The 72,089-nt window shown below is 40.6% G+C and overlaps 2 protein-coding genes across 2 annotated transcripts; both read left to right on the forward strand.

Annotated features, from left to right (window-relative positions):
- Positions 1-15,716: 15,716 nt before the first annotated feature.
- Positions 15,717-33,068, forward strand: LOC139310697 (keratin, type II cytoskeletal 5-like). The gene is made up of 9 exons (XM_070934907.1): positions 15,717-16,160; positions 20,284-20,498; positions 22,496-22,556; positions 23,757-23,852; positions 24,970-25,134; positions 28,483-28,608; positions 30,022-30,242; positions 32,882-32,910; positions 33,025-33,068. The coding sequence occupies exons 1-9, from the start codon at positions 15,717-15,719 to the stop codon at positions 33,066-33,068; spliced, it is 1,401 nt and encodes a 466-aa protein (XP_070791008.1).
- A 16,364-nt stretch (positions 33,069-49,432) lies between these two features.
- On the forward strand, positions 49,433-64,131 carry LOC139310274 (keratin, type II cytoskeletal 4-like). Its single transcript, XM_070934435.1, has 8 exons — positions 49,433-49,783; positions 50,566-50,777; positions 51,916-51,976; positions 53,590-53,685; positions 56,946-57,071; positions 58,789-59,009; positions 63,815-63,891; positions 64,064-64,131. The coding sequence occupies exons 1-8, from the start codon at positions 49,433-49,435 to the stop codon at positions 64,129-64,131; spliced, it is 1,212 nt and encodes a 403-aa protein (XP_070790536.1).
- Positions 64,132-72,089: the final 7,958 nt, after the last annotated feature.

Consider the following 72,089-nt stretch of genomic DNA (forward strand, 5'->3'; position numbering starts at 1 on the left):
ATATAGAGGGTCACTCTATGAGGGACATAAACTATCTTTAAATAGGATATATAAATAAAATAAAAATGTAACAGCCTGTTATGACCTGGGCGGGGCTTGTAAGCAACACCAGCGTGGCAAAGGAAGGAATCCCCTTTTATTGAACCAACCTTCCTCAAAATTCCCACAGCTCACTGTAAACCCAAGAGCAAGGCTCTAACATGTACACACACGTCAAGCAGTTCCTCGAAGCAATAAGTGTGTGAGAGAGACAGCAGCACAGTTCTGAGAAGAAAAACAGTTCAGGATACTTGGTCATCTGCATCTTCATTGCCGGGGCCAGAGCACAAACCGGAGCCAAGTTGGGTCACTGCAACCTGCACACAGCAAGACAAGGCTAGACAAGGCAAGGAAAGGCAAGGAAAGGCAGAGCAAAGCAATGCAGTGAGTCATTGGTAACAGAAAGGCTTCTTGAGTCGTGACAAGTGTTGCTGGCAAGTATCACACTTGTTCCCGATAAAAGCCCCTCCCCCTCACGCCTTCCTAAATCCTATTCTTCAGGTGAGCGTTGTGAAGAGGTGCAGGGCATCCTCCTCCTGAGTAGTTGGGTTGCCCTGCGCTGACTCTGCCTCCTCTCCATTCTCCATGCTCAAGGATCAGGCGGGGGAGGCAATTGCTCATCTCCGGAGCTCCTCTACTCCTCTGCTCCACTGCCTGCCCTTTCCATCTCCTCCCCCCTTCCTTGGTCATCCTGCACCTTCTCTTCTTCTCCGATGACACTTTTGAGGCCCGAGGGACCTGGGACTGCCTTGTCCTGCTCCTCCGGTTGTTCCTCCTGGGCCAGAGAGACTACGCCCTCTTCCTCCATTGGCCCGGCTCCATCTCCTCCTCCTGCTCGGAACCCGGCTCTAACGGGGCCATGACACAGCCTTTTAAACTCCAGATATACTGATTATCTTTGGAATATTCTATTTTCTGATAACAGACATTCCCCACTGAGAGCACTGACAGATCATTTAGGCCAATGTTTTTCAACCATGGCAACCTAAAAATGTATGGATTTTCATTCCCAGAATTCCCCAACCAGCACACCAAGATTGAGAAATACTGATTTAGGTAGCCTGTGAATGTTACTTTGCAGGTGATCTTTTTTCTAAGCTTAGACCCCTAAGAACGTGCTTCGACCATTTCCAAAAAAATTAAAGCAAGCCCTCAATGCAAACTTCCCTAAAACCAGTGGTGAAATCCAAATTTTTTTACTACTGGTTCTGTGGGCATGGCTTGGTGGGTGTGGTGTGGCTTGGTGGGCATGGCTTGGTGGATGTGGCAGGGGAAGGATACTGTAAAATCTCCATTCCCAGCCCACTCCAGGGGAAAATCTCCATTCCCACCCCACTCCAGGGGAAGGATACTGCAAAATCCCCATTTCCCTCCTCACTCCTCGGAAAGGATATTGCAAAATCTCCATTCCCACCCCACTCTGGGGCCAGCCATAGGTGGTATTTGCCGGTTCTCTGAACGGCTCAAAATTTCCACTGCCAGTTCTCCAGAACCTGTCAAAACCTGCTGGATTTCACCCCTGCCTAAAACGTAAGGACAAAACATAATTTTCTAACATAAGACGTTTTACCGCTTTTTAACTGTTGATTTTTAGCAACTTCAGATTGTGGGAGTGATATGAATGAATGTTTTGCCCAGGAAATGCAATTAGAAAATCACTAATTTATTTCTTTACCAGAATACTCCCACTGCATACAAAATCCTCACCTGTTCTGATATCAGAGCCAATGGCTGCAGAAGACATTACATGTAGTTCATAGAAGGAAGGTGATAGAGGCAGTTTGGTCTAGTGGTTAAGGCCCCAGGCTAGAAAGCAGGAGACTTTTATTCTAGTCTCACCTTAGACATGAAAGTCAGCTGGGTGAGTTTGGGCCAATTACTCTCTCTCAGTCCAATTTACCTTACAGATCTGTTGTTGGGAGAAGAAAAGAGGTGATTACTACTTGGAGTTATTTAAAAAAAATAGTAAAAGGGGATATAAAATAAATAAAGATAAACAAAAGTTCTCACATATCACCTTAGTCCAGGGGTGTCAAACTCAAGGCCAGTGGGTTGGGTCCAGCCTGTCGGGTGTTTAGATCTGGCCCGCAGGGCCACCCTGGAAACAGCAAAGGACAGGCCTGCAGTGCCTCTGCCAGCAAAAAAGAGCTTGGGGCCGCGCTCTCTCACACCCACACCCAACCCCAGTTTTCGGCCATGACAGCCTCCTGCAGCCCTCTGCCAGCTCCATTTTCGCTAGCAGAGGGCTAGCAAAACAAACTAAAAACAAAAGAAAAGGAGAAATGTTTCCCCTTTTGCATTTGAGCCTCCGAGAAGGGACAGGAAAGGAGAAAGGGAAAGAGGAAAGACAAAGAAAAAGAATGGAAGATGGGAAGAGAGCAAGGAAGGAAAAATAAGGAAAGAGGGGAAGGAAGAAGGAAGGGGAAGGAAGAGGGAAGGAAAAAGAAGAAAAGGAAGGAAGGAAGGAAGGAAGGAAGGAAGGAAGGAAGGAAGGAAGGAAGGAAGGAAGGAAGGAAGGAAGGAAGATTATAATGAGAGTAAGGAAGAGTCTCAGGGAAGTCCTGCCTTAGCACTTGGCCACCATAGGTGCCTCCAACACGAGTGATGTCGAGCTGGCCACCCCCACCATGGCCACCCCCACCCATCCCTCTGAGGTCAACTACAACCCTGATGTGGCCCTCAATGAAATCGAGTTTGACACCCCTGCCTTAGGGTCTAGTTCTTTAAAAATAAACTAGTTTGTCACTATTCGCTTTGATTTCTTTGATTTCCTAGTCTCCTTAAGTAAAGTGTACTATTTGCGTATTCTGAAAGAATACAAGATATGTGATTGGATGTGAAAGAAAAGAGTTTCATGCATCAATCAAATTCTATAAAGAGCAAAAAAAAATGAAACGTCATTACTTAACAAATGACAATTATATTTAGCGGGAGCAAATGCAGGGTGATAGAGTCCTCTTCTTGGGCTCAAAATGTGTGCTCAGGAAGCAGGTGGCAGAGATGGCCAGGCAAGTCTTTGCACAGTTTCAACTGGGACATCAATTATATCCATTTCTAGACTAGGAGGCTCTGCTCATGGTTATGCATGCTTCAATTACTTCCCAGTTGGATTACTGGGCTAGGTGGCTCAGTAATCAGCTTGTCGATCAGACAGGTTGGCAAGTCGGCGGTTCGAATCCCTAGTATAGGTCTCCTGCGTGAGCAGGGGGTCGGACTAGATGACCTCTAAGGTCTCTTCCAACTCTGTTACTGTTACTGCAATGCCCTCTGTTATGTTGAACACCATGCAAAAGGTATGGCTGGTCCAGAATGCAGTGGCATGGTTAATTACAGGCAGAGTACATTAATATGGCACTACTGCAGTAATTCAGGAACTGCACTGGCTCTCAATAGACTTCTGAGTAAAATGCAAAGTACTGGAGTATCACTTATAAAAATCCTACCTGCAATGATTTAATTACAGGATTGCATATTTGCTTTGTTGTTCATGATTGCGTTTAGTATCTTGTTACGTTGTCCAGATTCTCTCTGGCAAGTGGGTACCTATATAAACCGATTAAATAAACAAAATAGATAGGGTTCCTGGTAAAGCCATACTGGATGGGACCTGCTTCGTGTACATGGGGGATAAAAATAATGACACCATTAACTCATATCATCATTTTGATGTCATTGGGGCTCTCTGTGGACACTAACTGCAGAACACAAAAATTAAACCCCATATGTCTCCTTCCAAGCCAATGCACTTTGGGGAAGTTCTTTTCCCTGCCTTGAGACAGGGACACATTTTCCGGTTATTTTAGAAGAGTTGTGAAAACCTGACTCTTTATCAAGGCCTTCTGTTATGTATCTAATTTTGGAGGGAAAAAGCTCAATGATCATTGGCTAATACACTTGGCAAGTAGCTATATAAGGAGAGCTGATCTACTGTAAATTCGCTGGATTCTCACTGTGTATTAAAGAGTTGTTGTTCACTTCGACCTGTCTCCTGTCTCCTCACTCGCCCGATCTAACACCTTCCACCTTATTTTTTTTATCTTTTATTGATTTTATTGTAAATCCTTCAATTGTGGTCACCTGACCAGAGTCATTGAGAGTCAGGAGGCATATCTTGCATATTGTACTGTCCACCTACTTTATCTATAGATATTTATTTGCTGATGATTTCTTTAAACTTATATTTATGTCTATATGTATAATGTGTTTTATCAGTATTGTATATCAGTGATTGCATGATCTCTGTAGATGCAATACACTAAACAAATATATCAGTCCAGACTCTGATTTTTTAAAATATAAATGATATTGCGCTTCAATTGTTAGATAGCCTAGGTATTTGAACATATATTGTTTTAACATTTATATTTTATTGTGTTTTACTAATATAGTGAAATATTAATATATATTGCTTGTCCATGTGTATTCCATTGTTGTTGTTAGTTGCAAAGTCGTGTCTGACCCATCACGACCCCATGGACAACGTTCCTCCAGGCCTTCCTGTCCTCTACTATCCCCTGGAGACCATTTAAGATCACGCCGACTGCTTCAGTAACTCCATCCAGCCACCTCGTTCTCTGCCATCCCCTCCTTCTTTTGCCCTCAATCGTTCCCAGCATTAGGCTCTTCTCCAGTGAGTCCTTCCTTCTCATTAGGTGGCCAAAGTATTTGAGTTTCATCTTTAGAACCTGGCCTTCTAAAGAGCAGTCAGGGTTGATCTCCTCTAGGACTGACCAGTTTGATCGCCTTGCAGTGTATATTCCATACGCTAAATAAATAATGAATAATAAGCGTACAAGATTAATAATATTTGGGAAATTACCATTATATTTTTCCTCAAAATTGTACCTTCCTGGGATTACACAGCTATTATGTAAATCCAGAAAAAGATGCAGCTTCATTAAGGACCCAGCTACAGGCGCAGGGTTGTCTGCTCATATCCTCCCCAAAATACTTTCTCTTTTTCTTCAGATCTGAAGGGCTACATATCCCCATTCAGAAGGTAATTATTCATTGGCCCTGATGAGTCTGGGTCCTGCTTGTAATTAACCCATTAAATTACAGAGGTTTATTTATTAATCAAATTTATTTACCTGACCATCTCATGCGAAGTGGCTCTGGGCTGTGTACAGCAATAATAATAGGTGCTATTAATTAGAAGCAACAAGAAGAAAAATAATCCAGGTGGACAGGAGACAAAAAAATCATTCTGGATTTAAATTACAGCTCAAAATAATATTAAAAGGAGAGGATTTTATTGAATGCATTTTCTTTGAAGCCTATAAGGATCCAAACAAAGGGAGCAGATTGACAACCAGAAAAGTAGAAGCATGAAGTTCTTCCTAATTCCAGGTAAATGATTTTCCACAGATAATAGCATGTTATTTGGCTGGAGAATAGCAGCTGGATCAATTGTACCAGGTGGAATGGATTCCAAGTTTTTTTCTATTGTCAAGCCACCTGCTTTCATTATTCTGAAAAAGCAGGAAAGACAAGGTAGAATAAAACTCTCAGACTTGGCAATCCAAGTTCATCAGAGAAGTCAAATCACAATAGCTGATTTCCATAATTTTTTTAAAGGCAGGTAGGTATAGAGGGAAGAAAGGAGAGGAAGAGAGGAAGTTAGGACAAATGGCACAATTTGTTTGAATAAAATAAATAAATAAATAAATTAAAGCTACAAGGTCAACACTGTTAAAAATACATTGAACCAAACAATTTGGGATGCCTTCCAGTGGTGGGTTGGCCCCGGTTCGAACCGGTTCGCAAGAACTGGTAGTAAAACTGGTGGGAGGCTCTGCCCACTGAGCTGGACGTCATCATAAGTGATCTGTGCATGCACAGAAGCTTCTGCGCATGTGCAGAAGAGCGCGCGTGGGCACGATGCGAACCAGTAGTAAAGGTAAGTAGAACCCACCCCTGATGCCTTCGTACAAAATATTAGTCCTGGGAAGAGATACGTTTAATTAAATTGCACCTAAGAAGGAACCTTAGCAAGGGTGGGTTCTATTTACCTTTACTACTGGTTCACATCATGCCTGCACGCGCTCTTCTGTGCATGCGCAGATCACTTATGATGACGTCCGGGACAGTGGGTGGAGCCTCCCGCCGGTTTTACTGCCGGTTCTTGCGAACCGATCCAAACCGGGGGTAACCCACCACTGAACCTTAGGCATATGGTGTCTGATGTATGGAAGGTTACGTTATCAACATGTTTGTAGATGCAAAAAACTGCAAGCTGACAGCAAACAATCCAATGAAAATCTGGATTTTTACTAGCCGATCTTGGTAACACAGTATTATAAAAGACATTGAGAAAAAATTCCCAGCTTAAATCCCAGAGGATTTAATTAACACAATTAAGAAATATAAAGTGGGAAAGTACATCAGTTGCCAATGGCTTAATGTCCTATTTAACAAACTGTCCATATTTTTGAGGGATGGTGGGGGAATATCAATGGACCAGCAGAAAACATCTTGATCAGCCTTCCCCAGCCTGATGCCTTCCAGAAGAATTGGTCTACAACTCCTAAATTTTTCAGAAATAAAGATGTTCATTAGACTTGCTAATTAAGAATTTAGGAAGTTACAGTCTGAAAAATTTGGAGGACCCCTGATAAGTTATAAACTAGAATAAAATTCTAGGAATATAAATTCTACCTCCTATGTTATATAGAAAACTGCGCAAATATTCATCATTAAACGGCACACCTTTAAAATTACAAACAGCTGAATAGCAATAGCACTTAGACTTATATACCGCTTTACAGTGTTTTGCAGCCCTCTCTAAGCAGTTTACAGAGTCAGCATACCCAGCAATTTGGGTCCTCATTTTACCCACCTTGGAAGATTGAGTCAACCTTGAGCCTGGTGAGATTTGAACCGCTAAATTGCAGGCAGCTGGCAGTCAGCAGAAGTAGCCTGCAGTACTGCACTCTAACCACTGTGCTCACCATGAATGAGGTCACAATCTTCCAGATTTCAAATATTTACAGAATTCATAGAATGTGATTTGACAGCTAGTGGTCAGTTGGATTCTTGCTGCATACTTCTCTTGGTTCTGTACTGCTTTCTTGATTTTTGTGCTATCACTGTATTAACAGAGAAAGATTTTAGAATGCAAGTGCAATGAACAATAGTTACATTTGTTGGTCGCAACAGATCCCTGAGTGAGAGTAAGTCAGGTATGCTAATTTTTGGAGGTACTTTCATCAACATTCAGGTCAGCAATAAAATGAGCTCTAATTAAAAGTTTGCAGATACCTGTGGCACACAGCTTCAGAGTTTTCCATTTCTAGCCCTCCTATTTTTAATGGATAGGTACTTTTTGTTTTTTTATAAACACCTGTCCATTAGCAGTGTTTATAAAAATGATTATTGCATGTCATGTTTTAAACCTGGATTTCCTATGTGCTTCAGATGAGATCCAGTTTTAAGAAAGATTTTCTGGATACAGAAATAGAAGTAGTAGAGTTATGCTTGAGTTCCCAAGTAAATAGTATTTCAAACATCTCTTCCTCTAACACTGGAGGAATTGTATAAGCAATTCCTTGTCTAAATTAGGCAACCACCAGTTCCTATGGCAACGATTAATTTTGCCCTACCTCCTTGGACTATAAATTACCCCCATTTTCAATTAACACCTGGAAGAGAGGCCAGGTGTTGCTCTTCGTATTTATTCTAGCAAGTAGTGAAATTACAAACTTTCTGTCTAAGGCTAATGAGAATCACTTTGGTGTAGTAGTTAAAATTCTGGCCTAGAAACCAGGAGACTGTGAGTTCTAGTCCCACCTCAGGCAGGGAAGCTCGCTGGGTGACTTTAGGCCAGGCGTTCTCTTTCAGTCCAACCTACCTCCCTGTTGTTGTGATGAAAAAGAGGATAAAGGAGTATTATATATATGTTTGCCATTTTGAGGTATTTTTAAACTAATAAAATTGAGATAAAAATTTAGTACATTAGATAAGTATTTCCCACTTTCGTGTGCCTGAAATCTATTAGATATTTAAACTTCATTAATATGTAATCTTCCTTTACTGATGCCTGAAGTGACCGTCCTGCCACTTGGGCTCATTGTGGCAATTAGGTAAGGACCTCTAGTGCTGTAAGCACTCGATGGATAAGGAGTCTGGGTGAGCCCTTACAAAGCCAATAGGAGGACAACTCTAGGCATCAAGTCATAGAATATTTATAGAAAGCAAAATTTTAAAAAAATTCTAGTGTAGATTCAGATACTCCAACATCTTGTTGTAAGTGTTGCTATGTGTTCGTGTCGTTCAATTGCATCAAATTTTTGCTCTTAACTTTTCTTTTTTAAATTTGTACTGTTTTCCTCCAATGGAATCTTCCTTTTCTCCATTTTGCACACACCACAAAGAGGAGTGGTGTCCACAACCAAAATCACAATGACAAACATGCTAACCTCATATGGACTGAATTTGGGGACACATTAAATGTGAACTGGTATCAATTTACAATGTACACTAAATCAAGTATCCCATTATTCAAACTAACGCTAATCACAACCAGCATGTATATCATTCTGGACCAGCTCCTGGAAGTTGGAGGGAGGTACTCTTTTATAGTGATTCTCCTCCTTTCCTTGTGGCTGGTACTTGTTGATGTTGATAGGGACAGAGAAATTCAGCCCTAGGCCTTTTGTGTGGGATGCCGGATTTGGGTTTCATACCTTTCCTATTAATATCTAGATGACACTATTAGATGAGATCATTTGACACCATGGGGTATAGAATCATCAGTATACAGATAATAATTATGCATCTCCACCCCATGCTGAGCTGGTGATGCTGTTTAGGTGCTTATCCAGTGCCCCACCAAGGCTGTGAAGCAGCGGTGAAATCCACTTACCTTTGCTACTGGTTCAGGAACGGGAGCACACTACGCGTGTGTGTTCCTCCTCTGTGCATGCACAGAGGGTAAAATATGGGACGTAATGACGTCCCAGCGGGTAGGTGAAACCTCCCACCGCCGGTGCTACTGGTTTGCGTGAGCCGGATAGAACCGGCCGGATTTCATCGCTGCTGTGAAGGCTTGGATGGGGACAAACCAGCTGAAGCCCAGTCCTAGAAAGACAGAATGTCTGAGGATGTTTGATCCCAGAGGGTCTGGAAAGGTGACCTCTTTGACTATGGAGGGGTAGCACTTTCCTGGACAGAGTTGGTGTGCAATCTGGGGGTTCTCCTGGACTCACACAAGAAGCAAGTTGCAGCCATGGCCAGGCAAGCCTTTGCCCAAATTTATTTTTTTTGCACCAATTGTTTGGGAGGACTTGCTTATAGTAACTGTCACCTTATTCAGCTCTCATTTGGATTATTCATTTGGGGCTGCCCTTGAAAGGTCACCCAGAAGCTACAACTAGTCCACAATGCAGTGATATGAGTAACGATGGACATCTCATAGTTTGGCCATCTTACATGATTGTTATTTGAGTTTACCCTCACTCACCATAAGATTCCAGATGCAGTACAATGCTGGATATCACTTTTACAACCCTACATGTCATAGGACTAGGTTATTTGCAGGACTGTCTGTTCCTAAGGGTATCTGCTCATCTTATAAGGTCAGATAGGGTGACCTTCAGGTTCAGGTTCCTTCTCTCATATTGTCATCTGCTGGGACCTTGAAGGTGTGCCTTCTCCATAGCCACTCCAACTTTTTGGAACAACTTCCCATTTGAAATTTACCCTCTCATCCAGTGGTGGGATTCAGCCAGTTCAGACTGGTTCGGGCGAACCGGTAGTAGTGACCTGTGGGTGGGCCTGCCCCCCCCCACCTGCCCCAGTGCTATGCCATCCTATTTAGCCACATTTTCTAAGCCGCGCACATGCGTGCAAGCCATGACTGCACACTCACATTTTCGGTGCTGGGTGAACCGGTTGTTAAATTATGTGAAGCCCCATCCTTTTAGCCTTCTAGAAGACTTGAAGACCTGTCTCTTCCACCAACACTGGATTATGATTGGGATAAGCCACTGAATATTGGTGTGGGTTATCATGAAATCTTTTTATGTTGTTGTTTTATTGATTTTTATGTGAGCCATCTAGGATTACTGTATAAGGTAGGCAGCCACATTACAAATAAATAAATAATGTCTGGCATGCACATTGATGCTGAATGGGTTCCCACTTCCCATTAAACCAACCTTCTTCAAGCTGGGTGACTTCCCAGGTTATCCAGGATGGCTATGCTGGCTAGGGGATTCAGAGCGTTGAAGTCCATGCATGAGAAAGACACCCAAGACTGAAAAAAATTGCCGAGTCATGTGATTTTTGTTTGGCTACGGATGACTCTTGTTGTGTGAACCTAGCCATTGTGTTTATAAAATATAACTCTTGACTCAATGCATTATGCAAACCCAGCCAATTCTGGTTTATTCAACAAACCATGGCACAGAGCTAATTTTCAAACAGGCTTCCAGATAAGTATGTAAATCCTTTTATGTATACATCGAAAACTGGAAATGCTTGCTTGCAAAGCTATTTATACTGGTTTATATGGGTCCTATATGTGTTTTACTCAGTCTCAGATTCTTTACCAAAGACCTGGGAGTTTGATGGTTCTGCACAGTATCTTAACTGTTCCTACATTGGACTCTTCTGGATAGAGAGCTTTGTCGTTGCTCCTAGGATCTGTTGGAGTCACTCTTCCAGTTTAGGAATCACAGCCCCAAGTGCTCCTATCCCTACTTAGCACTACTTTGGCCTTTACTTTCCACATCATCCCTAGATTCTTCTTTCAAGCCTGGTACTTTTCTAGATTCTCATACTCCTTCTTCCTGATGTTGGTACCACTACATCTATCACCACCACTGTCTTCTGGTCCTTCTCTACTTCCACAGTGTCTGACTGATTGGCTATTTGGATAGCAGTTGGATAGTGCAGTGGTTAAAGCATCATCTTTGACACAGGAGACCAAAGTTGAAATTCAGCTGATACCCATCTTACCAATAGGAGTCCTTGGGCAAAGATGCCCCTTACCACTTCATTGTCTACCTCAACATATGAAAATGACACAAGTTATGACACTTTGCTGTCAGATAGATTAACAAGGTCCATGTCAGGAACCAGGATAGTCTGAAAATCATACATGGATGAGACAAGGGAATCTGGAATGAATGAATGAATGAATGAATGAATGAACGAACATTGGGTGGTGTGGTATTTGAGAGAGCAGGTGCATCTCTTCTATATTGTAATTATATAAAACTTGGAATCAGTTTCGGATTTGTTTCTTTTGTTGTGGTTCCCTATTAGAATAGAATAGAATAGAATAGAATAGAATAGAATAGAATAGAATAGAATAGAATAGAATAGAATAGAATAGAATAGAATAGAATTTTTTATTGGCCAAGTGTGATTGGACACACAAGGAATTTGTCTTGGTGCATATGCTCTCAGTGTACATAAAAGAAAAGATATGTTCATCAAGAATCATAAGGTACAACACTTAATGATAGTCATAGGGTACAAATAAGCAATCAGGAAACAATATCAATATAAATCGTAAGAATACAAGCAACAAAATTGCAGTCATACTGTAATGGAAGGTGATGGGTGGTGGGAACGATGAGAAGATTAATAGTAGTACAGACTTAGTAAATAGTTTGACAGTGTTGAGGGAATTATTTGTTTAGCAGAGTGATGGCATTTGGGAAAAAACTGTTCTTGTGTCTAGTTGTTCTGGTGTGCAGTGCTCTATAGTGTCCTTTTGAGGGTAGGAGTTAAAACAATTTATGTCCAGGGTGTGAGGGGTCTGTAAATATTTTCACAGCCCTGTTTCTGACTCGTGCAGTATACAGGTCCTTAATGGAAGGCAGGTTGGTAGTAACTGTTTTTTCTGCTGTTCTAATTATCCTCTGAAGTCTGTGTCTGTCTTGTTGGGTTGCAGAGCCAAACCAGACAGTTATGGAGGTGCAGATGACAGACTCAATAATTCCTCTGTAGAACTGAATCAGCAGCTCTTTGGGCAGTTTGAGCTTTCTGAGTTGGCACATTCTTTGTTGTGCTTTTTTGATGATGTTTTTGATGTTAGTTGTCCATTTTAGATCTTGCGATATGGTAGAACCTAGAAATTACATCTTACCATGCCTGTTTGCCCTGATGCTGAGCTGCAGATATCATGGTTGAAGTCTCTATCACTTCATCGTGAAAGGTTGTAAGGGGTCCTTAATTCTAATGGAAGGCAATGGGGAAGGAGGACTGAGAGCAGATATAACAGAGATGAGCATTTTGCCCATACTTCCTGCATTATATAGGGAGAAGTGTTTTTCTCTAAAGCATTTTAATTAAATGCAAGTTCTTCCCGCAAGCACCAAATGACCTGTATCTGTTTGAAATATTTTAAAAGAGTAGTATAAACATTAATTTGCATTTGTTTAACGTTTTGGAAGAATAAATTGGCAAGTGCAATCTGTAATTATGCTATATAATTATTAAAATAACACACATGAACACCAGTGTGCTCCTCATAATGCTGGCATTTTAGAGAAGGTAAACCAGTGAGCATTAATATAATCCTTCCAATTCAGTTTGTGCCAGAAAAACCGTGACTGACACAGGGGATATATTTGGAAATGTGCACTTGTTAAATCTGATGTAATTGCAATGTTATTGTTGTTTATTGATAAGATTCGTTTTCTTTTATTCCCATGCCACCAGTGTGAATGACTTACATGGTCAATTTTGATAACTATTCATATATACCAAAGTTGTTTTTTTTTTTTTAAAGAAAATAGTATTTTTAATAACTAAGTAAAAAGCAACAGAAAAATGAAACTAAAGGAAGAAAAATGGGTAAAGGAATAGTATACCTAAATATAATTATATACATAGTAATATAATCCCTAACTCATCAATGTTGGTATTAATCTTTTATGTACATAGTACATATAAAATAATTAATTACGTATCATTGTAGTTGCTGTTGAATAAAATTTACATTGAGGTGAGGGTTGTAGATTAGTGGGCACTCAAATGATGTAATGATTAACAAAAATGAAAAAAATGAAAAAAAAAGTAACAGAAAAAAACTGTCTATAAGGAAACGGATTCAAGTAGCTCTCCACTTTTGTTCCCCTTTTTTCAACTTTATTTTCTTTTTTCTCCAACTGCTAACCGCCACTTAAATAATTTTATACTAAGCTTTCAAGTTCTATAATTATTACTCATTTCTGTTTAGATCATTTTAATTATTTTTAACAGCTTCTCCTTTAAAAAAACATATTCTAAGTCTTAAATTCCCTTGCTGTGTGGTATCTTGTATACAAGGGAGCCATTACTCCTTGAATTTGGTTAGACCTCTCTCATGCAGTTAATTTTTCCACAGCTGCATATTCTCCAGTTTTGGTCTTCCAAGCTAATGATTATCAATGACATTGGAAAACATTTTAAGAATTGAATTACATCCAGGCTTTCCCTGAATGGAATGATCTGTCTTGTGGAATGGAACTGGATTCTCCAGACTTACACTGAGGTAGTGGTGGGTTTCAAAATTTTTACTATCGATTCTGTGGGTGTGGCTTGGTGGGCGTGGCAGGGGAAGGATACTGTAAAATGTCCATTCCCTCCCCACTCCAGGGGAAGGTTACTTCAAAATCCCCATTTCCTCCTGATCAGCTGGGACTCAGGAGGCAGAGAATAGATGGGGCCGGGGCTGGTCAGAGGTGGTATTTACAGGTTCTCCGAACTACTCAAAATTTCTGCTACCAGTTCTCCAGAACTGGTCAGAACCTGCTGAAGTCCACCTCTGCACTGAGGGTGAAGTTAGGGGTAGAAATTAGAATTGATGGATGTTCACTCTTCTTCTGAGGAACCTCAAAAGAAAAAGGTCAGAAGAAGCCCTTCCATTTGTCCAGAAGCAAGTCTGTCATGTTCTCAATTCTTGACTTTCTCAGCACTGTAGAAAGAACGTTCTGTCCTCTTTGCATGTACTTAGAGAAGGATACATGCTGAATAATGCAATTTTTAAAGACCAGATGTTAGGGCGTAGGACCATGTAATTAAAGGAGAAATAAAGAAAAAAAGTGCTGCAGCACATCTGTCAAATGTCATATTTGATGAGGATAGAATTCCAGAGTAAAAACAAGGATTTGGGACTGCTTATTCAGTTCTATTAAAAATAATTGTTCTTGTTCTTGGGAGAGAAACATTAACAGTTGGATATAAAACCTGTTAACTTTTGGCCAGCTTCAAAACAGCTATGGTTCATTATGGAACTTAGTAAATTTGGTCAGTGACAAAGGAAACAGCGATAATGGAACTGAGTTTTTTTCCCCACATGAACCTTTGCAATTAATTTTTAGAGCCAGTATGGTGCAGTGGTTCAGGTGCTGACCTAGAACTCAGAGGATGGTGAATTGTAGTCCTACTTGAGGCATAAAAACTGGGTGATTTTGAGGCATTCATTCTTTTTTTCAGCCCAACCCACCTCACAGGATTGTTATGGCAAAAATAGGAGGGAATATTATGAATGAAGGCCTTAATCTATAGAAAATAAAAGCAGAATACAAAGTACCATATTTTTTGGTGATGAAATTGATGGGAGATTTATCAGATTCACCTTTATACTGAACATCTTTATTTCTACTTGCTGCAGAGTTGGGAGGGGAGGAAAGGGCTTATCACTCTTCACTTACAGGTGGTTTTCAGTTTACGACCGATTGTTTAATGACCAAAGTTACTACAGCCTCAGAAAGGGTGCTTTAGAGCCCATAAAGCATTCCTGGTCCTTGTAAAACATTGTGATTCCTCCTTTGTCCTGTGATTACATCATCATATTATGGGTGCTGGTTGGGTCATGTGGGGGTCTCAACTTATGACCAAAATTCTGGTCTCAATGAGGTCATCAATCAAGGATTACCTGTATATTGCTATCAATTTATTTACTGTATAGCACAGGGGTCAGCAACCTTAAACACTCAAAGAGCCACAAAGGTCCTAACTGGAAGCCCCTGTTCAATTCTGGAGCTGACTGGAAGTCTGTTTCCCCCATCATAGTTTCCTCCGAGCGTGGCATCCGTTTTCCTCTGCTGGCCGGAAGTCCAATTCCCCCACCATAGTGTCTCCTCCTAGCACGGTGTTCTTTTTCCTCTACCTGTCCTAATCGAAAGTCCTATCAATTGTGGAGCCAACCAGCAATAGGGAGTCACAGCAGAGGGATGAAAGAGCCACATGTGGCTCCAGAGCTGCGGGTTGCTGACCCCTGGTATAGCAGGAACATGGAATGATCTCTATGCATCTAAATTAAATGCACGATCAGAGAAGGAAGCCTAACCTTTGGCATGGAATACACAATGTAAGAAAGAAAAAAATGCTTCACATTCCAAAAATGCTTTGACCATAAGATCTTTCAGTTACCTTGAAAATACTCATAAAAGGGAAGCAATTATAAGGCAAATGTTGACTGGCAACTCTTCTAAATGAAGAACTTCCCTGAGTCTTTTTATTCTTCCCAGCCTTTTTCGTTTATTTCCTACAACAGCCTCTGGGTTCAAGATTTTGCTGCCAGGCTAGGCAGACCCAGTAATACCCTAAATTAACACTGCCATCAAGTCTCTCCTTCTGCATATAAGGAGTTGTTTTAAGTCTTGCATGAAAGGAGTTCCTTCATTCACTCTTCTCCTCCTGTGGCTCCTCTACTTTCCTCCAAGCACTCTTCTGACACAATGGACCAGCAGCCCTTTCCTCCTGAGCATCGCCGAAGATCTTCAATCTCCACCATTGGCCGCAATGATGAGGTCCAGATCAATGGGATGCAACACCACTCAGCCAACTGCTCCTTCCAAAGAGGCAACAGCAGCAAAAGTTTCCATAACTTTGGGAGAAATCACAGGATCTCTTGTTACATGGGCCACCAGCCAATAAACCTTAGTAGTTTGGATATGGAAAGTGTCATAGACCACAGCTTTCTGGCAGATAGCTACAATCTTGGATACACAGACATTCCCAAGCCAAGCTATAGAAATGAGGGGTTATTCGAGGTTAGCATTAACAAGCTGCTCTTAGAACCTCTCTATCTGGGAGTTGATCCACATGATCATCAAGTCAAAGTCCATGAAAAGGATCAAATGAAAGACCTGAACACACAATTTGCTAGCTTCATTGACAAGGTGAGTTAATTCTTTCCTTCCTTCCCCACCCTCTCCCTTCCAATTTTGATTTGAGGCCGAAGGAACTATAGACATGGCTGAATATTCAGGGATTGAAGGCAAGAATCATAAATGTCTCCTTAGCTTTGTTATCTCACTCCAGGACGTATTGATTATTGTGTTATATATCAGGATTTGGGACGCTAAGGCTCGGTTTAAACGTGTCTTGCAAAATAGCGTGGTAGCTATGAGCATCATGAACAAATGGTTCACAGTTTCTAAAGTAGGCTGAAAAACAGAATTGTCTATTTTGTGATTCAGCATATGGTGGGAGCCAGGCCAGCCTCTAAAACTGTAATATTGATTATTTGTTTGGCTCAAGCATGTTATACGCACATGGCAATTGTATCTTGTTAACAGGCTTAGAATTTAGCATAGTCTAGGCCAGTGTTTCCCAAACTTGACCCTTTGAAGATGCATGGACTTCAACTCCCAGAATTCCTCAACCAGGCATACTATTCCTCAACCAGGCATACTGGCTGGGGAATTCTGGGAGTTGAAGTCCATGCATCTTAAAATAGCCAAGTTTGGGAAACACTGGTCTAGGCATTCATGTAAAGTCTAAAGCGACCCAGGTGGGAAAAGGAAAGTGTTTTGGAAAGGTTAGTGAAACAGAGAAGTTGAATGTGGAGATATTTGGAATAGGGCTACATCAATGACATCTCATTATACCACTAAGGATCAAACCATGTATTATTTAAGAATTCTGTGTTTGGAATTTTGGGTCTGGAATTCTTGCTGGAATTCATTTTTATATAAAAGCAGACAAGGGAGATAGCACATTTTTAAAAGCATCAGGTCTCCTCTCCCTCCCACCCATCCTCGGCTTATTAGTACAGAGCAGATTGATCTACATAAGAACGTAGTGTTAGAGTGAAACCACAGAGACACACACACAACATTCAATTCAAACAAAGTATTTGAATTGTTTCTTCAAGTGAGCTGAGTCGAGCTGCATGAGTTTAAACTGGTTTGAGTTTCACTATCGTTAGCCTAATGTATCTCATAGAGGCGCTGTGAAGATAAAGGAGAGGGCCTTTAACATAGAATTCCTCAACTTTTTGGCAGCACAGTGAGGTGGAAGAGCATTAATTGTGTCACATTTTTCTACTTGATTGAACTCTCAGCTACTTTTCAGTGCCTCTGTGGAAACTTCAGATTCAATTCTCCACTTTTATAGCCCTGACCTGGAAACCTTGTTTGATGTTAGTTGCCTACACCTATAATTCATAACAGGAAAAAAAGAAGGAATAGCCCAAGGAAAGGTACTGTAAGATGCACAATTATTTTTACTATATGGAGAGATGCAAACCTTTGTTCTTGAACTTCAAAGGACCCAATTTTAAGCATTTGTTTGCAGACTTGCTTCTTAATACCAGGCTTTAGATCAAAGCTGAAGCAAGAGAAGGAAGTAAATGTTTTCACAACTCTGGGAAGTATTTAGTAAGGCACAGTGTTTCCAAGGCAATGGGAGTGATTTGTAAGAAAGGTTACATCTTAATGATGCTCATCCTTAAATGAAATCTTGCTCACTAGCAAATTAAACTAGCAGACCTGCAAATATAAAGCAGAACTGGAGAGCCAGTGGTCCAGATGTTACTGAGCAAAGACTCCCAGGAGGCCCAGCTGGCACTTTCAAAACAGAAGATGATGGGAGAATAGTTGAACACATATCTGGAGGACCATAAATGTACCAATTCTTAATATACTGCAATCTGCTTCCCCATATTTTTTTGATATAAACATTGGGTTTTTTTCAGCACTGTTAAATTTAGACATGCCATTTCTACATATGCTTGTGACCCTGATGTAAGCAGCTATAACATAGCCACAAATATATAGATAGATAGATAGATAAATAGATAGATAGATAGATAGATATAGATATAGATATAGATATAGATATAGATATAGATATAGATATAGATATAGATATAGATATAGATATAGATATAGATATAGATATAGATATAGATATAGATATATAGATGTAGGTCTTTGGTTATTCGGGTCTTCTCCCACGTAAAATTGGAAGTGTCTTGGCGACGTTTCGACGAAGACTTCGTCGAAACGTCGCCAAGACACTTCCAATTTTACGTGGGAGAAGACCCGAATAACCAAAGACCTACATACAAACACCCGCGAAAACCTGAGAAAACAGATATATAGATATATATACACACACTCACAACCCTTAATTTCCATGGTATGTGTGCTGCCATTAGTATTACTACTTTCCAAATTGCTTAAAGCAGGGGTGGGCAAATGTGGCCCTTGGCTGTCAAAGACAGCTTGGCTGTCTCAGGAATTCTGGGAGTTGAAGTCCACAGGTTGTAAAAGGGCCACGTTTGCCCACCCATGGCTTAAAGGATAGTAGATAGTCTCTAAGAGGTAGACTCGAGTGATGGGAGTTGGCTCAAAGTCTTTCAGTCACTTTGAGAAGAAGTTTGAACCTAGTATTATCATACTAATGTTCTTCATCCTTACTAGATTAGTGAGAAGTGTAATCAGGACAAAGAGCATAGCTTTCTTCAAGGAACATTTTAGTCCAAGCTTCTGGCTGCTTTCGGAGTTAAAATCCAGATTTCCACATTAGGCTTGGGTTCATGACCCATCTTTGTTAGGCAAAATCAGCCCATGGACATTAGAAGCCTATGCCAGTTGTATACCATTCTAACTGGAAGGATTGTCCATCCTGGAGCTTCCCTTGATACGGCCCTTGTGCTTCCAGGAATGCCAGACTCTGTTGATAGCAGATGTGGAGAAGAAGGAGCAAAGGTGCTTCAGTTTCATCAGCTTCTTTGGTTCATGCTCAATATATACAATCAACACATTCACTGAGTTATCTCAGGGAATTACTGACATTCAATGGGGATTAGAATGAGCCACCCAAACATGCTACATAGAAGAATAGCAAGTTCATTAACAAATCAAAAGCTCTTCCTACAAACCCACAGGGAAGGGGGCTTATTGTTATTGTGCCTGAGTCACTGCCTTGAGCTTTGTTGTGGTTTGGGCACCTTCTGTTGCAGCAGGATCATTTTTTGGCTCACTCAGTCTTAGGGGAGAGAAGGCCTCCAACATCTGGGAGGGTCTTCCTTTGGGAAATCACTGCTACATTAAGTATGATCCTAAAATGGTGGAAAGAGATTGAAGCTGTGCTCAATCTCCACATGTCCAATTTCTAAAGGTGCTTTTTCAACAGTTCCAAGAAGGCTCCACACCCATTTGCACTACTCTGGTGACCCTGATGACACAGATAAACCTTCAGGGCCTCAACAACTTGCTAAAAAAATGCAAATGACCATCTGTCTGCAAGGAATATAAATCCCTCCATTCCCCACCATCCAGTCAGAGATGAAGAAGATTCTTGAATGAAAAGCGAAATGTCTTCAAAGAAAACAACCAGAAAGTCCAGTTGCCTCTTGAAAAAGCACCTTTGGTGCTATATGATGGGACAACCATCATATAGATGACTGAGAATCTCCATAGACATTTGTCAAATTTCTACTTCACTAGATGGTATTGAGGAAGCTCTTTCAGTTTCTGAAATCCCCACTCTTTTCCACCACCTTTTATCTGCCTAGAAGACTTTGGGAGAAATATCTGAGGGCTTTCTTTAGTGCAGAGAGGAAAAATGATATAAATGAGGGTTGATATAATGGTATGTGGCAATGACCTTGAGGCATTGGACGAAGAGAGGCTGCCTAGAGAATGGTCAAGTTAGAGAGAGAATAGGATGCAGCTGCATAGTGAGCAGAACAACAGGCTCAGGAGACCTCCCTAAATTCTCTGGCTACTTTCAGACTTGTCAGTTTCTGTTATGATGCAACTTTACAATAAAGTAGAATTAGTTCATTTTGCCATAGTTCTTTGTCTAGTCTACCTGGTAAAGCTGATAATTACATTAGGTTGGAAGAATTTAGCATGTTGAATTAGGAAATCCTACAGGACAGGCGAGCCTTGTAAATCAAAGGTGCCCCTTTCCTAGTCCAAAATCTAAAACATTGTACTACTAGTTTGCTTCTCAAAGCCTCAGGAATTGATCAGCAATGCACCAAGTTTTATTCTCTCTGCATTTAAGGTCAGAAGCCTGGAGCAAAGAAACAAGATACTGGTAACCAAGTGGGAACTGCTGAAAAACCAGAAGATGCCAATGGTTAAGAAAGACTTGAGCATTCTGTTCGAAAACTACATTGCTAACTTGAGGAAAAAAAATGATTATATACTTAATGAAAAGAATAAGTTGGAAAACCAGCAGCGAATAATGCAGGAGCTGATTGAGGAATACCAAAGCAAGTAAGCGACCTCATAAGAAGGTTGATCGTGTATTGTGGTTATTCTTTTCAGTGAATGGATGCTGAAGGAGGCTTACTCCACTGAAAAGTCTTTGTCCAGAAAAGAGAGTTGTAGGATATGAATGTCGATATTGCTTCTCTTCCTTCTCTCCTCTGAACAATAGCTAATGATAAAAAATGGGGGACAGTTTTGAGATATTGCAAAGTTACCTTCAACTAGGATTGGGCATCATCCTCAAATGATTTTAAACAGAGGTAGTCAGGGGTGGGATTCAACTGGTTGTCCAGTCCAGTTCAGGCAAACCAGATGCTAATTTTACATCCGCTGAACCAGTAGTTGCAAGGACTGTCTGTCCCTGCCCACCACACCCCGCCCCTCCCAGGTGTCTCCACACAGCCCGTTTTGGATGTCAGGTAAGTGCAGCACCTGTGCGGAGGTTCTGAGAGGGCAAAAAATGGGCCTCCCAGAAGTTCCAGAAGTCCAGAAATGGCCCCATTTCTGGCCTCCAGAGCCCAGGGGAGACCGTTTTCGCCCTCCCGGAGGCTTGAGGAAAGCCTCCAGAGCTTGGGGAGAGTGAAAACACCCCCCTCGCTGTGGTGCAGGATGCCGAGTAGGCCACACCCACCATGGCCACGCCTACCCAGCAACCGGGCAGAGAACAGGTTGCTAAAATTTTTGAATCCCATCCCTGAAGGTAGTCCTCAATTTACAACCAAAATGGGGACCAGAAGTTGTATTCCTAAGCAAGGCAGTTGATAAGTGAGTTGTGCCCGATTTTGTGACTTTTTTTGCCACAGTTGTTAAGTAAATCACTGCAATTATTAAAGTGAATGATGCAGTCGGTAAACAAATCCGGCTTCCCCCATTGACTTTGCTTGTTAGAAGTCAGCTGGGAAGGGCCTAAAATGGTGATCACATGACCCATGTATGCTGCAACTGTCATAAATACACAGAGGTTGCCAAGCACCCAATCATGTGTCTGTGGGGATGCTGTTATGGTTGTAAGTGCAAGGACTAGTTGTAAATCACTTTTTTTTTAATGCCATTGTAACATTGAACAGTCACTGAATTAATATTGTAAATTGAGAACTAACTGAAGTAACTAAACGATCCTGTCCACAATTCTTTAAGGCAGCCATATCTTTGATCCTGTATATTTAAAGAATTTCAGTCAGATGCTATGTCTATGTTCCTGTATGCTCAAAAACAATATTGGGGGAATAGAAACTGAAATTGTACAGATTTATTGTTTCACCACTTCATGCCAAATAACTTTAGCAACCATTTTCTTGTCTGGAAGGGAATCCCTAGCACTGTATTGTAGAATGTGGAGCACATTGGTTGAAGTGCTGAACTAGCACTGAAACAACCCAAGCTGAAGTCTGCCCTTAACAATGGAAATGTGACTTTGGGCCAGTTGTTCAGTCCAAGCTAGTTTACAGGGTTGTTGTTACAGGAAAATTAGAGGAGAAGTGATATGCACAGTGTCTTGAACGTCTAGTAGAAAGGCAGAATATAAACCAAACAAATTTATTATTTGTTAATAAATTGTTATTATTAAATAAATATATTGTTTATCTATATATCTACATATCTATATTATCTATACTGCTCAAAAAAATAAAGGGAACACAAGCAGAAGACATCCGAGATCTGAATGAATGAAATAGCCTTATTAAATACTTTGTTCGTTACATACAGTAGTTTATACACTGCTCAAATAACTAAAGGGAACACAAAACTACTGTATGTAACGAACAAAGTATTTAATAAGGCTATTTCATTCATTCAGATCCCGGATGTCTTCTGCTTGTGTTCCTTTTATTTTTTTAAGCAGTGTATATCTATATATCATCTATATCTATATCTATATCTATATCTATATCTATATCTATATCTATATCTATATCTATATCTATCTATCAAAATTGTTATGTGTTACTAAACTGATTTCTTTTTTTCCTCTGACCTGCTTTTGCTTTTTGATATCCTGCAAGATATAAAGAGGAGAATAATAGAAAAGAACACTTAGAGAATGAGTTTATCCTGCTCAAGCAGGTGAGTAAATCAAGTGATTTGCCCTTTAAAACAACAAAAACACCTATGTTAGTACAAATAGAGGAATAAATAGGAGAATTGTCTATACTTATTTAATTCTAGTGGCAGAGATAAATCCACTTACATTGTCACTTCTTTTGATAGCCAGAGTATGCAATGCTCATTGCTTTCCCATTGACATTCCATAGTGCTTAAGGGTACAGTACCCATTGAATTCATCTTCCTGATTAACTCCATAGATCTGGCTTAGAATTCTGCCAGCTATAATCCCAATATTAGGCACACTGACAGGTCGCTCTGTTCATTCCTAAGGGGTTTTGTCTGCATGTTCATACCAAACATACAGCAAATAGTTGACTCTGGTCATTAAAAACAGAACACACACCCCAAAAAAGCTCTCATTGATTTATGGATGCTCTCTCCTCTCACCATTCTAGACAGATTTCGGTCAGGCAAAACTGCTTTAACGTATTCCTAAAATGAAACCATTAAAACCAACAAACACTGCTAATCAAACAAACACTGCTGCTATTTCAGGCAGATGGCAGGACTCCCTTGAAGAAGACTATATTTACCATTTTATAAAATGTCATTGAGGTAGGGACACCTATGACCTCAGGGGCAAACTCTTCCGGAGACAGGGCTACTACTGGGAATGTCATTCTCTATAAAAGCCATAATTTGGTTGCCTGCTACTGTGTATATCAGGTTCTTATGCGCAGGAATGCATTATTATGCATGTGGGGTTCTACACATGTCTAACAGGAGAATGTGCTTCCATCACATTTATTCTGTACTTAAAAAACCAGTCCTCTGTGCAGGCGTAACAAGTGAATAAGACCATCATGTACTGCATAGCACAAAAATTATGGAAGGAAGTACAAAACAAAATAACACTGAATTCAAAATGCAAGTTATAATAGAATCACAGAATATAAGCAAAGTCTTTGGAGATTATCTTGTTCTACTCTCTGCCAAATTCAGGAACCCACTACTGCAACAAAATACCATTTTACCAAATTTATTTTGCCCAACCCTCTTCTGAAAACTTTGAAAAAAGTTCTGTAGTACAAAGGTTCAGAATCCAATTTCTTTCAAATGTTCTTCCCCAAGATTGGAATCAAATCTTTCATGGCTACTGTATTCTCTTTGATTTTGAAGTTACATATATTTTTATCAGTGTCTTTTCCCTCCCTCCAGAAAGTAGATAATGAATTTAAACAACAGAAGGAACTGGAATTGAAGAGGGAGTTGTTGATGGAGAATAAAGAGTTCCTGACATATTTTTTTATGGAGGTCTGTATCCTCAAATTGCAATGTGAGAAACAACTCTTAGGCATTACTACCAGAATTTTCATTGCACATCAGTGATAGCTAGGACATATTTACTGGACAGTTATTGTTGCAAACAGCAATGATTAGACCCATAACTTAAGGACTTTTGAAATGCCAATTATTTATTTACTTTATTGATATCTCACCTTTATTATTTTTTAATAAATAACTCAAGGCACTGAATGTATCTAATATTCTTCCCTCCTCCTATTTTGTCCCTAAATTACTAAATTATATCCCTCCCTCCCATCCGTTTTACTGATCCCTCTGCCATTATTTCATGAAGGGATTTCACATAAGGATCAGTCTTTTTCAACAGACACTGTCTTTTAGATTGCCACTCTCCTCCACTTTCTCTATGTTGGGGACACAGGAAGGGCAGAGAGATCCAGTTAGCAACAAGCTCCTTGGATCTCCTTTTGGCTGCTTTAATACAACTAGAATAAATCTAGAAAGGGAGTTTTAGCTGAATTAACAGATGTGCTGCTAAGGGCTGAGCAAACAACTCAATTAACTCCCCCTATCATTTAAAAGAACATTTGGAATTTGATTATAGGATTCAAGCATAACCCTACAGATACTTTTTGTATAATTGATATGATTTTTATGAAGCCAGTTTGATGTAGTGGTCAAAATCCTGGCCTAGAAACCAGGAGATGGTGGAGTCTAGGTCTCCTTTAGGCATGAAAGCCAGCTGGGGGACTTTGGGTCAGTTCTTCTTTCTCAGCCCATTTCACCAGGTTGTTATGGGGGAAAAGTAAAAGTATTAGGTATGTGGAAAGCAAAAGTGTTAAGTATATTCAGTGCCTTGAGTTTACTATTTAATTTAAAAAATTATGAAATGTTTTGCTAGTTGAGCTTGGAAGGGTTGATGACACTTTTGTGACATAAAAGAAAGATAGTCTTGACATCAGGTGTATGCCAAAAGTGATTTTCATTAAAACGATGCATCGATGCCATCAATTGCTCAGAAATTAGATGTGCAATTAACCTTGGTCCACTAATTTTCTAGACAGACAGTTAATGTCACTTCCATTGCTCTGAGTTATGATCTCAAGCAGATTCTGTGCACTTCCAGGAACGTGCAATATTGCATTGCCATCCCTCTGACACAGCTGTGGTGCTCAATATGGACAACAGCAGAGGTTTGGACATGGACGCCCTCATCAAGAACATTGATAGTTGGTATCAGAATGTTGCCCAAAGAAGTAAGGAAGAAGCTAACCTTTTTTATCAAAACCAGGTATGTATCCGAGGTTGGCTCTTCCAGTTTTTTAGTGTTCATCTAGATAACCAGAAAATAAAGAAAACTAGAACGTATCATGTCTTGATTTCTGATTTACATCTTCTTGTTAGTTTGTAGGTTTCATATTACTAAGGATGCTCCATCAGCCTTTTCTCCCAATCAGCACTATGCTGTCTATCTATTAATTTAAACAATGCTATCTTTGGCAGTGGTGGCAACTGTCCACACCAAAAAACACATGGACCTCTCGTGTAAAGCCAAAGATTGATTAATTCTAAATCAATCAAATGTATTATTCAACCTGGTAGGTGATTAGAAGAATGGCAATATCACAATAACATAGTTAAAGTGGCCAATTAAAATATCCAAATCAGTGGATATGATGAAGCAATTTTCATATCTTTTTACTAATCTTTTCCTCAATCACTGAGCCATTGCTATTCCTGTAAATATCAGCGGCGGTAGTCACAGAGATGTGAAATGAAGTTACTTCATTTTCATACATGGTGTCAGTCCAGCTTAATACTGCAGACACTGTAATGTTTATTTTATGACATATTACATTATCTGCTAGATCATTACTAGGCTGACTTAGAGTATTTCTAAAAATCCTAGTAATAAACCAAGACCTCGCCAATGAAACAACATAGATGGTTTAGTTTTTCCAACCCAACCTCTTCTTTTTCTCACCCTGCATACAAAGATGTCATGGTGGAGTAGGCAGCTACTATATTTGCAATATTTATTTGTTGTTTTTTCTTTACAAACTCCCAAGAATCAACATTTGGAGCTAAATGTTTGCAGCCTGGAATCAAAGGATCTAAGGGCAACAAATTATTCTAAATAGTACCACGTTTTTTGAACCCTGAAATAAGCTCTTGGCCTTATTTTAGAGAAAGCCTTATTATTTTGGGGCGCGTTGAGCAAGACAGTGCTCCTCTTGCCATCTTACCTGATTTCCAGCTCTGTCTCCCTAACCCTAACCAGAGGAAATGGCGGGGACTGGCTGCGCGTGCATTTAAATATTTTCAGGGAAGGTTTATTTTTTTGGGGGGTGGTGGTGGTGTTATTTTAGCGTATGCGCTCAAAAGCCCGATTGGGCTTATTATCTGGGGAGGTCTTATTTTCAGGGAAACAAGGTAGGACCAAATGAATCTGTTTTATTTTTAGGAGTTTTCTTTTTTATCCCACTTTTATTATTTTTTTTATAAATAACTCAAGGTGGTGAAAATACATAATACTCTTTCCTCCTATTTTTTCCACAACAACGACTCTGTGAGGGGGGTTGGGCTGAGAGAGAGGGGGGGTGATTGGCTCAAAGTCACCCAGTTGGTTTTCATGAGACGAGAACTCATGGTCTCCTGGTTTCTAGCCTGGTGCTTCAACCACTGGATCAAAGTGGATCAGATACTATCCAGCAAGAAATTGCGCAAATAAATCCAAACCTCACCATCACCCCCCCATCCCCAAATTTTGTTTATTTCAGGTGTATTGTTTAGGATAGCTTTGAGGTTGTAATTTCTTAAGAAGTACTTAATACAGGGACATGGTGGCTCAGTGGCTAAGACGCTGAGCTTGTCAATCGAAAGGTTGGCAGTTCAGCAGTTCGAATCCCTAGTGCCACGTAACGGGGTGAGCTCCCATTACTTGTCCCAGCTTCTGCCAACTTAGCAGTTTGAAAGCACTAAAAATGCAAGTAGAAAAATAGGGACCACGTTTGGTGGGAAGGTAACAACGTTCCGTGCACCTTTGGCATTTAGTCATGCCGGCCACATGACCACGGAGACATCTTCGGACAGCGCTGGCTCTTCGGCTTTGTAATAGAGGTGAGCACTGCCCCCTAGAGTCGAGAACGACTAGCACATATGTGCGAGGGGAACCTTTACCTTTACCTTATTATTACAAGTGTGGGTATTGGTGTTGGAGAAACTATAGAAGGCACTGCATATCCAAATACTGTTGATATTTGGATATGCAGGTAGTCCTTGACTTACAACAGTTCACTTAGTGACTGCTCAAAGTTACAATGGCCCTGAAAAAAGTGACTTATGACCATTTTTCACAGTTACAATCTTTGTAGCATCTTCATGACCATGTGATCAAAATTCAGATGCTTGGTAACTGGTTCATATTTATGTTAGTTACAGTATCCCAGGGTCATGTGATCCCCTTTTGCAACCTTTTGACAACCAAAGTCAACGAGGAAACCAGATTCACTTAACAACTGGGTTACTAACTTATCAACTGCAGTGATTCACTTAACAACTGTGCCAAGAAAGGTTGTAAAATGGGCCAAAACTCACTTAACTGATGTTTCACTTAACAACAGAAATTTTGGGCTCAATTGTGGTCATAAATCAAGGACCACCTGTATTAGTGAAAGTAAGGGATCACTTAAGGATTTAGCTCCTGTGGCTTATTTTGAATAAATCCTCTTTTCTCTGTAAGCATTCTGCAATACTCTCTTAGAGAAGATCTCAGAAATGTGTCCCTTTGCAACCTTGTGAGTCAGCTAATCCCTTCAGATGAAATATGAATAATTGTATAATTATACAGTGGCAAATGATTCAAGACTGTTTATAGGTAAGGATGGAGCTGCTAGTTCCCAACAGAACGTTTGCTTAAAGGAACCATGTTTTCTCTTTGAAAAGGCTGAAGTTCAGGAGTGAAATGCTCCCGGTTTGGACCGGATCACGTGATCCGGTAGCGATGGAGGCAGGTGGTAAGAAGAACCGGTAGCAAAAATCCCTCTCCCCCCCCCCCATGCCCAGCTGAGCCACACAATTATCAGAAGCTTTTTTTTTACTTTTAAAAGCATTTTTTCTACAACCTCTTCGGCCCAAAAAAATGCTTTTAAAAATAAAAAAAAAGCCTCTGATGATCGCGCGGCTCAGTTGGGATCGTCAAAGGCTTTTAAAAGAAAAAAAACCCTTTTTTTCTTTTAAAAACCTCTGACAATCCCAGCTGAGTTGCCTGATCGGCAGAGGCTTTTTAAAAAACTCAGCTTGGATCGTCAGAGGCATTTAAAAGAAAAAAACTCTTTTAAAAAAGCCTCTGCCGATCAGGCAACTCAGCTGGGATCGTCAGAGCCTTTTTAAAGCATTTTTTTACAACCTCTTCGCTGAAGAAGTTGTAGAAAAAATGGTTTTAAAAGTAAAAAAAAAAAAAATTGCCATGCCCACCCAGTCACATTACCCCCCCCACACCAAGCCACGCCCACAGAATCAGTAGTAACAAATTTTAGATTTCACCACTGCTGAAGTTCAACAGCTAATAAAGTGGCACTACTAATGTTTCTAGATCACACAGTTCCATTGCTCTTTTGTTCTTCTCTCTGGCTATTAGATTGAGGATCTTCAGAACAAAAAATGCCAGTGCAACGAAAGCCTGAAAAAAAACAGTGATGAAATTACTGAGTTGAACCGGGTCATCCATTTGATGCAGTGCAAAGTTGATGCTGAGAAGAAAAAGGTCAGAAAATCCTTTTGTTCCCAGAGATGTTTATGGGAATTTCTGTCAGAATAAGTTGACTGACCTTGAGTAACAACAATGGACCTGTTGAGCAGGGAGGGAACCAGGGGTGAAATCCAGCAGGTTCTGACAGGTTCTGGAGAACCCGTAGCAGAAATTTTAAGTAGTTCGGAGAACCGGCAAATACCACCTCTGGCTGGCACCAGAGTGGGGTGGGAATGGAGATTTTGCAATATCCTTCCCCGGCCACGACCGGCAAGCCATACCACGCCCACCAAGCCACACCCACAGTAAAAAAAATGTAGATTTCACTACTGGAGGGAACAATATGCTAGTCTACCTCAGGAATCAAAATGACTTGGGCAGGCTGTGGTTTTTGAGTGCCATTTTTGTATATTGAAAAAATAAATAGAAGTTAATTTATATATGCCTTTGCTATTTGGACTTGCTGACAGATCCCTCAAGATGTTACCCTTCAGTGACAATAGAGACAGAATGATGGCCTATAATTTAAGTACAGTAATAATAATAATACTTAGCATTTTGTTATAAGCAATGCACTTCTAAGCATATCTGGTAAAAAGTACCTATTGTGCTTACATTCAATCTAGTGTTGTAATGAAGACTACAACATTAATACAAGTGTTTCACCTTTGAGGACCTCTACAATCCTTACAATTCTACAGATTTAAAGATCAAAATTTAAATATATTAGCCTTGCAATATATAAAATGCCATACAGATGGTGGGGGGGGAGGATTGTTTCCATGGGGTCAAGTGCTAATAATATGACACTCAAAACCTATGTCAAACTGAGGTAGGCAGCAGAGGCTAGTAAACAGCTATACACAATGATCCTTATTAGCATGACCAGTAATGAGGCATGATGAGAGCTATAAGTGGGAGTTATATTTGAAAGTTCATTGGTAGTTTACGAAGACAGAATTTAGCCATAAAAAGGAGAGTTGTACATGTTTCATAGGTACAATGAAAAACACCTTTTTGTTGCACCAGCGAAGATATCTATCTATCTTCCACAAAAAAAAGTGTTCTTCAGTGGATTAGATTTTAATCTGGGCTGGAGAAAAAAATTCACTTCTTTCCACCATTCATCCACCAAGCAATCAGATATTTGGTCTTCCCTGAATATTCCACATGCTCTCTACCAGAATCCAGCCATGTGGAATGGGGCTCATTCTTGTTATTGCTGCCAGGTACAATAGTGGTGTGTGTGTGTGTGTGTGTGTGTGTGTGTCAGAGAGAGAGAGAGACAGACAGACAGACAGATCTGGAAGGATATAAAAAGGAGGCTTCAGAATCAACTGAAAATAAGGTTGTAGGAGCAGAGACCACAAAGTAATGTTTGCAGTTTTGTGAATAGAAGATGGAATTATTTTTATTTTGTTTTTGCAGACGGCTGTTTTGCAAATAGGCATTGGGGATATTGAACATAAAGGAGACCGTGCGATGAAAGATGCCCGAGCAAAGCAAACAGAGCTTCAAAACCGCATACAGAATTCCAAGGATCAATTGGCTGTCATTTTACGGGATTACCAGGACCTCATGAATACCAAATTGGCCCTGGATATTGAGATTGCAACATACAACACAATGCTGGAAGGAGAAGAGAACAGGTGACACTTCAAACAGAATCTTAAAACAGGCTGGATTGTTTTTATTTACTACTGCACTGTCCTCAGCAGCAGCAGCAGCAACCATATTGGGGAAGGGGGTTTAAAATGGTTTCCGTCTGACAAAATAGCAGTGTGCTGTTGTCAGACAAAGCCTGCTTCTTTTATCTTGACATCATGCGCATGTCCAAATGGGCAGAGCTTGTTGTGCAATGCAGCAGGCTTTCACCCCACTGTTGTTGTGCCACAATAACTAAACCAGCTTTTAGTTGCCTCAACGACATGGCTGAGTGACATCAGGTGGCCATTTTTCATCATAAAATGTTTTCAGCACTTTAGTTCTGATAACATGTCTGTTTATTCAGATAGCTGAAATAGGAGGAAGTATCAATATGTCCCCACTTGCAGCAGTCATTGCACAAATATAACCAGATGATATATTGGGAGAGGAGGGGCTCAGTTCCTGTTAGGTTGTCTTCATCTCATTCAAAGAGTGAGAAAGGCTTAAGTCCACGGGTGAAATCCAGCAGGTTCTGACAGGTTCTGGAGAACCGGTAGCGGAAATTTTGAGTAGTTCGGAGAACCGGCAAATACCACCTCTGGCTGGCCCCAGAGTGGGGTGGGAATGGAGTTTTTGCAATACCCTTCCCCTGCCACGCCCACCAGGCCACGCATGCCCACAGAACCGGTAGTAAAAAAAATTGGATTTCACCACTGCTTAAGTCATCTTGTGTTAAAGTATTCTTTTGCCCTTAAACTAATAAGCCAGGATGGCTCATTCATTTAAGAGCAAAAAAAAAAAAATAGCTTGGTGTAGTGGTAAAGAAGCTGGCCTACAAACCAGGAGATTGTGAGTTCTAGTCCTGCCTTAAGCATGAAAGCCAACAAGGCAATTTTGGGTCAGCCACTCCCTCTCAGCCCAAACCACCTGACGGGGTTGAAATTGTGGGAAAAGAGGAGGAGGAAGGAATGTTAGCTATGTTCGCCACCTTGAGTAATTTATAAAGTAATAAAGATGAGATAGTAATCAATCAGCACCCAGGAAGCTACAATATTTGTGTAAAATATTAATTTAGAAGGTACAAATCAAAGATACTAGCTTTTTCTTCAGGATCAGAAGCTGCCTGAGTCTGACTACTATCAGGGAATGGATAGAATCTGCTTCTGAACTTCTATCTTGCTCTTGAGTGTTCAAGAGGGACCTGCTTGGCTCTAATGCAAACAGGACCTGGTTTAGATCCTGGTTTGGTCCAATCCGGCATGTGTGTTCCTAGATTTTAGGTTTTTGTCATAACCATGGCCTCAGTGGTGAAATCCAAATTTTTTTACTACAGGTTCTGTGGGCATGACTTGGTGGGCATGGTGTGGCTTGGTGGATGTGGCTTGGTGGGCATGGCAGGGGAAGGATACTGCAAAATCTCCATTCCGACCCCACTCCTAAGGGAAGGATATTGCAAAATCTCCATTCCAACCCCACTCTGGGGCCAGCCAGAGTTGGTATTTGCCGGTTCTCCGAACTAATCAAAATTTTTGCTACCGGTTCTCCAGAACCTGTCAGAACTTGCTGGATTTCACCCCTGCATGGCCTTAACTTTCAGCCAGTTATGTGATCTTTAGCTAGTCATTGCCTTCATCCTTGCAATACAGGAATAATAATAATAATAATAATAATAATAATAATAATAATAATAATAATAATAATAAAACCCCGCTATTTAGAAATTCTAAATTTGCCAGACTTGAACATTTTGACTCTACAAAAAACCACCTTACTCGGAACAGCTTACATCCTCCAACGATACCTTAACAGTTCCTAGGTTCTTGGTTAGGACTCGAGCTGCTGAGCTATTAATCAGTCTCAAAGGCTGAATCTCACTAAAGATTAGCCAATAATAATAATAATAATAATAATAATAATAATAATAATAATAATAATAATAATAACAACAACAACAACAACAACAACAACAACAACAACAATAATAATAATATAAGCTTAATGCAAGGAACTGCTGGTAGTTACTGGGGATGAGTCTACAGTGAGAAAAACATTGGAGAACATTACAGGAAATGTGTTGGTAGAGTTTGCTTTGCTTTTGTGGGGAGATTTATTATTTTTTTTGGAGCAAAACTCCCAATTGGGTTTGGTTTGGTTTTTTGTTTTTTTTTAAAGGATCTTCCTTTGCTAAACTTGGATGGTTTTGTGAAACTGGCTCAATGGGATGATGTGAAACGATGTAAGAACAAGTGTGTACTGGTTCAATTCTAGCTAAAGGCAGAGTATGACTGCTCTCCTTCACATAAAGCTGCTGCCCCTCAAAGTGCTGCTCTATGGATGAAACAAACCCAAGTAGAATTATCTGAATACCTAGCCAAGACGGCTAACAGTTGTAGTTTCAGGTCATATATGGAAGTCAAGAGTTTTGTTTTATTGTTCAGATATGTGACATTTGCTCTTTGTTACATCTCTGTGTGTGTTCAGTTATTAAAGAATTTCCTTGTTGGTAGAAATTCCAAACTGATCTGAAAAATGCATATCTATATTATACAGATCTTTAAAATCTCAGTGCATCCAAGGCTATGCAATTTAAGAAACATCTGTCTTTTCCTTCCTTTTTTTTTTCTCCTCTTTGTTTTAACAGAATACGCAGAGGAGGAACTGTGAGGATGGGTAAGGAATCTGAACTTTCTTCTAATCTTTTTTTCTGAACATTTAATTTCGTTCAGTATAAGTTCCAGGAAATGTCATAAGAATCACTCACTGAATCATGTAATTCTTTTACAGAACTCACAAATGCTACTTATCCACACCATAACATGAATCATTAAAATGAAGCAACACCAATCACTGAATGTATATATGGAATCTGATTGCTGCCGTATGAAACTTCAGTGAAGAAGTTGCATCTAATAATCAGCTGACTGCTAGAGAATTTGTGGAACCTGGGTAGCTATGCAGATTAATAGAAAAAGGAACTGGGGCTTCATTATAAATTGATCACATGAAACAATGGTTTTATTTGAATGTCATGATAAGCCACCATTTATTGTAACAACGAGCTTAGTCTCCTTTCAGGCTCAAGTATCCCTTTCAACTGCATCCAGTTTTGGTCACCAAAACACAAAAAAGATATTGAGACTCTAGGAAAAACTGCAGAGAAGAGCTACAAAGATGATTAGGGAGTGCAGGCTAAAACTTATGAAGAACGATTGCAGGAACTGGGAATGTCTAGTCTAGTGAAGAGAAGGATTAGGGGGCGACATGATAGCAGTTTTCTAATATTTAAGGGGCCGTCATAAAGGGGGGGGGGGTGCTCAACATATTCTTCAAAACACCTGAAGGCAGAACAGGAAGTAACATATGGAAACTTATTAAGGAGAGATCCAACTTAAAACTAAGGAAAAAATTCCTAACAGTAAGAATGAGTAATCTGTGGAATGTCTTGCCTTCAGAAGTTATGGGTGCTTCATCACTGGAGGTTTTTTAAAGAAGTGATTGGACAGCCTTTTATCTGGCTGTCTACATGAGGTAGGGTCTACAGGGGGTTGGACTAGAAGACCTCCAAGATCCTGTCCAATTCTTCTGTTATTCTGTTAACCTTGTCTCCTCTGCTGATTGGAAGGCTTGGGTTCCACTTTTTATGAGTGGCAACAGAGACAAACTATAGTTAACTATGGTTGGCTCAAAATTGTCAAATTTAAACTACTATTTATAAAACTGGTTTGTTTTCACTGTCATTCCTACAAATTTTAAAATTTCACATTGTGTTCCTCTGTAGACTTCATCTGTAAAGTAGACATATCCTTAAAAAGTATGGGTTGTTGGTAGGCTAACGGGCTCTATCTTAATATTCACCAATAGAAAGCAGTCTTCTGGAGCAATATTGTGATCTGTTTCAATAATGAACAGAGATGAGTCAATAGGAAGGAGCCAAGTGCATCACCTGTTGTGCGGTGCCAGTATGCATATAAAAGTTGGACTTCTAGAGATTCGGTTGTGCAGACCAACCTATTTTCTTGAAGCAAAGCCATTAACCATTAATATATCTGGGTGGGACTCATCATGCATATGGGTTAAAATGCTCCGCCCTCTTCCTGGTTGGGATTGATGAATGGCAAAGAACAAATTAGCTAATTTAATTAGCAAATCACTGCATTTTTCTCATGCTCAGTTGCCATAATGATAATGGTCCTTTTGGATCAGCAATATTATTTTAAAAAAAGGTCAGGTGAAGAGGCTTTTCATTTCTCCCCATTTCCTCCCATCTTCTATAAAGCCTACCGTGCTTTCCTGAAAATAAGACCCTGACTTATATTTTTTTGAACCCCGAAATAAGTGCTTGGCCTTATTTTCGGGGAGGTCTTATTGTTTTGGGGCATGTGGAGGAAACCAGAGGAAATGGTGGGGACCGGATGTGCATGCGTTTAAATATTTTCGGGGAGGGCTTATTTTCAGGGGAGGGGCTTATTTTAGTGCATGTGCTCAAAAGCCCGATTGGGTTTATTATCAGGGGATGTTTTATTTTAGGGGAAACAGGGTAGTGTTTTAAAGTGTGTTTCTGTAAGGGAGGGAGGGAGGAAGGGAGGGGAGAGGTGGGGGAGGGAGAGAGAGAGAGATTATTTAAAGTAGTAGGCAAAGCCCTGCTTGCTCAGCACGGAATTGCAGTGATTTATAACTATTGTTTGTGCTGCTATTACAGAATGCCAATTCATTTGGGAACTGGTAGGACTTACTCTAATTATTAGATCTATGGCAATAATTAGATCTAATTATTAGATCTATGACAGCTTCCTGCTAATCCTGACAGTTTCATGGATCTCCACCCATTTTGCTTTGCATGAGTAGACAGAACACAAATGGCAGATGACCACTTCCTGTTTTGGAAAGAGATCTAATGATATAGCAGGCACTTGTGTTAATAAATCCATACTTCTGTATCTCCATTCTATTTCTACATTTATGCACCTGCACCACCAATGGGAACCTAAAATTCAGCTCCAGACTGTACAAGTTTCTTTTTTAATTCCTCCAAAAACCAAACAAAAAGGCTCCACTTGTTCAGCTTTTACAGTCCTAAATCAATTTTTTTTTCTATATTCAGCTAGAAATGTCAGCCGAGGCAGCATGTAGACGACTATTTTAATCTTGGGGAATGTATTTCTACAAATGTAGAGTGCATCAGATTCCACATTCATATGAACTGGCTGGCATTTGTAATAACCCAGTATCTTGGATCTGCTTATTCAGGTAGCTAAACAACTTCCATTACAAACCACAGATGTCTCATTATGGTCAAGTATAAATCTGTGCAGTGAACTTTTTTCGGTCACATACACACTGTTTAATCGCCAATGGCAAAAGTAACATCTTTCTGGCTACCTTTGAATAAATGAAATTTCCCACAGGTTAACGAAAAAAATTGGGGTGGGGACTGCCATCACAAGATTTTTCTACATAAGATTTAGTAGATTATATCAGGGGTTGAACTAGGATTCATCATACTGGATAATGAATATGCAGGTTAATTAGAACAGAGTCATATAAGAATGTAAAGAATACTGTCAGAATGAAATAGATTCTTGTATTTTTTTTTAGAGAAGAAAAGAAAGCCTGCAGAGTATTTAGATTCTCTAAAGCTTTTCAATGCCTTTATAGCAGTTCTGTCCTTTCTCATAGGGATGTACTTGGAGAATTTTTTCTGGATTTTGTTTCCTCTGGAATCTTTAGTCTGATCTGACTATTTTCAAACCTGACATTTCTTTTGCTGGCTCCTTGACCTACCCCAATTGTTTGGGAAAACAGAATTGTCTGCTTATGGACAGAACAGCAAAGTTCTTTAGCATAGTTTATTTTTAACATTCCAATTATTTGGAAAAAAAAATAAAACTGTGTTTTCATAAAGGCCAGTTAACTAATTTGCAAGCACTGCATTAAGTCGATTCTCCAGATGTTGCTAATTCCCAATTCCCACTGCCTTTCAGGATTAACCATGCAGACTGGGGATTATAACAATCCAGATTCCTCCACATCACTTGTTTTATCTCTGTATTTTTCTATACCAACAATCAAATCCAAATTGTTTTTCGCAAATAACCAAGCCTAACACGAAATGAAAGCCTTTAGTCTTTACATTCTGTGCAGCATCAGGAGACAAGCAAGAGAATGATTTTTTTTTCTTAGAACACTTTGCTTGCTCTACTTATATTTATTGCTTTTAAAAAATAACAAAAAGAAAGAAAACACAAAGATAATTATAATGCAAATACATACAAAAACTATGCATGAAATGTGCTTTAAATGTGAAAAAAAGAAGAAAGGAACAAAGTATATTATTATAGCAATTAACAGATAATTTCATATACTTATATAATGTAAATATTATTCAACTACCGGTACATATATTACGTTGTAATGCATTCCTGTATATTCTTTTTTCACCAACTGTATTTTGTATCAATGAATTCCATATTTCTTAATTCTTCCTACACAAAATCTTCCATCTACAGGCAATTCGCTAATACAGGCAAATGTAATCAAGTCTTCAATCCGTTGAGTGAAAGGTAAATGTTGCAATATCAGTCTTTTAGTCATAGTAAGGGCATGGAGAATCCACTTACATCAAGTTTTCAAATTCATGTACTACCGTAGCTATATAGTTCAAGAGTTCTCTTGAACTAGAACATTTTGGAACTTGTAACCAGGCACAACTAAATGTCCTGGTGTATGCTATAGATAATATCTATAGTGTTATCTATAGCACACGTTAACTTGAAAAACAAAGTTGTTTCATCTTCTTAAATTTATCAAACTGCAACAATATGTTCACTGCGTATGGTAAACAATAAACCTCATGCCTTGGTTAAATAAACTTATATTCTGAGATTATGGAAAGGGTTTTATCTAACCAGCTAGGTGTCTAATTTGAACAAATGGATTGTGGTAGCTATTAAACATTTCTCTGCTCTCTCAACCAGTTGTTGCAATCTCAATTGTTTATAGCGTGTTTTACTCAATTCAATCTGAATAATAATGGGGAAATACTTAGATCCTCAACTAATCCATGTTGTCAGAATAGTCCACATACTAGAGTAAGAAAAGGGTTAAAAACAAATGGGCACTTAATTCATAGCATAAATATTAAAGTATTCTTGGTTCAACAATAGGTTATAAAAATTGGTACATTAAGAAAACTGTAACGGGAGGGAGAGTGGTACATATAAAAATACACAGTTAGTATTTTATGTGTCAAAAATACCATTCCCTTTACCATTAATAATCATAATTAGATTTTGATTGCTCATATTTTATTTTTGGATTGTTAGAAATTGGGGGGTGCTTATAGTAATAGCAATAGCACTTAGACTTATATACCGCTTCATAGTGCTTTTACAGCCCTCTCTAAGCGGTTTACAGGGTCAGCATATTGCCCCCAACAATCTGAGTCCTCATTTTACCAACCTCGGAAGGATGGAAGGCTGAGTCAATCTTGAGCCGGTGAGATTTGAACTGCCGAACTGCAGCTAGCAGTCAGCTGAAGTAGCCTGCAGTGCTGCACTCTAACCAGTGCGCCCCCTTTATCTTATGGGATAAAACGCAAATTATAATTTATTTTACGGGATAAAAGGCAAATCATAATAAATAACATTCTGATTACTAATTATTATTATACAATTGCATCTGCTGTATCTCAGCTATCATCCTTAGATCCCAAATGAAGTTTTTTCAGACTCGAGGGTTTTGAAAGATGAAGCAAAAAATGCTGATGCATTTTGAATCTTTGTGACTATCCACAGACATACCTCTGCATCCCAAGTTTTAAACAAGTAATTTCTATAACTGAACATTTAAATAAGTAATATCTTTGGGAGCATTATAGCCGGAAGTTTCTGGTTTAGTAAATGAGTCATTGAAGCAATGAAAATCAATATTTTACTCTTTCATCCACATCCTAATTTAGCACACTTCCTGAATGTGAATGTTTTCAGAAGATGATGGTTGCCAGTGCCAAAAATTTAATGAAATAATTCTGGCACAATTTTCAAAATGCCCTTAAGGTAATTTTGTTTTTATATTAAAAGTGCATTCTGAACATGGCAATGGTGCAAAACAACATTTGTATACCTAACCTTGCTTTCTATCATGGGAATGAGGTCAACTTTCAGCATTTTTCACTGCCTGTGCTTTTTGCACACCATTCTAAATAGATCATTAAGTGACAATGCATAGATTGCTACATCGCTCTCCAGTACAGGTGAAAACTATAAACAACGAAGCAAGAGTTTACTTAGCATTTCTTAGAAAAAAAATTCTTTGAAAAGCTTGCTAGCCCCTGGTCATCAGTGGTGAGATACCCGGCTAACATGGTTTCCCAGATAATCTGGCATGCAACGAAGAAACTACTTTCAACCTGGGACAAAAGAGACACCAAAGAGACTGCAGCTGATAAATCTTTTTTTTTTTTTTTGGCGAGGTTAAAAAACAAACCCCTCTGCTTTAAAGTGGAAGTCAAATATCAAATCTCTCTGAAATTCACACAAGTGTATCTTTCCCCTCCATCAATGAAATTATTTCATTTTCACTTCATTATCAACTATAAGATCTTTGGCAGTATAATATTATTGTAGGAAGTTAGTACCCACCCCTCTCCTAGATGAATGAAATATTTTAGGAAATATTGAAAGGGGCAGAATATTATGTTTCCCTGGATGAGAAATGGAGAAACATGTTTTAAAGACAAAGCAGTTTTCTGCCTCCCCCAACCTTTGTCAATGGGCCATTAAGGCCTCAGCCAAGCTCACTCATTCCCCCCCCCACCTTTGTCAATGGACCATCATCTGCAACACAATAGGACGCATCTAGCAACAGAAACTTCCCACATGGCACCTGGGAAGATTACATCAGCCAGCAAGGCTAGCTAAGACCCCCACCCCCTGGGAATCTGACAACCAATCAGGATACTCTTCCTGTGCCCCAGGAAGTTCAAAGCTCAGAGAGGGCATAAAACCAAGGCACGCTCAGCATCTCAGCCCTTTTCTGCTCAGGAACTCAAACCATGTGATCCTGTCCACCATTAAACCATCTTTCCAAGCAGTCTCCATGTTTCCAGTGTCTTTTTCCCCACTTGGAACTGAATCCAGATGGATATTTCTTCCAACATTACATTTCACCCAGCCTTAGTTTTAACAAAGTGATTGATGCTGACAGAGGTCCATAGCAAGAGACATTTTGACTGTTTTCCATCATGTTTTTTTATTCAGTTTTATTCCACAAAGTTGTGGCTGTTGCAGCAACCCTGCACACTTATGATTGTGATTTCTAATGCCCCCTGTCATCTTCCCACAAGCAAAATCAATGAGGAAGCTGGCAGGGAATCAAAAGTCACTGCACTCCTCCAGTTTTCTGCCCTCCCATGGTCATTCTATCACTTTTGGTAAATATTGATTTATAATTATTGAAACTTATTTGCCACTACAAATATTTTTCTATTTCTGATATATACAGTATTCTTCTTAGATGACCATGGGACTGTCTAGCATTGGGGTAAAAACTGTGGTCAACCTAAAATTTAATGTGCATTCTTGCCACATCTGACTGCCCTGCCTTTCTCACAAAAGATGACCCAATAGGTCACAGAGTTGTCCAGTTAGCCTCTAAAAGCAAAAGGGAACTTTTGCCAAATAGCAATAGTAATAGTACTTAGACTTATGTACCGCTTCACAGTGCTTTACAGTCCTCTCTAAGCGGTTTACAGAGTCAGCATACATATTGCCCCCAACAATCTGAGAGCTCATTTTACCGACCTCGGAAGGATGGAAGGCTGAGTCAACCTTGAGCACCGAACTGCCGAACTGCTGGTCTCCAGCAGTCATCAGAAGTAACCTGCAGTACTGCATTCTAACCACTGCACCACCACGGGTCACAAATCCTACAGGCTGCAGGGAATGAGTAAAAATAAAAACAAAAACAAAATGGCAGCCACAACCATGCAATCATAAATGACTTTTTTCCCCAGAAGTACCATCCAAAGCTCAAGACACCGACTGCAACTTTCTGATACAAAAAGGAAGCAGGGCTTGGATCTCATTGTGGTTGCCATCCTGACTTTTTTGATCCCTTCCTGAAGACTACATGGAAGTCGTGCCTAAAGGGAAATCAATTGCATTCGATATGACAATTTGACACAACTAAAGGCAGAATGAGCAGAGACATCATCAAAAAATCATGGTTGCAACTATGCAATGAGAACCCTGAATGCAAAAAGGGAACAGAGTTTGAATTTGTGGCTACCATCTTTGACTGTCCCTGCAAGATGGCCCTAAGTGAGCAGATCATTCTGCTTTCTCCCATCCATGCTCATCCACACTCATTGACTTTCCTCTTATATAAATACAGATGTAAAATATGGCTTGGTTGCTTGCTTGCTTTGTCAATGTGTGTGTTGCCTCAGTCACTGAGATAATACTAGCTGCCCTTACAGATACAATTAAAATCATTCCATTTTCCTAGGTTCTGAGACAGTAGAGGCCAAATGGAGTTTACATATAAATCCTGAGATTTTCAGTCTCATGGCAGGATTATTTTAAAACTTTCTTGCCATTTTGAAATGGGGGCTTTTGAGGGAGGAGCTGGGGTTGGTTTCAGATGTGGTCTTCAAATGTAATGTGCCAATATATGACATCTGAAGCCAGTTTGGTTTAGTGGTTAGGGCACAAGCTAAAAAGCAGGAGATCATGAATTCAAGTCCCACCTTAGCCATGAAAGCCAATTGGGTGACCTTGGGCCAGTCACTCATTCTCATCTTAACTCACTGCCCAGGTTGTTGTTGTGGGGGAAATAGGAGGAGGAAGTTATGTTGGATATCTTTGCTGCCTTTATTTTATATGAATAAAATAAAATAAAATAAAATAAAATAAAATAAAATAAAATAAAATAAAATAAAATAAAATAAAATAAAATAAAAATAATAAAATAAAATAAATAAAATAAAATAAAATAAAAAAATAATAAAATAAAATAATAAATAAAATAAAATAAAATAAAATAAAATAAATAAAATAAATAAAATAAAATAAAATAATAAAATAATAAAATAAAATAAAATAAAATAAAATAATAAAATAAAATAAAATAAAAATAATAAAATAAAATAAATAAAATAAAATAAAATAAAAAAATAATAAAATAAAATAAAATAATAAAATAATAAAATAAAATAAATAAAATAAAATAAAATAAAATAAAATAAAATAAAATAATAAAATAAAATAAAATAAAATAAAATAAAATAAAATAAAATAAAATAAAATACAGGGCTGAGTCCTTTAAGAGGCAGTGTGGAGAGGGGATTAAGGCACAAGAGGCAGGTAGAGCCATTTCAAATTCAACCTCAGCTCATTGGGGCTCATTGGGTCACTGAGGGCCAGGACACTTTTTCAATGTCACATACTTCACAGGGTATTGCAGGGCAGGGGGCATGAAATTGGGAGAGTAAATGCAATGTATGGAGCCATGTGCTTCTGAAAGAAAGGAGAGAGCGAAATCTAACTGTAATAAGGGGAAAGGCATCTTTCTGAGGTACTTTAGTTCACCCCCTGCTAGGAGTGACTGGAAAATTAAATCCCTTTGTTGACACCTTTATTGTGAACCACTTTCTCCCTTCCCCACCAGCCTTCTGGGGAACCAAAAACTGTAATCATCACCCCACCTGGGTCTGGTTAAATTACAGGAAGGAAAACTAAACAAAAACTTTGGGGAGTCAACAGCCCAGCCAAGCTGAAGCAGGTAATAAGAGGTCACAGGTTAACTCCAGGATTTAAGCATAAAATAAACATATTAAATGTGCCAAAAGAAAACAAGGTTCCATGCATACAAGACATAGTTTAAATACATAATGTAATTCCCACTATAGCTAATGAAGGGTCCTTGGTGCTCTCTCAGCCTGCTTGTTTTCTTGCAAACATTTTATTACCCAAACTAGGTTACATCATCAGTGCTGCATGAGCACTGATGAAATTACTTAGTTTGGGTAATGAAACATCTGCAAGAAAACAAGCAAGCTCAGAGAGCACCCAGGAACCCCACATTTCAACCCTGAGCTACAAATATTCTCCTTTATTGGTTCAACTATAGCTAAGTAACTCTGTTTTCAATCTTGCCTGAGGGTGTCTATGACAACTGACCACAGCCAACTGATCACAGCCAATTCAACACCACCAACTTGCCATGGACAACTCACCATGGGACAACTCACTGTGGGACAAGAGTTACACTAATATTGAAGAAATTGTCAAATACAATCATTAAAAAAAGAATGCCAAAGGAGGGACAAAATAAAATGTGAATGACAAAAATTAAAATATTTTTTTAATTATTTAATTATTTTAAATAGTTAAATTGAATTGTTGAATTGTCTCTCAGCAAGTTGTCCTGCAGTGAGTTGGCCATGGCAAATTGGCCATGGCGGGTTGTTCTATTCCGGCCTGAGATGACCTCCAGGATTCCATCTGACAAAGGACCCCCTAAATGCATCCTGCCCAAGCAGAATCCCCTTCTTTTCCTTTATTGGCTCTCAGGGGTCATGTGACACCTTCTGGCTTGTGTTTTAAAGGGTCAGCTGCTCCCTGCTATGCTAATAAAATATAGGTATCTCTTGCTTAGCAATCACAACCGGGATCAGCCATACATTGTTAAGTGCTGTGATCACCAAGTGAAGAAATGAAACAACCACAATAGTCTTATGACATTATTTCCCATTTGGTTATTGAGTGAAACGTCACATGACTGTGGGTTATAATCTAACCTCCACCTTCTCTATTTAACTTTGCTTGTTGCAAGCCAGTTGCAAAGTGTTAAATAGTGGGCGCAAAGAAGGACTGGACACAATGTTGAAGTAAACACTTTTATTAGCTCCGTAAATCGCAATGGTTGAGCTAGCCGCGGCAGCTCCTTTTATAGCTAGGAGCTGTCCCTGGCTTCAGCCACTGACGCTCCTCTGAATTTCCCACTCCAGTTCGTATTTCCTTATTGGTCCGTTCAAATCTGTCATTCAATACTCAACACCCCTCCCCTCTAGTTCAGCATAACCACTCCTGAAGTCTCTAGGCTACGTAGTCACGTAAGTAGGCGGGACGTCTGGAGGCATGACTAGACCTATGCAAATCAGTCGTCCCAACGTTCTTGGAGTGAGAGGTCGAGTTCTGTGGATCTGCTGGCTCTGCCTCCGGAACTCTCTTGAACTCACTCGCTGGTGTGGAATTATTTCTCCGGGTGTTACTTCCTTCCTCCTCCGGATGCCATGGTGGACTGTCGCTGATGTTCGGCTCCTCCTCCTGGACTTCAGGTAAGTGTCCGCTGTTTCTTCTTGGGCTTGAGTCTTTTCCTGTGCTGTCTTGTGTTTGTGTCTGTGGTAGGGCCTGGTTCTTTTTTGGGTATTTTTCCTTCCTTCGCTCTCGGGCATCTTCTGGTGGGTCTTGTTCGTTTCTGGTCACCCGGCTTCTAATCTGGTCAATGTGCCACTTCCATTGCTGGCCATCCTCGGTCTGTAGTCTGTATGACAGCAGTCCTGTGATTTGAGTTATTTCTCCCGATATCCATAGGGGGTTACCGCTGAAGTTTTTTGCGTAGACTTTGTCCCCCACTTGGAATTGCCGGATCCTGCTTGTGGAATCGGTTGGCTTTTCCGTGCTGTACTGAGGGTGCAGTCTGTCCAATAGGAATCCTAATTTTCTTCCCATTAATAACTCGGCCGGGCTTCAGTGTGTGGATATGCTCGGCGTGATGTGTTGGATAGTCAGCAGCTTGTCTATTTTGGCCTGCATGTCCCCAGGTCCCAGTCTTGCCAAAGTCTCCTTGGTCGTTCTCACCATCCTTTCAACAAGACCGTTCGTGGATGGTTTTCCAGGTGCCAACAATGCGTGTCGGTTTCCTTGGCTGGCCAGGAACATCTCGAATGCATTAGCCATGAATTGGGGCCCATTGTTTGAAACTAGCACGTCGAGCAACCCGTGTGTTGCAAACAATCTTCTGAGCACTTGGATGATGGCTTCCGTGGTTGTTGATGGCATCAGATGCACCTCTAGCCATTTGGAGAATGCGTCCACAATTATTAGGAACATGTTGCCCTGGCATGCCCCCACAAAGTCTATATGTATCCTTGACCAGGGTGTTCCTGGATTCTCCCAATCGTGAGTGGGTGTAGTGTGCAGTGCTGGTCGTGATTCTTGGCAGGGTGTGCATGTCGCCACCCATGCCTCTATCTCCTTATCCATTCCTGGTCACCACACATAGCTTCTAGCCAGTGCTTTCATCTTCACGATTCCCGGGTGCCCCTCTTGTAACATGTTTAATATGTCCTGCCTCAGTCACCCGGGAATTATGACTCTGTCTCCCCACAACATGCACCCTTTCAACCCCAACAGCTCAGTCTGTCTTGATTTGAGTGGTTGGAATCCTGCGTCCATGTTCACTTCTGGCCATCACTTCCAGATCCAGTTCAAAACGCGCGCCAGAGTCTTGTCTTTCGCTGTAGCCCTCACGATGTCTGCAGCTGAGATCTGTGCACTTTCCATGGTTTCAATCAGTAGGGTGGTTGATACTGGGGCTGGGTCTTCTGCTGTTTCCGGAAGTGGACATCTGCTGAGTGCGTCAGCATGGTTGATCATTTTTCCGGGCTTGTAGTTCAATTTGTAATCATATGCTGCTAGGAACTCTATCCAATGAAGCATTCTTGGTGATAGTATGGGAGGTGTGGGTTTGTCTCCGGCAATGATGCCAAGATGTCTTTAGAAGAGTATGTGATGGCCGTGGCCAGGGGGGCTTTTCATCAGGTTCGCCTGATTCGCCAGTTGCGTCCCTTTCTGGATCGGGACTCCTTACGCACAGTCACTCAGGCACTCGTCACTTCCTGCCTGGACTACTGCAATGCTCTCTACATGGGGCTCCCGTTGAGGAGCACCCAGAGGCTCCAACTGATGCAGAATGCGGCCGCGCGGGGGATTATGGAAGCGAGGGGGCGCTCCCATGTGATGCCTCTCCTGCATGAGCTGCATTGGCTTCCAGTGATCTTCCGGGTGTGCTTCAAGGTGTTGGTTACCACCTTTAAAGCACTCCATGGCATAAGGCCTGGGTATTTGCGGGACCGCCTTCTGCCGCCGATAGCCTCCCACCGACCAGTATGCTCCCACAGAGAGAGACTCCTCAGGGTGCCGTCAGCCAGGCAGTGTCAGCTGGTGACCCTCAGGGGGAAGGCCTTCTCTGTGGCAGCACCTGCCCTCTGGAACGATTTGCCCCCAGAGATACGCATGATACCAGATCTCCGGGCTTTTCGCCGTGCCCTAAAAACTTTTCTTTTCCACCAAGCAGGGTTGGCGAAACACCCCCCCACCCTTTTGAGATGTTAGATTTTTAATTGTCTATGGGTTTTAGTTGGGATGTTTTAAATTTTGGGCCAAAGTTGTGTAATTCTTTTAACAAATTTTAAATTTTGTATTGGGATGTTTTTTATTTTGGCTGTGCACCGTCCTGAGTCCAGCAGGAGAAGGGCGGTATACAAATTTAATAAAATAAAATAAACAAATAAATAATGGTTTATGGTCAGTGATGAGTTCGAATCTCCAGCTGTACAAATACTCATTAAATCTCTTTATTCCGGCTACTGCAGCCAACGCTTCCTTATCCAGTTGGCTATAGTTCCTGATTCAGTGCTTTTGTTCTTTGTCCTTCAGAATCCCACCTTCATCGCTAGTGTTAAATAGTGGGTGCAAAGAAGGACTGGACACAACGTTGAAGTAAACACTTTTATTAGCTCCGTAAATCGCAATGGCTGACCTAGCCGCAGCAGCTCCTTTTATAGCTAGGAGCTGTCCCCGGCTTCAGCCACTGATGTTCCTCTGAATTTCCTGCTCCGGTTCCTATTTCCTGATTGGTCCGTTCAAATCTGTCATTCAATACTCAACACAAAGCACATGAATAATGGTCACATGACTGTCAGATGCTGTGATAGTTATAAATGTGACAATGGGTGGCAAAGCTACTTTTTCTACCATCGTAACAGTTGGGTAAGTGTGGACTATTTGTAGAAAAGTGCTATGCTATTGATGTAAATTCTAATACAGATGATTCATTCATCTCTATAACACTGGAACTAAGGAAAAATACTGATGGTGGTGAAAATGAATGATGATTCAGAATACTGCTTAGAGAAATCTCAAAGAATCTCTTTGGACTTAAATCAAAGGAATTATAAAATGTTACAGTATCCGCGTGCTGGTATGAAAGCTCTCCCAAATCTACCACATTACATATATTATCTTGAATTTTTTAAAAACTAATTTGCAGGATTAGCTCATAAAGGAACTAATGAATCCATTATCCAGCATTAATATATTTAATTCAATTCAATTTATTTTGTAGCATTGGATGCAAAATGCATAACTCTGGGTTTGCTAAGCTAGGAAACTATGTAAGACTCAACAGTAAATGTATAGAGCTTAAAACCAATATAGCAAAATTTGAATGAAGCTTGGAACAGATGAAAAAGTTGTTGCGGATTATGCAGAAGAAAATAGAGCTTTAAGGCCTTACCTGGAAAATATGAAGAAAAATCAGTTTATCTTCCCAATCCAAAGCATGCAGCAAGGATCAATATCAGGCTGCCACAGCAAACATAGTTATATACATGTTTTAAAAGAAACCATTTGTACTTTTGTTTTGGTCAATACATGTAGTTATATCTCCAGACAAAGCACTGATCACATCCAGTCATTTTATAAGAATGGCTAAAAAAAATCTATATGGAGCCCAGGATCGTGCAAGCAGCTAATTCTTCGTTTTGCAGCAGTCCAAGTTACTGTAATTGTTTTCTTTTTCTTTGCTTGTTTTTTTAATAGCTTAAAAGATAAGTCAAGAGAGTCAGGGAATTTGAAGGATAGCATTGAAAGAGTAAACTTTCAATAACCAGCTGCCCATCTCTCAGCTGATCTTAAACAGGGAATGCGAAGCTATTCAGACAAGCTGTCCTTTTACTAACTCAAACTGGAATTAAGTATTTCCTCCAACTATTTGCTATTGGCAGGCCTAGAAATGCAAACAGCATGAACTAAATGCATAGGAATTTAGGAATCTCTCATCCTCATTATTGCTAGTTATAAGGTCTTTCTGTGAAGATGTTCAGCAGATTTGCTACTGCTTGTCTTCAGTAAACACTATTAACTGTATATGTCATAGCGTAAACTATTATGACATATTTCATAACAATCAACTTAATAGGATTCATGACCAGAATATGTGATGATTTGCACATGCTTAGCTGTTTTTCAAACTAATGTAATTCTAAGACAAAAGATTTTTTTTTTAAGTAGACCTGAAATCTTGCAGAAAAATACTGATTTAAAATGCATTGCATTTGTTTTTTGTTCAATATATGTTTTTTGATTGCTGATTATCGTGCTTGTTGCTTGTTGCTGTTGATAAATCTGCTGTGATTCTTTGTACATTCTTCAAAGCCTTTCTGGTTGAGGTGGGTCATTTTCTGTTCTGTCCTAGGCTTCCTGAGAAAGCATAAATCACAATCTTAGTCCCAAAAAAACCTCTTTTATTGAGATGGCTGTGAATTACGGTCATTCACAGCCCGTAATGATTCACAAACAGTCTGTGCAAATTCCAACAGATGTCTGCTCGAGTTGACACAGTCGTTCAGGGTAATGTTGATAAGCACCCACCTTTATCTCCCTTGAAATGCTGCCAGAGACCTAATTGCCAATTAGTTTTGCAAGGCCACACGTAGCACAGAATCAAACAGGACTTCTCAAAGCTTGAACCAACTATATGAACTAATTGCTTCCTGCAAAGGCTCAGGTCCGTTTGCTCCTCTTTTATGTCTTATGGAAGGGACCAATCAACTCCAAGCCTTACTCCCGAGTCACCGTTTTTATCTTTAATTGTTCTTGCCTTCTGGCAGCTCTGCACATGCATCTCACCAAGAACAGGCTCACACTGTTCTTCTGCCTCGCTGATGTCAGATCCCGGAGGCTCCGGAGGCAACACATAACTAACTAATGGCCCTGGCCCCCTCTCTCCCCCTGGCAGAGCCCTCGTCCGAGCCTTCCCCAGACTCCGGGACTGGCCCATGTTCCTCCCCAACCTCCTCACTGTCCGACTCTGCTGCCAGCTCCGCAGGCTGCCGGTGGACCACAACACTTTCCAAAAAGTTGGACTGGACCTAGCTTATCTTAGCCTTACAAAAGTAAACTCAAGAGACTGTTGGCTATCATGGATTTGAACTAAAAAGATATTTTAAAAATCGACAAAGGAAGGAAATTCCGGAAGTAAGTAAGAAATATGGGTTAAGATTAATATTGTGGTCTTGCACTTAAATGAGAGAGTGAACATTAGAATGCCCTTGGTTCCTATGTAACTCTTATTACACTTCTTCATTCTTACCTACCTGTCCATTTTTCCTATTAATGTTTGTTCTTATACATTGATAGCAGTGCAAGAGTATGAGCATCTACATTATCTCATAGCTGTATTTAACATTTTGGTTTTCTTGGCACACAAAAAAAATTCATTCTTTCTATAGTTATCTGAGGGAGTATATTGGTGGACTCAAAACATCTGCACAATGCAACCTATGAGAAGAGAAGATTTTTGGTAGAAAGGCTTGACAAATCTTAAAATTACTGACTGCTACTGGATAATTATTGTTTTGCTGTGGACTTCCATTTTGGCCCAGATTTTTTTCCTGGATTATTTTTAGTTCCTCAACAATTTGATCCATACCTTTGATCTAACTAGTATCATACACAGAAGCATCCTCTCCCATCACAATATAAAAAGAGCCACAGATATTATCATCAGTTTATGAAGATCTTTTGGGGAACAACGGTTTGGACTAGACTCTAATTAGGGTTAGAAAGGAAATTAATTAAACAATATCCTCTCATCATGTTTGCAACTCATGCAATTTTTTTTTATTTCAACCTTTATTTTCTGGTTTACTAGCAGTCTAGCTTCTTGAAGATCATATTTTGCTGCCAGGCATTCCAACCACATGAATCCTCATCTTCTCATGCAACCAAGCCTAGATCCTCAAACACATAAAAGAGAGGCCAACTCAAAAGTCTCCATTGGAAGTTTCTAATATCCAGACATTTACCCTTCTTCTCTGCAGCCCTTTCTATCAGAGCAAGGCAACATGAGTCGTCAGATTTCAGCGGGCAGCCAACGAAATGCACAAAGCCCTTTGACCCACTGTGGTGCAAGCAGCTCAAGCTCCTGGCAACATTCTGGCTCCAGGAGCAGCAGAAAAATGTCCAACTTTGGAGGAAGGACAACTTTATCCTTGTGTGGAGATCACAAGAGTGGCAGCTGTGGAGGTGGAATCCAAGGAGTATCAAGGAGATACAGCATCCAGGGAGTACATGTTGATCCAAAACTGTTGGAGCCATTCCATGTCAAGATCTCCCCCGAGATCCAGAAAGTGAAATGCAAAGAGATGGAGCAAATGAAGTCCCTTAACAGCAAATTTGTTGGTTTCATTGATAAGGTGAGACTTTTAAATCTGAAGGTTTAAAGTTCCTTACTCTACTGGGCTACTGATAAAACTAGGATTGCTTGTACAATTTGGTACCATTTCTAGATTGATCCTATGTTTTCACCATTTGATATTACTGTTGCACTAAATATTCTTATTTTGCCAACATGGTATTATTTTTGTCCAAATATTGTTCTGAAATGCTCATTGCTATTTTTGGTTATCTTCCGCACCCAATATAGTGCTCGCTTGAGTTGAACTGCTAAAGTCCAAGTTTTACATAATCTCTCGTAACTACTTTATATGTATTCTTCCTCGTCTCCTGACATCTTTTAAAGTGTATCTGAAAAAGTCCATAGCCCGGTTGCATGTGTTGAATAAATTGTTTCTATGGAAGCAAACGTAGACATTTTAACAAGCTGAACCAACTTCTAATAATGATTGTGATTTATTAAGTATTTTGTAAATGAGCCAGTAACTTGATTGGACTACTTAATATTCAAGTCTGAAGCCTTGAGAACCATTGCTGGGCCATGTCCCTGCCATAATTTACATTGAGCAGACTCTGTTTCTTCCAGTCTTTTCTAATACATATTCTACCTTCTAAATTATTCCTGCTTTGGCTTCCATTTGAATTCCATTTATCAGCCCAATAATGCATTCTGCATCTTTGTTAGTTTGCTAAAATGGTGTTTGCATTTCAAAGCATCCTATGAAACAGAACTTCAGCTTTGACTGATGGATTGTTTTAATGTACTGATGGATTCGTGGATGGATTTCACCTTGGATTTTAGGTGCAGTGCCTGGAACAGAAGAACCAACTGCTAGAAATTAAATGGGCCTACCTCCAGCAACAAACTAAACCACCAACTGAAAGCTTACAGTACTTGTTTGAACAATACATTGCAAGCCTGAAGAAGGAGTTGGAATATTTGCAATATGAGAAGGAGAAATTGCAAAGTGATAGTGAAAGTACAAAGGCACAAACTGCAGATTGCAAGTGCAAGTGAGTTCCTCTTGAATTATGCAGAGAATATTAAAAAATGACATAGATTTTGTGCTTCTTAACAAATCTGCACTAAGTCTCTTATGATGCTGAAGGTGTTGACTTGATAGCAAACTTCACCAAAAATATTGAGACTTACAACTGAGTAGGATTAGCATAAAATCTAATTCCTGTTGACTTTCTGAGAAGGAGATCATTGTTTTTTCTACCTGAATTTGTCAAACAGATTTCTCATATTATAATGCTCCCTTTTTCTTTGGTCCTAAGGTAGCTTAAGAAAGTCCTGACGCTAAGCAATGGAGGAGAAATAATGACATCTGGTTGTATTTCAAGAGTCAATCAGGCCTTGAGATGAATATGAAGATGGAGTAATATACAGAGCTGGGGAAATTGTATGGGAATTTTGGAACAGGGAGTTATTGCATTAAATTGTTTCTTCCACTATTGTTAAGAGAACAAACAAATAACCATGTATTCAGGAAGAACAATCTACTATCACCTGTTACTTATTCCTTTTAACTAGAAATAACTGAGGCTGAGTTTTTCGTGCATGGGACCATTATTCTGTCCATAATTTGCCAATATGTCAGACAACGCTTATTTTCCCAATCCTCTTTCCCAGAGATATTTTGGGAGTGATACATATAGGAACATTTGGAGCAGTGGTGAAATGTAAAATTTGTTACTACCGGTTCTGTGGGCGTGGCTTGGGGGGGTAATGTGACTGGGTGGGCGTGGCCAACTTTTTTAAAAAAACTTTTTAAAAGCATTTTTTTTACAATCTATTTGGGTGAATAGGTTGTAAAAAATGCTTTTAAAAAGTTTTTTAAAAAAGCTCTGATGATCACAGCTGTGTCACATGATGGTCAGAGCCTTTTTTTTTACCTTTTAAAAGCAGGAAGTAATGACACCCGGGTGGGTGGGCAGAGCCTCGCGCTGCCATTGCTACCGGTTCTCCGAACCACCTGCCATAATCGCTACCGGATCGCCCGATCCGGTCTGAACCGGGAGCATTTCACCCCTGATTTGGAGCCACCATAATACTGCCTCATTGGGAAGACTATAACTTCAGGTCACCCACGTTTACTGTTTGATTCATTTCCCTCTCTATTGTATTCTTGATGGTCCTTCCCACTAGATATGAAGAGAAAGTCAACCAGCATGTTGCAGCACAGAAAGAGATTATAGCACTTAGGAAGGTAAGTAGAACTCCTTTGAACCGTGGTGGCACAGTGGTTGGAGTGCAGTACTGCAAGCTACTTCTGCTACCTGCCGGCTGCCTGCAATTTGGCAGTTCAAATCTCACCGGCTCAAGGTTGACTCAGCCTTCCATCCTTCCGAGGTGGGTAAAATGAGGATGCAGATTGTTGGGGGCAATATGCTGACTCTGAAAGCCACTTAGAGAGGGCTGTAAAAGTACTGTGAAGCAAGCTATTGCTATTGGTGAAGTTAGTTTTAAAAAAATTAAATCAAGATAATGAGAAATGGGATAAATGTTACATTTGGGGGGGAAAAACTTCAGATGTTACTATTACCATCATCATTATTTTTCAATGATTCTGGCAATCCAACTTGTTAATTTTTAACAAGAATGAAAGAAAAATATTTTTGTGTAAATAATCAGCCAGACATTTTGGATAATATAATATATCCTATAATAGCATTGCAGTATGGTCTTGCAATGATATCTTTGCAATGGTGAATTTGGAGTAGTATGTTTAAAATGGGTGATGGAGAAATAGCTATGCTGATTAATAAAACTTTCTAAATTATACATTGAATCAGTATTCAGATACTAAAGAGAGTAATTTTGCAAATGTAAAATGTATGGATTTTTAATTATTCAACCAGTACTATTTCTATCCAATTTAGTGGTACATTTATTTCATATTCCTCACATTATTCCATACGAGCCTGTAATTTCTCTTCTTTTATTGGGTTGCAAAACATTTGATTCCCCCCCCAAAAAAAATCTTATTACAAATAGCTTCATTTATACAACCCATTAAGTTTGGTTAATTTATCCAGGTCAGATTTTTTATGAGTCATAGAATGCTGTATACATCACCTACCTTCTACCAGCTACCTATACTTTCCAGTGTAGTTAGCTGATAGATCCAGGTTTACATTTATCAACTAATTGGTTTAATTGTACATCAAGCATAAAACAAGTTTAGCATGTGACGTGAACACAGAAACTATAAAATACCATTACAAATATTATTATATTTTGATAGGAAACATGTTATGAAATTGTAGATTAAAAATCAAGACTTAAAAGAACATATCAAAAAAAATTTTTTAAAAAACCCTGCAGAAATAAATACAGAAATAAATAAAATATAAAATAGCAATAATTTTTAAAAATGGACTCACCCTTTCATGTATGCAAGATCTTACTTTAGGCGTGTATTTAAAAATATTTCATTTGCCTCATCTTTTCCAAATACTTGTATGATGTGTTTAATTAAAATAAATAGCTGAAAAGAAGAAAAGGTGCCTTCAACAGCGCAGTATTTTTACTCAAGAACAAAAGAAAAATGTATTTTCTACTTAATGCTTTTGCAAATAATAGAATAAATTCCTTGGCAAAAAGGGAGATATCCCGCTTGAGTTTAAGAGCCATCACATGGGGACATGGAACTTGGGAATAATGGATTTAAAAATCATGGCATGATTGTTGTTATTATTTATTTAAATTTTTATAATAACTTTTGATCCCTCTTAATGGTTTAAATGAATTCTGATTCCCCCCTTTCTTTGGAAGTCTTCCCATAAAAAAGAATATAATTCAAGAATGTCATCTGTTTAGGATGTAGACTGTATCTTTTCAAATAATGCAGAGCTGGAGAAGAAAGTCAGTCTCCTGGCCAAAGAGATCAAGTTCTTGAAATGTGTATATAAGAAGGTAAGTAGGGAGGGACCCACTGAAGAGATCCTCTTTCCTTTGCGTGACTGCCACTTGGCCTAGTCAACAGAACTGACAATGCATTTGAATCAACATCTAGGAGAGAGAACAGCTTGACAAACAAGACCAAGACTTGGATGTGGTTGTGAAAATGGACAACAGTAGAAAATTTGACATGGACAACATCATAGCCTTAGTCCGAAAAGAGTATGAGGAAATTATGCAGAGAAGTAAAGCGGAGGCAGATAAATTTTACCAAAACAAGGTATTTCACATCAGTGCAAAAATTGGTAATTTTTATTTGTTTTTAAAAAAGAGACCTACTGATATTGACACACCATATATATATATATATATATATATATATATATATATATATATATATATATATATATATATATATATGCCTGCATGTTATGCAGTTGTATTAACCTCTGAGCCACAAGTTCTCCTCCCTTCATCAGCTTGAGCCAGGGGAGAGATACAGTGTTTTTCTGTTGAGACACCTGGTCTACCCCAGCATGTGGGAGGGAGCATACTGCATCTCATTCGCCTTTCAGCTCCAATCCAGGAGCCCTCAAGCAGTCGCATTCACGACAAACCATTTTATACCAAATGGTTTATATATATTCTGTGTGTGTGTGTGTGTGTGTGTGTGTGTGTGTGTGTGTGTTTTCGTAGATTTTCACGGATAGAGGTATGCAAGTTTTGGTGTATTCAGGTCTTTTCCCGTGTAAGATTGAGAGTATCTTGGTGACGTTTCGATGAGGTCCCACTCGTCATCTTCAGGCTGGTGTCTTCGGCTTCGTGCTTGTGCGAGGAAAGCGTGATCGGAGCTGCCGTCTCTCTATAAATATTGGTGGGGAGGTGTGGGGTGCTGGCTTTGTTGCTGTGAGCGGGTTGAATGCCTGTGTTGTTACATCTTGATTAGTTGATGGAGTTGTTGTTTGCAGATTAGTCAGCTGTTTCATAACATCCTGTGTGGGTGAAGTCCTTGATGTGTGCCCATTAGTCTTTTGTGTTTTACCGAGCTGGGTAATGGGCTGTGTGTTAACATCCTGAGTTCTAGTGTTGTGATATCCTGAGTTTTTTGATGTAGTGTCCTGAGCAGATGGCTGTGATGCCACATCCCGGGCTTTGGTTTGGCTCCAAGTTTGAGGTTTTACCATGTGTTCATGGCGTGTGTCAGTTTGTTTTGTGTGGGGATTGGAGGGGGGTGCAGCAGCTGGTGATGCCGCCATGGTCTGGCTTCTGGATGGTGGTTGTATTTCGTCTATGGGATGGGTTTGGGTTTGAATCTGGTGAGGATGATTGGTGGTGGTGTCATGTGTTATCTTGGGTCCGGTGTTAATTTTCATGGCTGGGACTCTTCAGTTGACTAGGGCTAGTTTCCAGATGTCCGGTAGGCAGGAGGTATCATCACACATTTATTCATGTTATGGGGGTGTTTCTCTATTTTGATGGCTTCCATGATTATTCTCTTGTTGAAGTGTTCAGTTTTGGAGATTAATTTGGTTCCTTCAAAGTCAATTTCGTGTCCTGTTGTTGGAAAAGGGAGGAAGTTTTTCCTTCTTTTCTGATTGCGTTCTTGTGTTCTGCAATGTGTGCATTTATTCTCCTATTAGTTTGTCCAATGTATGTGGCTGGGCAGATTTTGCATGGTATTTCATAGAGTCCTTGGTTTTCTAGCTGGATCTTGTCTTTGGGGTTTCTTAAGATGTTGGCTATTTTTTGGTCAGTGCAGAAGACTGTCTTGATATTGTGCTTATGGAGAATTTTGCTGATTTTACCTGTGGTGCCTTTGATGTAAGGAAGGAAGGAGTTAACACACAGCCCATTACAAAGGTCGTTAAAACACAAAAGACTAATGGGCACACATCAAGGACCTCACCCACACAGGATTTTACGAAACAGCCGACTAATCTGCAAAGATCTTCAGGCTGGTGTCTTCAGCTTCGTGCTTCATGCTCGCACAAGCATGAAGCCGAAGACACTAGCCTGAAGATGACGAGTGGGACCTCGTTGAAACATCGCCAAGATATTCTCAATCTTATAGATGTTCCCTGCTTATTTCTCTTGTCACTTCTGCTAACTTTTAAGCATAGTTTTGTATATGTTTGTGGCTTCCTTGCTGACTGATTACCAATCTAGCTTCTTAATATATTTGGGGAGACTGCTCATAAGAAATAGGGCTACTTCTCATTTCATATACAAAGGCCTCTTGAACTAGCAGAAGAATCTTACTCGGATATAAGTGACAGGAGAGTATCCTCTGTTGTCAGAGGTGGTATTCAACTGGTTCGGATTGGTTCAGGCGAATTGGTAGTGGTGACTGCGGGTGGCTCAGTCCACCCGCCCCGGTGTAATTCCATCCTATTTAGCCACATTTTCGCATGCGTGGAAGGCCAGGCACATGCACGGAAGGCATGCACATGTGCAAAGCAAGGGTGCACGTGTGTGGCAAACCAGTGGTAAGAATATGTGAAACCCACTACTGTCTGTTGTAAAGGACAGCAATGGCATGTCTTCCTCAGTCTTCAACATCTTCTTGCTGCTCTGCCTGGCTCTTTCTTGGTCCTCCCTCAAACAAATGTTACAGTAGAATGGCCATAATGTCAGCAACTCTCCTGTAACCACCACATGTATACCATGCATTTTTGAGTTACAGCTTCCATTGGATGGCTTTCCATTCTGCCTACTTCCCTACTTTCTCACTAATTTATTGGAAGAAAGGGATTAGGCAAGACTGATAGACATCCCAGGTAAACAATAAGAGATACTCAGCAGAAGTGTGGCCAACAATCCATTGCTAAATGGTAGGATTCCATTGCTTGTAGCCATGTAGCTATCAGACACTGAATCCTGCAAAAGTTGATACCTGTTCTTCTTTCTGTCTCATCTTCAACTGGCTGAAAAAGGCAAACTAGACCAAGTTCAAAAACTGCTAATGAGGGCAAGCTGAGATCATCAGAATTCTCCAGACAATTATTAATTTTAGATAAGTTAGATATTTTTGCAGTGATCTGGACTAATTTTTTAAAAAATTCTCTTTAAAAATATAAATTTCAGCAGGTGGCATAATCTTACTTTGCATTTATAAAGATTTCCCCTCCCCCCCAAAAAAATTGCTTTGATAGCGAACTGCCTTGTAATATTTTCAATGTCGTGAGCCACTTTAATTATGATTAGCATGGAAAAGCTGTAATGTAAACATATGATTGTGATAATGTTAAAGAAAGCTGTTATACTGACACCTTTAGTATGAAGAGGCTCAAAGTAAGAGATCTCGTTTTGAATGGGATATGAAGAATCGAGAACAGCAGATTTCAGAACTTATTGAACAAGTTGAAAAAGTCCAGTGTGAAATTCAGAGTTTGCAGAAGGAGGTAAGACTAAAGCAATGCAAATTAAACAACTAGGGTTTGGGTTTTTTTGGCAGAATAATTCAAATTTCAAATTAGCAATGGAATAATTCATGAATGAGTACTATAGAATATATGTAAGGTGCCTCTTTGTGTAAAGAAGCTTATTTGTGCTTACTATTTTTAGTTCCAAAATCTGAATTTGTTTCACTAGTTATGTGTAATTAGTAAAGAGGCAAAGGTATTACAAACACTAGTTGTGAAACATTAAGAAGATATGAAGCCAGGTAAGAAGAATTTGAATCTCTTCTTTTTTGCAAACAGACCTAAAATTGACAGCGTTTCTCATGAAAATGTTGACAAATTTAAATCATGTTTGAAAAAAATGACATTTAAAGTGAAAAATAGAACTTTCTTGTTTGAATATGCATTTAATATTCTGTACAAAAATATTTTTACATGCCATAGGACTGTGATGGTGAACCTATGGCGCGCATGCCACAGGTGGCACATGGAGTCATATCAGTGGGCACGTGAGCTCAGCCAATTTTTGGGTCTTCTGGGCCCACCGGAAGTAGGGTAACAGGCTGTTTCCGGCCTCCAAAGGGCCTGGGGGGGTGGAGAAGGCTGTTTTTGCCCTCCCCAGGCTCCTAGAAAGACTCTTGAGCCTGGGGAGAGCAAAAAACGGGCCTTCCGGTCCCATCGGAAGTTGGCAAATGGGCTGTTTCGGCCTCCGGAGAGCCTCCGGGGGGGAGCTGTTTTCGCCCTCCTAGAGCCTGGGGAGGTGAAAAACGGGCCTACTGGGCCTACTGTGCCATTGTGTACAAAAGCGGGGTGTGTGTGTGTGCTGGTGGGTCACGTGCACATGCATGGGGGGGGCAGGGCAAATAGAATTATGGGTGTGGGCACACGCACGCACGATCCCCCCCGCTCCCCCCGCTTTTGGCACGCGATGGCAAAAAGGTTAACCATCACTGCCATAGGATATTTATGCTCCACAGGTATAGTAATTCCCAATATTCTGATTACAACATATCCACATTCCTGTTTCCAGTATGCGGTTGGTATAAAGAAACTGGTATCTGTATGCTAAAAGTATGATGGGGATTGTTTGTATGTTGTTTCTGAGTGTTGGAGGAAATTGTACAAAAGCATATGCAAGACCTGTATTAGCCCATACTACCAACATCTCTTGTTCTGATAAAGATGTTCTCAAGTCTTGAGCTCAGTCCTTAATGCTATGGTTTTCTTGGCAAGATCACACAACTGGTTTACCATTACTTTTTTTACTGGATGGTTTTCAATTTTCCAGTTAAGTCTACTGTCTACAATCTTCACTTATGGGTTTCCCTAATCATCTCCCTTCTGGAATACTCAATGCTGATTAATGTCCAGGTCTGGGACAAGATTGGTCAGGTTGTCCCAAAAGTTATATGTTGTCCATTGGGTTTTCTGGGGAAAAAAGAAGATAATATGTTGAAGGACAGAGCCTGAATTATTAGATGTAATGGCAACTAGTTAAATGGATTTCATTATTCTTTCCTTGAATGAATGAAGCAAAGATTCTAATGTTTTTTCCATGATTCCACGGATTCATGTTTTTTATCCTTAAAAAACATGATTCCATGTTTTTTAAGGATATGAGCCATACATTTCTAGATACATTTGTTGAAGGGCTGCACACTAGTTGTGTGGGACTAAGAGGTGGGTGATAACATGTCCAACCCTATCACTTTTACAGAACGAAGAGCTCAAGAAGACAATTTGTGAGGCAACCAAAGGAGGTGAACAAGCCTCCGTGGAAGGTCAACAGAAATATGCTGAGCTGGTGAAGGCCCTTCAAAATGGCAAGGATGAACTGGCCAGCCTAGTACGTGACTACCAGGAAGTCCTGAATGTGAAGATAGTTCTTGATATTGAGATTGCAGCTTACAAATGTTTGTTGGAGGGAGAAGAAGAGAGGTGAGTCTCCTATGTTAATTTATTTTAGTTATTTAATTCATTCTAGATCAAGCTTTATAGGATCCCTGTCAGCAAGCATTATATGGCCCAAACTCCAGTTACTTCTGAATATATGTAACAGTACAATACGGAGATATTTTAAAATCCTTCAAATAGCACTTTTAAACAAAAGAGATGATGAAACATTGAGCAACACTTTTTGTATTCTGCATTAAATGGGTATAGACGCTGTGGATTCATTCTTGAGGAAAGAATGAAGATGATAAACTTAAAACAGCGTAAAGGCAGGCCTGGAAGTTGAACAAGAAAAAACAAGTGAATGTTTTCTCCCCTCCACAGGATATCCAGAGATTCTTCAAATTCCATCAGTATCTGTAAGTACTAAGTTGCCTGTTTGCTTGGTTTTTTTTTCCCAAAAAGGTGTTTCAGGAATAACCATTCAGTGTGTGTTTTCTTTCCAGCTGTGACCAACTCCCCATGCAGTTCTCAGAGTGCAACGAAACAAGGAAAGGAATGCAGTGAGAAGGCCGGAGGCTCCTGTCGATGCAAACCGACTGGATCTAAAACATCCATTTCCACTGAGAGTAAAACCAAGTGTCAGAGTGAAAAGTCATCTACTGTCTGCAAATGGTCCAGTAATACAAAGTAAAATTGAAGAAAGGAAAGTAGACAGGACGCTATCTGACAGTTTCACAAACGATGGAAAGGAACAACTTATCTAGATTTGATAGATGAAAATATTAGTAGCTCAGAATTGAAATGAGGGATTCTTGGTGCTTTCTGATACTGGTTATTTTCTTGCAGATGTTTCATTACCCAAAGGAGGCAACATCTTCAGTGCTAGTAGCAGAGGTGGTATTCAGCCAGTTCACACCAGTTCAGGCGAACCGGTAGTGAAAATTTTGAGCAGTTCTGAGAACTGGCAAATCCCACCATTGGCTAGCCCCACCCCCCGCATGCCCACTCACCCCACCTGGCCACTCGCTCCCCGCACCTGCTTGCTCCCCCCCTCCCACCTGTTCCACCCACCCACCCACTCATCACTTGACCCCCGCCCACCCACTCATCTGCTCACCCCACCCACCCACTCACCCTGCCCGCCCACTTACCACTCACCCCCGCCCGCCTGCTCTCCCGCTTGAAATTTTTAGGCACTCTGACAATTATCTGTTCATGATACTACACCTACTTGTTTTGCTCTTTGCTGTACTTTTCTGTCTTGTAGGTAATAAACTAAATGCACACAAAGTACATTGTGTTCTTCTCTTTTCTTATTGCATCTGCATCTTCCCAAGGTTCTGAGGGGGCTTTACTTTTTTTAAACAGCAGTTGACATTAAAATAAACAAAAGGCTAATAAGCTTATGTAATAAACTGCTAGATAAAAAAAACATATAAGCACCACTAGGCAAATAGGAACTATCTTAATTTGCAAACTTCATGAAAAATATCTATTCTGTACTGTGAAAGGGGGGGAAAGGTGCCATGACTAATAGGGAGGGGTTGTTCATTATTTGTACATTGAAGAGTACTCATCCTTGGAAATTCTCATCATCTGTGTAATGATACAATCATGGAAATTTTAAAAGCGGTTCATTCCAGGTGAAGGCCATTGCATTGAATTCCAATTTGGCCATGCCCTCTGCTACTTTACTCATGACATCTTTTTTTAATTTTGTGAAAAACCTTCTGTCTTGCTATGTTGTTGTTATTAGTTGTGAAGTCATATCTGACCCATCACAAACCCCATGGACAACGTTCCTCCAGGCCTTCCTTTCCTCTACCATCCCCTTGAGTCCATTTAAGTTCACGCCTACTGCTCCAGTGACTCCATCCAGCCACCTCATTCTCTGTCATCCCCTTCTTCTTTTGCCCTCAATCATTCCCAGCATTAGGCTCTTCTCCAGTGAGTCTACTATAGTGAGGAAAAAACCCTTCTCCATTGCATTCACTACCAAGATTCTGTTACTCCCTGACTATTAAACGGAAAAGAATTGTGCAGAGATAGGCCCAAAAAACAGATCTCATATCTTTTATTCAGCACTTCATTTAAGAACCCAATATCAAAACTATCACAAGCTAGTAAGATATCGAAATGGGAATTTTGCAAGCCAAACCTTTTCATCTGAAGAGTTAATAAAGGAATAAGGTGCAGGCGCACACTGGAACTGAAATTGAACAAAGGTTCATATTCCAAGTTGGAAGAAACAAGTCATTTTGTGTGACATCACATTCCAGATGCTGAAAATAACAGGGGGTGGGGAAAGACATATTAGTCTCTGACTTCCAAATGATTGCCCACTCCTTCCCACTTCAGCCCTTCCCTAATATGCCAATGAAGTTGCCATTTCTAACATGGAGCTGAATTGGCCAGAAGGATGGGATTCAATAAAAATCACCATCATGTATTTTTTTCCCCACTGAAAATGATCCTTGCAACTGTCTTACTCATTGCTATTCTGAAATTGGCTTTCCCCATCCTGAATTGCATTCCCCTCAACACAGGTAGGCTAGAGGAGGTGTCATGAGAATTTGAGGTGAGCTAAGCAAGCAAGCAAGCAAGCTCTCCCTTTCCCATCACCTCCTTTGCTCCCAGACAGATCTAATTACACAGAGAAGGAAATCATTTTCTTTCCAGGTAAGGTTGAATCAACAAGTCAACATTAAGCACTTTGTGACTAAGGAGCTACTTAGCAAAGCCTTTCTAGAATGACTTCACCCACGAGTTCCTATCCAGCACTCTCTAGAACAGAGGTGGGGAAACGATGCCCCACTTTATTACTTGCAGACTTCAACTCCCAGAATTCCTGAGCCAATTCAATTCTGGGAATTTGTATTTGCATTTATTAGTTTGTCAAACATGTACAAGATAACAGGTATAAATATAAACATGGATATGAACGAAAGAAATGAATACAAATAAATGGGGACAGTAAGACAGGGACGGTAGGCACGCTAGTGTGCTTATGCAGGCCCCCTTTATGGACCTCTTAGGAATGGGTGAGGTCCACAGTAGGCAGTTTGAGATTGAAGCTCAATTGAAGTCCACAAGTCATAAAAGGGCCATTGTTCCCCATCCCTGCTCTAGAAAGAATTTTCTTACAGCTGAAATATCTGCTCTCTTTTCTCTTTCTTACCTCTTAGACAAAGGCCTTTTGCCTTGAAATGCCCAAATGTCTGGACTAAGAAGTGAGCTCCAACCTAGGCAGCTGATATGTGGGTGCAGTGTGCATTTCACTGGTATCATGTGAAAATGTTTGATTGCTTTGTGAAATGTATTGGCTTGATCAATGACGATGGACAATGCAAAGATCATGTAATTAACTGTTTATTAACAACAGCTGTGCTAACTGCCACAGCTATAATTGAAACTGCTTAGAACTCTGCCTGACAGCTCTTATCTTGCCAGCTGTCATGCGGCTTAACCAATCAACAAACAGAATGTTACTTTAACCAATCAACGAACAGATGTTACTTCCTACTTCAGCAGACTTAATACATTGCACCCCTTTCCACCTGGATGGCGCATGTGTAGTCCAGGAGATATGCCGGTCGGCGCCAGCTTCTGATTGAACATCTTAATCCTGCCTCACTCACAGACTCTTGCGAGGAATTACTTTCCCCAGCAGTTCTAATAACTACAGGTACGTTACTGCTTTCGACCTGTGTTTCAATCCCCCCCCCCCGGGGTTTGTCTTGTCCGAAGAAATCTGTCGACTCAAAATCTGCTGCTCAGCATCTGGTAGCTTCTCAGCTTCTGGTATGCCCCTTAACCCCTGGCTGAAACTCTCCTGCCTGGTTCTCTTTTTCTGTTATATCATGTTCAGTACTCCCTCTGACCCTTAGCTGGTCTTGGTGACATCTCCAAATCTTGCCTTGTCCCATATCAACTTTATATGAGCATGGACCTGTAATATCCACCACCTTACCTGGTAACCATAATGGCTGACCCCCATAATTCCTGGCGTATACTTTATCACCCACACCAAAAGGTTTAGATGTCCTACTTGAATCCAAAGGCTTGGCAGGGGCGTAACGGAGGTGTAACCTATCCAAAATTGTACGCAGCTGGCGACCCATCAGTAATTCTGCCAGACTCCAATTGGTAACCTGACAAGGGGTGGTGTGTTGCACTAACATATACTCTGCTATACGGTCATGCCATTTCCCTGGTCCCATGCAGCCTAATGCCTCCTTTGCGGATCTCACAGCCCTTTCTACAAGGCCATTACTGGCTGGGTGGTAAGGAGAGATAAGGGCATGCCTGATACCTAATTGGGCAAGGAACAATTCAAATGTGGTAGAAGTTAATTGGGGCCCATTATCTGACACCAATAGGTCGGGCAACCCGTGGGTTGAGAATAGTGTATGAAGGGCCTTTATGATGGCCTCTGAGGATGTTGAGTGCATAAGTATCAGTTCAATCCTTTAGAGTATGCATCAACCACCACTAAAAAAATTTGACCATGAAATGGCCCTGCAAAGTCTATATGAAGGCGGGACCACGGGCCAGCGGGGTCTTCCCATTCCCTGGGCTTACCCTTAGGGGGCATTGGCCGAGACTCTTGACAAGGGTGGCAAGTGGCCACCGAGTCGGTGATACATTGATCAAGAGTAGGCCACCAGAGATAGGCTCTAGTTGGAGCCTTCATTCAGACTATTTCTGGATGTCCGGAATGCAATGATTTTAACACAGAATCCCATAAAGATTTTGGAATCACCACCCTGTGTCCCCACAATAAACAACCCCCATGGTAGATAATTCCATTTTATCATGTCCATGGGCTCTTGTGGCCACCCCCTTAGCACCCAGTCCATGACTGTGGAGATCTCTGGATTGCGGGATGAAACTCGAGCGATGTCAGCCGCCGTCAAAACGAAAGGTGAGTCTTCAATCATCAGGACTGACAAGGCGGGAGCTGGGTCAGAGAGCAACGTTGGCACGGGGCATCAGCTGAGGGCGTCAGCATGGGCCAGATTCTTGCCTGGCACATACAGGAGCGTGTAGTCATAGGCGGATAAAAACACAGACCACCTGGTGAATCTCGGGGATAGGAATTGCGGAGTTTGACGGTCAGCTGCTAGTAGACCAAGCAGAGGCTTATGATCCATCACTAGTGTGAAAGGTCGACCTATAGGTAATGATGAAACCGCTTGACTCTAGCTACCAATGCTAGAGCCTCCTTGTCTAGCTGTGAATAATTTCGCTCTGCTGAAGCCAAAGTCCGGGAGAAAAATGCAACGGGGGCTTCACGGCCATCAGGGAAACGGTGATTTAAGACTGCTCCCACCCCATAAGGAGAAGCATCACACACTAGTACAAGGAGTAGGGACTCGCAGTAGTGAGCGAGGACAGAGTTTGAAACGAGTATACGTTTGACATTAGTAAATGCAGCGGCTGCAGTTGAATCCCAGTTCCAACGTGTCCCCTGGTTCAGCAAATGATGCAAAGGTTCCGCAATAGATGCCTTGTGTGGTATGAAAATTGCATAAAAGTTTAAAAGGCCTAAGAAGGCTTGAAGTTCGGCCTTGTTGGTGGGAGCAGCGGCATGTAAAATAGCGTTCGTCTTAGACTCTGTAGGGTGTATACCCTTACCATCAATTAGGAAACCCAAGAACTTGATTTTGGAAGCAGCTACAATACATTTGCTTTGCTTAACTTTGAGCCCCACTCTCTGGAATTCAGTTAGAATCGATCTGAGTCTTTTAAGGAGTTCGGTGGTGCTGGTGGCTGATACTAATACGTCATCAAAGTACGGTACAACCCCGGGAATTCCATTAAGTAAATGCTCCATCATGCTCTGGAAGATTTCCAGGGCGACTGAAACCCCAAATTGGAGGTGACGGCAACGGAAAGCACCCCAGTGTGTCACTATAGTTTGTGCATCCGCTGTTTGGTCATCCACAGGCAATTGTTGATATGCCTGTGCTAAGTCTAATTTAGCAAATACGGAGCCACTACCCAAGGAGTGCAACAAATGTTGCACAACAGGAACAGGGTATGCATGCGCCTGTAATGCACGATTAATTGTTGCTCGGTAATCTGCGCAGATGCGCACTGAACCATCCGCCTTCATGGCAATAACAATGGGGGTTTCCCATGGTGCGTACTCAACAGGCTCCAGGATACATTGTGCTATTAATTTGTCAAGTTCAGCATCCACTTTTGGTCGCAATGCAAATGGTACTCTTCGCGGCTTAAAGCGGCAAGGCTGCACTTGAGGGTTGAGACTGAACGAAACCGGTTGTCCGGTGTATTTTCCTAATTCCTCAGAGAAAACTGAGGGGAATTCATTACATAACATGTCCAGTTCAGATGATGAGATGGCATTAACCCCTTGTATAGTTAGACCTAATGCATCGAACCAATTAAGGCCCAACAGGCTGGGGAATTTTCCTTCCACGATGACTAGTGATAATAATCCACTAAACTTCTTAAATTGTAATCGGAATGTGCCACTTCCGACAATCGGAATGTTGGTTCCTTGGCAATCTTTTAGCAGGAGATGGCAGGGATCTAGTTGTCATTTAGCCAGTTTCAGAACTAGTCGTTTAATTGTACTCCATGACACCAAGGATGTAGCGGAGCTGGAATCAACTTCCATGGTGCACGGTTTCCGTTCGATGAATACTGTAAGACGAATCTTCTGCTGGCTCAACATATTTGGTGGTGTTACTAAATTCACATCAGAAGAAGATCATTGGTCAATGAACAGATGTTACTTCCTACTTCAGCAGACTTAATACATTGCACTTTGGGTTTAAAACATATAATTATTTAAATTAATTCATTAATGCCAATTAATGATAGCAGTTTCCTCCCAAAGTTAAGGTAAACTGATTTGGATAAATTGGATTATGACGCATTTGGGGGGGGTGTTAAATGTCCTAGGCAATGATATAATCTGAGTGTTAGATCCAGGGCCCATCAGATAGGTGCTTTCCAGGTATGTTAAGATCATGAATGCACTGGAATGTACATTTATTTATTTATTTATTTATTTATTTATTTATTTATTTATTTATTTATTTATTTTTCATATTTGTATACCGCCCTACTCCCGAAGGACTCAGGGCGGTGAACAGCCATAATAAATACAAATACATATAGAAGTTAAAAACTATTAAGAAACAGATTAAGTAATTTAGGCTCAAAGATTAAAAAACATCCAAATTTATCTAAAGAGGTTTAAAACCCAATTTAAAAGACAGTTTAAAAGCCAATTAAAAAGGGAGAGTTAGGCCAGACCAGCTTGTTGGAATAGAAATGTTTTCAGGGCTCGGCGGAAAATGCGTAAGTCTTGGATGTTTCGTAACTCCGGGGGAAGCCCGTTCCAGATGGTAGGTGCCCCCACAGAAAAGGCTCTCCCCCTGGGGGCCGTCAGTCGACATTGTTTGGCTGACGGCACCCTGAGGAGTCCCTCTCTATGGGAGCGAACTGGTCGGTGAGAGGCTATTGGTGGCAGGAGGCGGTCTCGTAAGTACCCTGGTCCTGAGCCATGGAGCGCTCTAAAGATAGTAACCAAAACCTTGAAGCGCACCCGGAAGACCACTGGGAGCCAGTGCAGCTCGCGCAGGAGGGGGGTTACATGAGAGCGCCACATTGCTCCCATTACCACCCGCGCGGCCGCATTCTGGACCAGTTGGAGCCTTCGGGTGCTTCTCAAGGGGAGCCCCATGTAGAGAGCATTACAATAATCCAGGCGTGAGGTGACAAGGGCGTGAGTGACCGTGCGTAACGAGTCCCGATCCAGAAAGGGATGCAACTTTTGATTCAAGAGCAGGACGTCTGCTATTCAGGGTAGACCAGATCAGGAAGAAGGCTTTATGGGAAGACTAGAAATATACTTTAATAAGATAGACGATAATTGCAGAATCTCGCAAGTATGTTTGTGCTTTACCTTCCCTCAAATCAAATCAAATCAAACCTTTATGGCCAATGCACAACATGTGTACTAATTAAATTGAATGAACCTCCCTTGGTGCAGCCCCCCTGAAAATACAGAATACATCTCAATAACTCTATAATAAAAGAAAAAGAAATCCCTAAACCCAAATAATATGCCTCTGAGCGCATATCAGAGAAGCCGCAGAGACTTTCTGCAGGTAACTCCATCATGTATTACAGTTTACCTTCAAATTTGTAAATATAATAAATAGTTCCATATTTGCTCATTGAGAATGTAATTGTGATGCATTTTCCCATATTCCACATCCCATATGTGAAATATGATTGGAAAATTAACTTCATACTCAGCAAAAAAAATATGATACAGATCAGTGGTGGGATTCAAAAATTTTTACTACCAGTTCTGTGGGCGTGGCTTGGTGGACATGGCATGACTTGGTGTGCGTGGCAGGGGAAGGATACTGTAAAATCTCCATTTCCTCCCAATCAGCTGGGCAGAGAATAGATGGGAGGCCAGTCAGAGGTGGTATTTACCGGTTCTCTGAACTACTCAAAATTTCTGCTACCGGTTCTCCAGAACTGGTCAGAACCTGCTGAATACCACCTCTGATACAGATCAGTTGTGCACCTTCTTACACTGCATAGTAACATATTACATTAACAGCATCTTGAGGAAGAAATGATTTTCTTGGACTTTAATATATAAAGTCATTTACTGGTACTAATGGTTCTTTCTTTAATGGTAGCTAGAATGTTACCTAAAATTCTGAAAACTAAGTTTGGCAAACGAAGAGATATCTACTTACTTCTTGCCATAAAGTTGTTATGCTCCAGCTAGACTATAATACCAACATATTTCTTAAAACCTTTGTGCTATGAAAATAAACAATCATGCTGAACCACATCAATCTGGATGAAAATAAAAATCAATGCCACAATGATTAGTATTAATATACACACTGTATAGAAAGAAGTATTAGTTAGAGAAGGGAGCAGTAGGAATTGGCTACTGACTCAAAATTAAATCATGCAACCCTTAATTTTAGTTGTGGTGTAATCAACACAAAATAGACTGTTTCAGCAATTTCCGGAATGCTACAGCAAGTGTTCACAGGGCAGCCTGGAACATTTTTCAAAATTTAAGGTGTGGTAGATTATAATGTTGACACACTACCTTTAAACATGGTTCAGTGTTCTGGAATCTGCTGCAACAGTCATCTTACCCAATGCCATGTCCTTTTGAAAAGGCCACAATTGTTTCACTTGCTTAATTTAGGAATAAGTGAAGCTGGCTGATGAGAATTTGATTCTGCAGAAATTACCAAAGACAAAATAAAAAAGAAGATAGAAAATAATACTACTTTTCTGACTATGCACACAGTTACTAATGGCGAACATTTCTCAAATCAGAAACATTTGAGATAATTTTCTGTTATTCCAAGTCTGTGGTACCTGAGGAAACATAGATTGAAAAATAGTCTTTGTATTTTTTCTTTGTGTGTAATTGGAGGAAGGCCCTGATCAGCCATAGCGATCTCTGTATTTCTTTAATATGTTTAATTTGGCAAGAGGATTGCAGGGTGATTTCATCTGACTTTGGAGGAAGACAGAAACAGTGATGTGCCCATAAAGAGGTTTCTATCAACCGCAGAAAATCAAGAGTCCAGGCAGTTCAAATGAATATCTAGGTTTATTGTGGGCGCGAAGGGACTTGAAACTGATGATGCATTTGACCCCTCTCTCGGGCTCATCTCCTATAATTTCCTTTGAAATATCGCAGCATTAATTTTGCAAAATAACAACTCCCCAAAATCCTAAAGGAAAGCGTAGTCTTCCAGATATTGTGATCTAACTTCGCAACAGCTCCTGTTAGCGTAGTCAAGGGTGATTTTCTCCCATTTCTCCAAGTGAGTTTGTTGTCTGTTCTAGGTCAATCAAAGAAAATATAATACAATGTCTTTCTTGTAAACCCTCCTGATTTTTTTTTTATGTTTAGCCTAAGAAGGCTACAAAGATGTTTTCTGTCATAACCAAAGAAAGTGAAATATGGTTAACATATTCAAGCAGACCTAGATCTCTCCCTTCCTTTCTGTGAATGTTTTTGAAAATGTTGAATGTAGTAAATTATTGGACCATCTAACTGCTTTATGCTTCAGACATTAGCTGCCTCTCTATCAGCAAGTTCTACTAAAATGCTGTATGCCTATCCAAAATGTTAGAAACTGGATCTAGCCCAATAACTCAAAGACATAGCCCAATTCTTTTCAGTAGTTTTATTGTTGGTCTGTTGGTACTGGAGGTCACTGACCTTGTACCTTTCTCTTTCAGGTATACATCTGGAATCAACTGTGGAACATGTGGTTGGCCCTTTTGTACCCAGGAGGAGGGGTCAAGAGGTAAGGAGTGGTTACAGGGATTATGGGATATGTGGTTAGTTAACCCTTGAAGGACCGGGTGGTCAGGGAGAAGTAATAGTTAGGCATTTATCATGACAAAACCCCCTCTAAATGCCTAACTGGATACCAGGGGTAATGTATGCGCACATACAGGAAATACACAAGTACAGACATGAATTACAAGCAAACACGCATTTTTGACATTAGGTAAGCATGTTGTTTATGTGGTAGGGGTTTAGTGAGAATATCTGCTGTTTGCTCCTCTGTGTCACAGTGTACTGCTCTAATGAATCCTATCTCTGAAAACTGCCTGACGTGTTTGTATTTAATGTCAATGTGTCTAGAACGCTGACCTATGGCATCGGCCCTAGAGATCTCTATTGCTGCTTTGTTGTCTTCGTGGATAACTATTGGATATGAGGGTTCAGCCCAGATGTCGCAGAGCAGGTCATCGAACCATACTAAATTGTTTGCGGCCTTTGATAGGCAAACAAATTCTGCTTCCGTGGTTGATGTGGCCACCAGTTTTTGCTTTCCAGTGTACCAATGGATGGGGCAATTGTTGAGTAGTAGCACGTAGCCAGAGGTGCTTTTTCTGCATCCTATGTCCCCAGCCCAGTCAGCGTCAGCATAGCAGGTTAGCTTTGGTTTCTCGGATGTTTCTGGTTCTAGGCAGAGTAGGGCATCCGCGCTGAATTTTAAGTATCTGAGTAGTCTTTTGATGGCGTTCCAGTGTATTAACGTGGGCTTGCTTACATGCCTGGACAGTAGATTGACGGCTAAGGCGATGTCGGGCCTGGTCCAGTTGGATATGTATAGCAGTGACCCTATCGTTGATCTATACAGTTTGTTGTCTGTGAAGGGTTCAGATTCCTCATACATGGTCTTCAGGAACTCAGGCTGCATGGGGGTCTCGCTGGGTTTTGCTTCGGACATGTTGCATTTGGACAGCAGCTCGATGATCTTTTCTCTCTGGGAGAGGCGGAAGCCCTTGTTGGTTTTTATCACTTGGACCCCTAGGTACCTGTCAATCTTCCCGAGTGACTTTAGGGAGAAGTGGCTACCCAGGTCGGTGGCGAACTTGTCACATCTGTCCTTGTGTTTGCTGATGTACAAGATGTCGTCCACGTAAACGAGCACACCCTCGAATGTGTTGTTTTCTCTCCTCGTAAAGAAACATTTGTCGGCTGAGGTGGCCTCGAAGCCCATGGATCTGAGGGCCTTGGCCAGGCAGTCATACCACCTTTTGCCTGACTGCTTGAGTCCGTACAGGCTTTTGTTCAGCAGCCAGGTTTGGTCCTCGCCTTTGTTGTATCCAGGCGGCGCCTTGACGTATATTTCTTTGTCCAACTCGGCGTGCAGGTACGCTGTTTGCACGTCGAACTGGAAGACCTCCAAGCCTAGGATGGTGGCTATCACCAGGGCGCTTTTGACGCTCTCCGCCCTGACGGTTGGCGAGTAGGTGTCTGTATAGTCTTCGGGGTATCTTTGGGCGAAACCCTGCGCGACTAATCTTGCCTTGTATAGGACCTTGTTGTCCTCTAATGTCTTGACCCTGAACACCCATTTGGTTCCTATTGGTTTTTTGTCCCCTGGAACTTGGGCAGGTGAGTATACCTGGAGGTTCCTTAGGCTTTCCATCTCCTTCTCCATGGCAGACATCCATTTTTCTTTTTCTTCCTGGGGGAGCCCGAGGATGTCCTCATATGAGCTGGGCGTGAAATGGGTGTTGTGGATGGTCATAACGTAGTCCTCTAACTTCTTTGGTAGCTTGTTTCTGGTTCCTCTGATTGGCCTGCTGGGGGTTGGTTCGGTTTCCTGCATGTTGTCTGCCTCATTATCCGTTAGGTCATCTATCTTCAGTGAGGGGTGCCCTTCTTTCCAACCTTTGACGCTTGCCTTGCGATGGTTGGCTTTGTGCCTTGTGACCTCTCTGACCTCCCTTTCCCCTTGGTCATGCTCGAACGTGACCCTATTGGTTGGGATGTCATTGGAGTGTACCCTCGACCAGTTTGCGTTTTCGTGGAAACTGGCTGATCTGGAAACCACAAAACGGTTATTGTTGTCGACAAATCTGTAGCCCTTTGTGCCCGGTTCGTAACCCACGAACCTTAACCTTTTTGATAATTTTTCCCCCTTTCTTCTTAGCTGCCTGGGAATGTGGACATCAGCTGGGGCGCCGAATATGTGTAAGTGAGCAATGTTGGGCTTTCTGTTGTATAGCATCTCGTATGGTGTCTTATTGATAGAGCTTGACCACAGTCTATTCAGGGTGTAATTGGCGTAGTGTAATGCCTCTGACCAGAAATGCTGCCCCATCTCAGCATCCTCCAGGGCGCATCTCATCATGGTTTGCAACACCCCGTTTTTTCTCTCTGAGACTCCATTTTGGAAGGGGGAGAAAGGTGAAGAGGTGTAATGCGCTATGCCCTGCTCCCTCAGCCACCTTGTGAACTCTTTGGCCATGAACTCTGAGCCCCTATCGGTCATTATCTGCCTTATTCTCATGTTGTGTTGCATGTCTACTCTCCTGTGGAATTCTTTAAACCTTTGGAACACTTCATTTTTGTGTCTCAGGGAGTAGACATACCCGTACCTGGTGTAGTCATCTACAATCGTGAGGAAGAACCGCTTCCTATGTCCTACAGAGGGTTTCATTGGCCCTACCAAGTCCATATGCACCAATTGGAAGGGGTATTCCGTGGTTCGTTTGGATCCCCTGGGGATGGCCTTAACCTTGATCTTAGAACGCTTACAAACTGAACACTCCAAGTAG

Source organism: Pituophis catenifer, unplaced genomic scaffold (genome assembly GCF_029215685.1).
Source record: "Pituophis catenifer annectens isolate HBS135680 unplaced genomic scaffold, rPitCat1.0.hap2 SCAF_2, whole genome shotgun sequence".
Classification (NCBI taxonomy): domain Eukaryota; kingdom Metazoa; phylum Chordata; class Lepidosauria; order Squamata; family Colubridae; genus Pituophis; species Pituophis catenifer.

Excerpts from the sequence above, each read along its gene's own strand:
- LOC139310697 (XM_070934907.1), top strand. The coding sequence starts at position 15,717 with ATGGACCAGCAGCCCTTTCCTCCTGAGCATCGCCGAAGATCTTCAATC. Across the intron at positions 20,499-22,495 it reads ATTGAGGAATACCAAAGCAA|ATATAAAGAGGAGAATAATA; the intron begins GTAAGCGACCTC and ends ATATCCTGCAAG. Across the intron at positions 23,853-24,969 it reads TGACATATTTTTTTATGGAG|GAACGTGCAATATTGCATTG; the intron begins GTCTGTATCCTC and ends GTGCACTTCCAG.
- LOC139310274 (XM_070934435.1), top strand. The coding sequence starts at position 49,433 with ATGAGTCGTCAGATTTCAGCGGGCAGCCAACGAAATGCACAAAGCCCT. Across the intron at positions 49,784-50,565 it reads TTGTTGGTTTCATTGATAAG|GTGCAGTGCCTGGAACAGAA; the intron begins GTGAGACTTTTA and ends CTTGGATTTTAG. Across the intron at positions 53,686-56,945 it reads TGAAATGTGTATATAAGAAG|TATGAAGAGGCTCAAAGTAA; the intron begins GTAAGTAGGGAG and ends TGACACCTTTAG.